Here is a 72,089-nt window from a genome sequence, read left to right on the forward strand (position 1 = left end):
GAGATAATTTACTTTTTGTATCTATTTAATCCTTGCAATTAAATACTATTTATCATCTAATATATTTCTCAAAACATTAAATTTAATGAAGTCAAAGAATAAGATTACCCTTATCATTTATTGTTTCTTAAAGATCGTGTCAAGTCAATAGTGCACAACTATTATTAGAAGGAAAAGGAGTAAAGAAGAAGTAAGAAATTAAAGTGTGAAAGAATTTAGTAAGAAGAGAAAAGAAGAATAACCTTGGAGAAGATGAAACAAGGATGAGCCTTTTAAAGAGTGTTGGTCTTTTGATAGAAGCAATGCAACCAATGATGCCAGACATGGAATGACCAACAAATATAAAAGATTCCAACTTCATTTCATCAACAAGAGCTATCAAGTCATCAGCAAAAGGTTCATAGGAAGAGTATTTTTCAGCATCAAAATGATGTTTTAATAGATTAGCACCAGAAAAACACCAGTCAAACAAAACAATCTTGTAAGACTCACATAATTTGGGCAATATTTTATCCCAAATTGATTGATCTCCTCCATATCCATGTGCTAGAATTATTGTTTCTTTTCCTGACCCTATTATTCTTCCATTCATATTTCTTAATAAATCCAATATCACCATTTTCTACTTATTGCTATTATAGCTACTTACTATATATTTTTATATATAGCAAAGGAAGAGGTTTATTGGCCGGCCAACACCATATGATGCAGCATATTGATTAGTGGGTGCGGCCGGCTCTTCGATATAGACACCATTCATTATATTATGGGAAAAAGGAAAAATTTTAATGTGGTTGAGGTCCAACCAACAATAGTTGTGTGAAGCTCCATTTAATTTTTGACACTTGGATTTGTGGGCCTCATTTTAACACCACACACTCTCTCACCTTCATTTTTTCAAATTCCTCCCTTTTCTTCATAATAAGTATTTACTTCTTTTTTTTAATAATCTTAAATTTTTATTTTTCAAAAGTCAAATAGAAATATGTAAATTAATATCAATTCAAGTTTTAGCCTTTTTTCCCCGTGATTGCTAATATGATTAAAAAATTGAACTTCATTATAATTATAGTCTTCTTTTCTTGATTTATATATTTTTTTGGTTTTTTTTTTTAGACTCTTAACTTAAATTTCAATAATAAGTGCAACACCAAGTACAAAATATTTCTAAAAAAATTTGAAGAACGAGTGATTTTAGAATACTTATAGGTATGCTCTCACTTACTCATTGGTGAACTTTTTTTGGGTATAATTTTTTTTAAATTTTTAGTTTTGATTGATGACAGTTGAATTAACTAATAATGAATAATTAAAGGACTAAAAACAAGTGATTTTGAACATAAAATCAATTTTTAAAATCATCATAATAAAATTACAAATCAAACTAGAAAGTGAAAAAATAGAATTAAATTTATAAAAAGTAACTAGATTACAAATAAAAAAAGTAAACATTTAATTTTACACAAAATACACACACAATATATATATATATATTCAATTTGACTAAATTTTTATTTAGTTCGATTTTTGATATTCAGTGAATACTTCTTAATACAAATATAAAGTGTGTGTGAATTTATCATTCAAAATTTATCTTTTAAAGGTATCTTAGGAATTTGATTCAATTTTTTGAGATGTAAAATAAAAAATTTAAAAGATTGTTTTTTCTAAGGCTACGAGGAATAATTATATTTTAGTTGAATTGGTTGAGAGGTGGCAATTTTTTAAATTGATTTAGTTGAGGGACAGAAATGATTAATGGGAAAGAAAGAGCTAATCAAGTTACTAATTAATAAAGAGCACAAAGAATTAAAAAAAAACTGTGAAAAAGAGAGGAATATTGAACAAGGAGCTAAAATATTTTGGAGGGAAAAGGGGGAATTTGGGGAAAAAATAAGGTGAGAGAGTGTGTGGTGTTAAAATGAGGCCCACAAATCCAAGTGTCAAAAATTGAATGGAGCCTCACACAACTATTGTTGGTTGGGCCCAGGGGCGGCTCAACGTAATTGGGGGCCTAAAGCGAAATTTCAATTCGAGGCCTAAAATATAAACAAACTCCGTATATGTAAATATTTAATTTTTATTTTTATTACACTATTTAGAAGAAAATTATTACTCCCTCCATCCCTTTTTAGTTGTCCACTTTAGAAATGGCACACAGATTAAGGCAACAATGATTAGCACAGTGAAGTTACAATTTTACCCTTATGACAACTTGTCACTTCAAAATTACAACCACTTCTTTGAATTCAAGTGAAATAAATTGGAGGGAAACAACATACACTTTTACAATTTTCAAGAAGTGTAAATAAGGGTATAATAGGAAAAAATTTGTTGTCCTTTCTTGATTTGTCAAAATGGACAACTAAATAGGGACAACCAAAAAAGGAAATATGGACAAGTAAATAGGGACGGAGGGAGTAGTATTTACTATTGTTTTTTCAGTTATTAGTTTTAGGTAAAATTTTATTAGCTCAACATTGAAAAACATCCTTTCAGTGAGGCAATTATTATATAAATTGTTAACATAATTCTATAAGTAATAAGTTAACAAATATTAAATAAAGATAAGAGTAGAATCATAGAATCTCAAGAGTTGATGACTTGATATACCCCATTTTAATATGCTATGTTGTAATGCTTGAAACTAAAATTTAAAAACAAATAAAAATAATTTATAATTCACTTTGTTCAACACTTTTCACTATTAATTCTTATTTTTAATAAAGTACACAAAAGATGTTAAAGTGGGTGAAATAATTTTATTTTTTTAAAATATTATACTTTTTATCATAAATAATCAAATTTTTTTATAAAAATTTAACACATAATTTATTCTTGATAAAAATTTGGGGGCCTAAGGTGTCACGCCCCGAGCTGCCCACAAGACGCGGACACGGGACCTAGGACCACAAGTGATCCTAAGCTAACCCTGCTGGCATGATCATGAGCATACTAAAGATAATAAACTGATGCGGAAGCTAATTCATAAATAAATCTGAAAAGATGGGGAATACCCATATACTATAACTGAATATATCAAATTTGAGAGTTTAATACAAAAGAAATATCAAATTCAAAACACTAAGCTGAATCTAACTATGTCTGAAATAAGCCTCTAAACTGACTAGAAATGTTGGGACATGCCCCAACTAGATCTAGCAAAACTGAAACTAAAGACTAAAAGCGATAAAGATAAACATGTCACCAGTCCTCGAAGAATGAGGACTCACCACTGGTGCTGTTGAACTAAAGACTGGGAACCAATCTAAGCGTGATCTGGATACTAAGAACCTGAACCTACATCACGAGAAGATGTAGCGCACGTATGCGTCAGTACTTGAAAGGTACTGAGCATGCAGGATAGAGTAAAACTGAAATAACATATAACTGAACAAAGCAATAAAGCAATGAAATAATCTGAACATGATATAGATACTGAATATTGAGCTAATTGAATGCAATGACCAATTTATAACATGCTGACTGAATACTGACTGTACTGAAATATGGTCAATGCAAAAGCGTATAACTGAACTGTGGGAGCTATTAATAACCGACATAAAACCTCATGAGCTAAATGTGGAGTCCGATGTATACGCCCTATCGAGAGGACCCAATATACCCTGCTAGAAGTATTGAGGCATGCTGGCGTGATCACTAAACTGATGTTGCCCACAGAGGGGACTTACACCTACGTGGCTCGTAGTTCTGGGACTATATGGGTACGCTGAAACCCTAGTCCAACTCGGTATTATGCTACTCCCAATGAATTAAGTGGTTAACTGGTTATGACTGAATTTATGTAAATACTGGATAGCTCGAAACTGAATATGCAAACTGAGAATGCAATAATTAATCTGATAATGATGCATTCATAAACTGAGGCATGTAAAACTGAATACTGAAATATCTGACCTAGCATGTGTAATTCAAGAACTAAAGAAATACATAGCTAGGGTTCTGAAATTCATGCGATAAACTGAGCAATAACATGATAATTTGATTTGGAACATCTAAATAACTAATTCATGATGATCTGTTGAAATTCTAGAAACCCTAGGTCTCATGATAAGGGAATCAAGAAACTGACTGAATTCTAGGGACCCAATGGGTGAAAGGAACCCACTAGTGAAATCCCACATACCTGGTGACGAATTCCACGGAGAAATCTTTCGATTTCAGGGCAGGAACTGAAGAAACCTCGCTGCGTTCTTGAACTAGGGTTCTTGACCTTTTTCTCCTTCTTGATTCTAATTTTCTAAGTTTTGACTAAGGTAAGTTCTAATTATGTTTCTAGGTTTAAACTGATTAAAACCTCATGATTTAGGGTCTAAACGACGTATCTTAAGGGTTAAACGAAATAGGAAAAGACCAAAAGACCCCTGAATTAACTGCGGTCGGAGTGATCGACGGAATGGACTGACGGTCCGTCGATTGGGTCCGTAGGTCGAGTCTGTCCGACAGGGCTTCACTAAAATGGTCATAACTTTTTACTCAGAGGTCTGAATTTAGCAAACATGGTGGCGTTGGAAAGATAATTCAATTATCTATCTAACCATAGGTGATGGGACACATAATTCATTTTGTGCTAAAAGTTATGACCATCTGAAGTTGACCCATCAGAATTTTCATCTAACTGGCTGCTAACCTTCGATCTACGGTCAGACCTACGGACCGTGGATCGAATGAAGGTCCGTGCTGGTCGACCGTAGTTTGTGTCAGAGGCTGGTAAAGGAAGTCTTGATCCACGGACATAGACCACGGACCGTGGGTCTGTCCGTAAGTCGAGACTTAGCCAATTTTCTGAGCTGGTTTGGGGAGGGGTTGCAGTGGTGAACCACAGACCACCAGCACGGGCTGTGGTCTGACCTACGATCTGTGGATGGTGACCGTAAGTTGCACCTGCAACTTTTCAAAATCTGCATTCTTGTCTGTTTCGAATACGGGGTGTTACATAAGGCATAAGCCTTCTTTTACAAAGCATAGAGCCGCCCCTGGTTGGGCCTCAACCATATTAAAAATTTTCAGGAAAAAGGATAAATATACCTTCAAACTATCGTAAATGATATGCAGATATCCTTCATCATATTTTGGGACATTGGTGCCCCTACCGTCAAAAAGCTAGAGCATATATACCAGTTAGAGTGAAGGGTATATATGCTCTAGTTTTTGGACGGCATGAGCATCAATGTCCCAAAAGTATGACGGAGGGTAACTGCACACCATTTACGTCAGTTCAGGGGTATATTTGTCCTTTTACTCCCGTGAGTCCTAGAGACGAAGTCAAGATTAAGAGTTTGTGGATTCTAAATTTTCTTTTAAGAAAAAGAGAGTGGTTTATAATTCTAGCATGAAAGGCATTTCTAGGGTCTCTTCCTTACCACTGAACCGTCAAATAATTTTGTTAGGGGTTCACAAGTTAATATACATATATATTTATTTAATTTTTTAGTACAAATACATGGTCTACGAAAAAGCTACTGGGTTCGTCCGAACCCTCACCTAGCTCTGCCTCTGCTCTGTCCTAATTTATGTGGCATGTTTTGAATATTGAGATTCAAACAAGTCTATCTTTGATGATATTTTTTTATATATATTTTGGATTGTCAATTATTATGACTTATAGTAATTTTTACGTAGTTTACAAATATATAAATTTTATTTTTAAAAAATGAAGATTTATGCGCAAAGTTTTGGACAAACTTAAACTGTTTGACTCTAAAAAAAAGGAAAATGTCTCACATAAATTGGGAAAGAAAGAGTATTATATAAGTGAGTGGTAGGTAAATATGACAATATAGCTTATCTACTAAACGAATTTTTCTCTATATATTTATATTACTATATTATCATAAATGGTTGCTTTCGTTATAAATACTAAAAGAGGACCATTTTAATTTCTACCTTTATGTCGAAACAAACGCAAGTGCCACCTTCATATCATCTCATTCATTTACTTAATTAAGACATCATCTTTGATCTTTACTAACAAACAATATCATATACACCAAAATTTAAAATGTAAAATCTAAAATCAAGTGGAAAATATCATGTTGACCGGGTATAAATCAACAACCTTTGTCTATCTTGTCTCAACTATAGTCTATACCTAACCTTATGGCAACTGGTGTTATCCTTCATCAAAAATTTACTCTATCTATATGTATAATCTGAAAAATCAGAATATATACATGTACACACAGGGGCTGATCTAAGGGTATGGGTGAGGATGCCGATTTCGGAAAAATCTTTGTATATATATGTATATATGTATCAGAAAATAATATATATTAACTTTGCCACCCACTAAACAAGGTGATGAATGGTTCAAATGGTGAAAGGTCTAATATGCCATACATGCAATGCGAGTTCGAATCTCGATGCTAGCATTATTTTTTTGTGCGGCAGTGAAGCTTTTTTTTTTTTTTCTTCTTTGTCTCTTTTTTATTAATGTGTGAAGGGCTTTAATTTTTTTTTCTTCCATTCATTCTTATTTATTTACTATACTTTATTAATTCAAATTGACTCCTTTTCACCTTAGTTAATTCTTAATTTTTTTTAACTTTCACTAATTATTGATAAATAGTATCAAGAATGTATTTAAATTGTAGTTTTTAAAAAATATAAGTTTTAAAAATGATGAATATTATTACTAGAGTTCTTTCAATTTAAAGATTCTTTCGATCTTCACCGACATTCTTGCTAAGTAAGATGACTAGGTTGAAACTACAATTTTATTCTCTCTACTATATAGCTGCAACAACACATAAAGTCAATGGAATATGAATATATTTAGTTAACACTATAAGATGGTTTATACAAACTAAAATGTTAATGTGAAAAAAATTCTTTTTTCCTCAAAGTCTAAGTGAACAAGGCCTTTAATTCCTAAAAAAAAATTTGAATTGTTTAGTTATCTCTAATCACAGAATATCTAAAAGAAAATATTACTAACATGCATGTTTGATCGATTTGTTTATAAAAATTGAAAAGGATAATAACCCGAATTGTAACATAAAATTAAAACAATCGACCCGTTTATCTAACTTGAACGATGTGACACCGAGGACCTCCAAATCCTAGATCCGCCTCTGTGTACACATATTATCAAATGACACCACTTTGTAGAAAGTGCTTCATGGTTAGCTAATTAAGGGGTCATTTGATAGTGTGTATTAGCAAAAATAGTTCATGTATTATGTATGATATTATTTAGTACTATGTTTGATAGGAATTTTGAATCTATGTATAACTAATACATGTATTTAGTTATACACCCAACATGATATTACAGAGTGTTATAACTAATACCTTTCATTTTGTGGTATTAGTAATACATACTATTTAATACCATGAGATTAATATATGTAAGGATAAAATTACCCTTCAAAATCATTTAATCATTTTGTTTATTTTCTTGATTTATGTTTTTATTTATACTTGTAAATTTATTTAAATAAATTAGGTGATGAACTTTATTATTTAGACAGAGTTGTTTGTTGCTAAATAAATCAAATACAAATCAATACCATATTTGAAATGTGAGTTGTTAAACATTTTCTAATTGAAAAGGCAAATACATCACCACATGACGTTTGTGATATTAATTGAATGTATTATTTGTTGAACAATCTATAATATTGCATACATATTAAAATATGACTTACAAATTTTATTGTGTAAAGGTAGATGGTTATTCGATTTTACTATTATTTATCGTCTTTTCAATTTTAAAAGTAGATGATCTATCTTTTTTAAATTAAAAATTGATGTTATGTGAGTGATCAATTACTAATAACAATTATTTAACCTCAAAAATTCATGTGAAAAAATAGCAAACATGGAGACAAAAATGTTCTTCTTCTAGCTAGTTATTAGAAGGCCACAAAAAGAAAATCATCTCGAGATTATTTATCTTGGCCAAATTACATAAAATAGAAAACCCCATAATAATTCAAGGATATAAATAAACAATCTTTGTCTATCTTGTCTCAACTATAGTCTATAGGGATCATGTGAAAGCTTTCGATATATACCTAACCTCATGACAAGTGGTGCTATCCTTCTTAAAAAACTACTCTATCTATATATATTAAATATTTTGGATACCATTGCTTACTGAAATAAAATATGATAGGAAGGTGTGAGAATATGTGATCGGCTTTTTCTCATTTACCAACGAAATTAAAAGAAGTTGGAGTTTAATTATCTTCTCCTTTTTCAAGTCAAATTGTATTTAGATTAATAATTTTTCAGGGCAATTTAATATTAAAGTGATCAAAATTTTGACTATGTCTCGCATTTGAGTTTCAATTTCCATAATTAGAAACGGAAGTCTCCAATAAACACCACTACGAGCAGATTCAATTGAGAAGAAACATATTTCAACTAATAATTTTTTTTAATATTAAATCACATGAAAAAATAAATCAAAAAAATCTCTCAAATTAAAAGATTTTGAATAATGCTAAACTCAATTACCAAAAAAGTTCATGATAATATTTTTAGTGTATCTCATAATAATAATAATACGAAGGAGTGACTTGATTTTTGTGCATGGGATTTGTTAGTTTTATGAAAAAATCAAATAAAACAGTGAAAATTGTTAATTTTTAAATATTTGAAGCATTTTTTTCTGCTAAGAATGATATTTTAAGAATGTAACCTAAGATTAGAGTATAGTTTAAGGATAATTTTGGCCTAAAACTCTATTGTGTTAATACATAATCTAATTGCTCAAAAGACCAACTCCCTTCTAAATTTGAAAATAAATTAACATAATATTTTTCCTATTACCCCTAATTATGAAAAAAATTATTAATCACGCATGTGGGTTGGTAAATAATAGTTAGGGCCTTAATAATAAAATAAAAAAAGAGAAAAAAAATTAGTGTCAAATTAATACTATTTAGTGGAAAAAAATAAAAAATATGACTTTCATTTTAGTATCAAACTTAGTTATCAAAAGAAAAAAACTCATAAAATTAATGTAGGGGCAGTGTGGGATAGAGTCTTTACGGGTTTGCTCGGTAATCACCCTGTTTTGCATTGTTTGTCATCGCTACACAATACACATATTGAATTACTATATTGAAATTAAACTTTTCAATATGATGATTTATGTTAATACGACATTTGTTTTGGTATTTAGTGTGCAATTTTAAAAGTTTGGTTTTATATTTTTATAAATATTTATAACACTATATATTTAATTAAAACTTACAAATATTTATAAAGTAAAATAATAAAATAGTTCTAATATACTAAATCAAATCTCATTTAATATCATCTTGGAAATTGCTGCAGTATTTGTTTAATAAAAACTTAATCTTGGGTATTTCCTTTTTACTATCTTCGTATTTCTGTTTTGTTTTTTCCTTTTTGTTTTTGTTGGTAAGAGTTTTGTACATTTTAATTATTACCTATTAGATTATGTTAACTTTATGGTAAATACTTGTCTTGATTGAATGCCTTTCGCATGATAAATAATTAACAAAGAGAACTGATTTTGTTTTTCTTGAATATTTTGTATGTGTAAGGTTTGTCAGTATATTATAATTTATATTTTTTTTAACAAAAATCACTATTTTCTACTATATATTAATTATGGTTATCGAATTAGTATAACACACTTTACTAAATCAAATTTAAAAATAATGAATTATACTAAATTAATTTGGAATGATCATAATGTGACATATAGTAGAATAACGATGTAAAATTTATTTCTCAATTTGCGAAATGCTCATCTCATGGAACCTAAATCCCCCATAATTATTTAAAAATTGAAATTATCAAATCGATTTTTTTAATATGATAACGTACCTTACCATGAACCCCTATATATAGTCAAGTAGCACTTTATTTTGTTGTTTAATATTAGTATATATTTCCTCGTGCGACTTTACATGGCAATTGTTATGTTATTCTAAATAGAACTTTTTTTGGTAATTGAATATTATTTTTAATTAATTTTATTGTTTTTATTTTACTTTTAGTAACGCGAGAATATGAATATATAATTTATGTATCTTACTTTTTTTAAGTCTATTTTATAAAGAAATTTCTTTTTAAAAATGACAACTTTTTAATTTTAATACTAACATGTCATGTTAAGATTTAGTGCAGTATACATATTTATTATTTTAGAGAATAAAACTTTAATATTTTTAACCTTTTGAAATTCCTTTTGAGATAAAATTAAAAAAAAAAAATAGTTATCTCTCCATCCAACAATAATTGCCCAATATAGTATTTTAGAATGTCCAACAATATTTGTTAACTTTATGAAATCAATGTATAATTTTAAATTTAGTTCCTAATTGACCCTTATCATTAATTATAGATATTTCTCTATTACATTTTTACAAAATGTTGTATTTATTATATTACTCCTTCTAGCCAGCAATGATTGTCCACTATTGACTTGACAGACCTCTCAAGGAACAATAAATAATAGGGGTAATATTACTATATTATCCTTTAACTTTATTAAATTTAATATTTTGAAAAATGTGTTATATGATAAATAATATTTAATAGCAAGAGTAAAATAGAAACAAAAGATAAATTATCTCTTGATTTTCTAAATTTGACTAATAGTGTTTGATAACTATTTTTAATATAGGATACAACTATTGTTGAACGGGAAAGTAAAAGTGATATATTAAAATTATTATTTTATTTATAATTTCTTAAAAAGTCTACAAAATTAATAGTAGACAAATATTGTCCGATCGAGGGAGTAATAAATGAAAGGGATATGTGGTTGGGATTAAATGGAAGAGAAGTAAGCTTTGACATGACTACTATTAGATGTAAGATTGGAAGATGGGATTTTATTATGAGGCAGTTGTCATAATTTATTGCCCTTTTTAGTTTCTGTTGAAAATTTGCAGGACTAGTAAATTTTTTTGAGCCTGCGCCGGTCCCAATACGTTATTATAGACGTGTTCTATTTTAGTTGGAACTCTATTAAATATATTTTATTTTAGTTAGAGATTATTCTAATTCTAAACTCTATTTTATGTCTATATAAAATGTATAATATTTCCTTAAATAGATATCTCGAATATTTTATAAATTCATGAAATATTTATAAAGAGATAATTCAAATGATCTTACTTCGAGAAATATCCACTAACACCCTCAAATCATGGATAAATCTTATGATAGAAGAATCAAAGGGGAATAAAATTATACCCATATTATTTTATCAATAAATATTCTTGTTTCTTCATATTTTATTTATGATTAGTTTAGTTTTCATATATTTAAAATTTGTTGCAAACAATTACAAATATATATCTCCGTCTAAAAATATTTATCATATATTCATATTAATTATAATTATTTTCAAAGTTCAAGATAAATTTCGTTTTATTCTTAATAGTAATTGTTCTTTAAAATTGTAAAACTTTAATAGTGACACTCATAGAGTAAATATTCAATGAAAAAAGATATATTATTAGACATAGTTAAGGAAAAAATAATCAAGTATCCCCCTCCTCATTAAGAGGGTGTTTGGATTGGCTTAAAAGTTGGTCAAACTTACTGTTAAGTTAGTTTTTAACTTTGAAAGTGTTTGACAAATATAAAAAAAATAACTTAAAATAAGTTAAAAACCAAAAGTAGGGAAACCAAAAGCAGGTCTCCCCTACTTTTTATTTTTTGACTTAACATTTCAGTTTGACTTTTTATTTTTGACGTAAAAATTACTTTTTTTTAAGCTAATCCAAACGGGCCCTAACATTCACTCCAGAGAAATGCAAATGAAATACACAACTAGCATTTTGAGGTGGAAGGAGTAGTATTTCCGCCATTTCTTTTTATTAAGTTTTATATTTATTTGGCATTTAAAAAAATATTTATTAAGAGTTGATTTGATTAAATTATCCGGATTAATTAATTAAGAAAATAATAAATTTTGGGTTGAGATGAACAAGAGAGAATTTATTTATTTACTCTCTTATAAGGAGGAGTTTGTTGCCGAAGTACGGGTAGGCAGTAGGTCAACATGTTTGCTTTGACATCTAAAGACTTTCGTCATTTTTCTATGATATTTTCATTTTAATTTGCTTATCTTATTTTTTTAGTATTTTATATATTTTCCTTTTTATATCGAAAATAAGTAATTGAAAGTAGATAACCACATACGGCTTATCTCTCGCCTTATTCCTTGTGCGATTCAACTCCAAACTAATTGGGTTCTATATTTGACGACAACCGTTTTATACTTCTTAATGCAGATGTAAATTTGACCGTATCAAGTTCAGAATAAAAAAAATTCTAAAATGTCTTTTGAAACCAACTTTGATTAGTTGATGTATTAATGGATTAATTATAGAAATCTCACCTTTTAGTTTATTTATTACCATTATCCCCTATAAGTTTTACAAATCTCCAAAATCCCTCATTTTCACGCATTAGATTAGTGTATCTCGTGCATCAGATTAATGTATCATCGCATCAAATTAGTGTATCTCGCGCATCAGATTAGTGTATCATTTATAAAATGTACATCAGATTAGTGTATTATGTATAAAATGTAATGTATCTTACTTAACGATTAATGTATCTCGCGCATCAGATTAATGTATCAACGCTTATATTATTGTATCCGTTTGAGGAATTTTTGTAATTATAAACTTTTAAGGAATAGATTGTAATTTTGCCTTAAAAGTATGTGATTTCTGTAATTTGCTCATTATTAATATCAGGTTAACCTTCTAACCAACTTTGGAGCTAGATGATCTTTATCGACATAATATTTACCACAATAATATCAATTCTAAAGCCTTTCTAAACTAGGTTGCCCTTAATTAACCATTTGATTATCCCTTCAAAAGAGGATAATCTTTCTAAAGAAATCAAGTGGCTGATTTTGACTATCATTTTTTTATATGTATTATGGGACCACTTAAGAATTGGACCACAACGTGCCTTAATTTAATTCAAAAAGGCCCCTTCCGTACTTTATAGTTTAGATGTTACATCCTTGAATTTATATTAAGTGAATTTTTAAAATTTGTTATGAAGTTTAAAATAAGTGAATATTTGAAGTTTAAGAAAATTATTGAAATTTCTATTAATTTTTTTAATATAATTCTTAACTACTTTATCTCTCTTAAAAAATAGTAACAATTCACTTATTTGAGGGAGTGAATGATTTTTTTGCATTTCCAAATTTAATGCAAGAGAAGATGAATATGGTCAGATTTGTAAGGCCTAGTAAATAAATTTGTGCTATAGCTAATTCTTTAATTATTATTTTTATATTGAAAATAAAAGTCCAACTAAATGGTTAAATAATTTTATATTTTATTTTGGAGCTGTTATATTTATTCAATGAATGAAACAACCCAGACTATATTTAATAGCTGCTTGAAAAGTGCTTGTTTGGTTCCTTGTAGGGTTTTCTTTGACTATTCTAAAAGATAATAATGATCCAAGAAAGAAGAAGACACAAAAGCGTATTTTATTATATACTTCCTCCGTCCACTTTTATTTGACATATTACATTTTTCGAAAGTCAGCTTGACTAATTTTTAAAGTTAAATTAGATTACATTAATTTAATATTTTAAAAAAAAATATTCAAAAAATATATTATAAATTACTTTAACTAAAAAAAAAATCATGACAATTAAAAATGGACGAAGAAAATAACAACACGTTTGTGCCGCCCTCTAATAAATGGGAAAAGTTGGTTGTTGGATTTGTTTTGTGAATAGACAAATATAACAAGAAGACAAAAATGCCTTTTTTGCTGAGCAAATTAATACTCTACTTTTATCCCGAAGTCTCAACACACGGATCCACCATGTCCCTTTCTTATTTCACATTTCCCTTCTTTTAATCTGCTTCTCCATTTTTGTTTTGATTTATTTAGGAATAATGAGTAATTCTCTATTAGGATACAATAAAGTCTGAAACATATATGTAATTGATTATCTACTTTTAAAAATAATTTGTATTTATAGAATTATATAAGGAAACTTTTCACGAAGAATCACTCATTTCTTGAACTGATGCACCCTTTCGTTATTTCCTTTCTGAACTGACATAACATTTTATTTAATTAAAATTTAAATAAACAAATTGTTCAAAGTAAATCACGAAAAATAAAATATATATAAAGGTAAACTTCCTCAATTAAATAGACTTCTAGACCTTAATAACTTAAGGGTGGCCTTTCCTCACAGATGTGGAAACATCCAATTACATATTATAACTAGGAAAAATTACATAAGTGAAGATCTTTTATTTAATAATTACCACTTTTAAGTATACTTTTAATTTATTATCATTTTTGTCAACTTTTAGCAATACTGATTTAAAACAATTTTGTTCCTTTAAACTTAGCAAAAAGTATTGTCATTCGCAACTTTTAGCAATACTGTCATATTCAGCCAAATTGTTATATATGATTAAAATAATAATGTGGACATATATCGTAAATATTTTTTAAAAAGTGTACACGCAAGTGATTTTCCCTAATAACTATCCTAACAATCACAACTCATAGTGATTGCGTTTGTCCTTCACTAATAATATTGAAAAACTTACATAAATCTTGGTTTAGGAGTTAATTACTTAATTACTTAGATACATTTTAGTTTGCAATATTATGAATTTTATCAGATTTTGGTGTGTCTAAAAATGTCCAGGTACATATATCTTGGGATACATGAGATCAAAATTAGGTGTAATATGATCTAGATACACTGTATTTAAGTGGATTCACATGTATCTAAGATACACAACAAATGTAGCTCACCTCCCTCTCATCTCGCTTGTCACTCTCCTATTTATCTGATATCCTAGATACATGGAAATTACACCAGATACATACAAATACATGTATCTAGTGTATATCTAATGTGATTCACATGTATATGAGATACATAACAAATTTCGCTCCTCCATCTTTCTATTTTAATGTATCTGGTAGCATAATTACATGTATCTAGGTGTATCTTTCTCAATATATGGTAGAAAACTCTTAATTAATGATAAGTTACGTATATTTTAAATATATAAATATAATATTATATATGGTAATGAAGTATGTCTAATTAGGTAGTTTCTCCAGTTTTATTCTTAGATTTTTGGCCCAAACAATTGGTTTCTATTTTTATTCATGGTATCATGTCACCTAAAATTTATAGTTATTATTTTCCGTTTTATTTCGTGCTCGCTGCCCTTTTTAAATAGGGGAAACTAAGCAAATACCCATAAAAGCAAAATAATTATAAACATATATCCCTTTACATTCATATCCCACTAAATAATTACACTATATACCCCCCCCCCCCCAACTAGTTTCGCCTAACTGATATTAAATCAGTATCATATACAATATTGGTATCATTAAAGCTGATAATTTTGCTTAAGTGATTCTAAATCCGTATATATATATATATATATATATATATCACATTAGTCAATACTATACGAGTATATACTTATAATATCACATTAGCGATTCAAAAATTACTCATTAGTCAATGATACTATAAGAGTATATACCACATACTCCTTCTCTCTCCTCAATATTATATTATATTTCTATTTCATAATATAAATTCATTCTTTCTTTTTTTCAAATAATCACTTTTATATAATTTTCATGTGATATAAAAAAAATTGAATTTTTTTAATATAAAATTATATTTTATTCTAAATAACATAAATTGGAAGCAAATATTATCTAATATACAAATTAATGGACAATTCAAATAAAAGTGAAATCATTAATGAAATATAATTACATAAACATTACAGAAATACTCAGCTTTCAAGACTATTACGTTGCTCCCATAAATGCTCTACTAACACATTATGGAGTTCAAAATGAGCATTTTTGTCATTAATTTTTTTATGTCTCGCTAAAAATTGTTCAAATAGAAGATTTTCATCTACCACCATTTTTGTTGTTGCAGTTGGAGCCTCTACGACATCTTGAATTGGTGCATTAAGATCACGTTCATCCTCGATTATCATGTTGTGCAATATAATATATGTAGTCATTATATCATGCAGCACTTCCTTTCTCCAAAAACGTGATTGTCCTACAATAATTACAAAACGTGATTGCAAACCTCCGAATGCACGTTCAACATCTTTTCGACACGGTTCTTGTTTCATCGTCAAATATTTATTCTTTTGAGAACATGTATTACGAATAGTTTGAACAATTATAGATCATTTAAAATTGTGCATTCTTTATAGTGAAAATTAATAATAAAATCAAATTATATTAAATTAACAAAAAAAATTAAAAAATTGAAATATTATTAATTTGGAATGAAAGTAGTATATATTAAATAATATATATTTTAAAAATATTATATTACACTTAAAAATAATTACGAATATTAGAGATTTAAATCTAGCCTTATATGAAACATAATATGTTAATTACTTAATAATAAAAATAATAATAAAATAATGAAAAAGGTGAAATAGAGAGTGTGAATAGTAGTTCTCCAAATTTGGAGAACTACTATTCAACTCTCTATATATGGCTCCAATAAAGAGTGAAATGGAGGATGGTTGGAGAACCCATTCTCTATTTTACTCTCCAAATATAGAGAATGGAGAGTAAAATAGAGTGGGGTTGGAGATGATCTTATAGTATCATTGACTAATGAGTAATTTCTGAACAAGTATATATATATATATATATATATATAGAGAGAGAGAGAGAGAGAGAGAGAGAGAGAGAGAGATTGATTTAATATTAGTTAAGTGAAATTATCAGCTTTAATGATATCAGTACAATATATGATACTGAGTATCAGTTAAGCGAAAATTATCAGCCATAATGAATGGGGTGGTATGAGATGTAATTATTTATGAAAGAATGAGTATTTCAGGAATAACTTTAGGTTTGGGTATGAACTTGTTTGTAATTATTTTGAATTTTATGGCCCATTTATGTTGTTTTTCCTTTTAAATATTATTTCACATTTATTTTTTTTTAAAAAAATAGTTAGTACAGCAGTCATAAAGATTATATAATTGAATTAATCTTTTATATCTCATAAAATTGAATAAGAATGGTTGAGGGACCTTGTAGGAAATTACTTATATAATTATTTTTTGAAATGATATAATTTATTAAAACAACGACAAATTTGAAAAAAAAAATATTTATTACTTCTAGATCTCTAAAGACGCACCTCTTTTTAAATTAAATTTGTTTGGTTAAAATGAAATTTTAAATGGATCTGAAGTAGTACTAGTATGTGTTTTAATGAGATTGATAGCTTCAATAAAATTAATGATATTAGCTCAATTCATTTTGATTTGTTTGATTCAGATTTACAAATGAAAAAATCACCCTACATCTATTAAAGGGTTACTGTTACAACCTTTATATCTATTTTTTTTTAATTACTACTTATAAAGTTTTAATTACAAGAATTAACATATCAATTTTAATTTTTTTATTAATTAAGTACATTTTATTAAGTAATTATATAATGTTATTATAATTAATAGGTGAGAGAAATAACATTAATGGGAGAGAATCAATTGATAATTATCAATTACACCTTTCAAGGGATTTGTCACCCTCCATCCCTACTCCCACATACCCACGTTTCCCTTTCTCCCCACGGTCATCACTCTTTCTCTTTCAACTTCTTCATTGTTCTTCTTGTCCATTCAAATGAAAGCCTCCACAAATCTTGTACACATTGTGAACAATCAAAAAGTTCGGTTACAAACAAACATGCTGAAGAATAAAAAAGTTCACCATACACCTACAAAGAGTATGAGATTTGTAGAGGATGTATCTAATTTTGAAATAGAGCCTCCAAGTTTTAATATTTTAACTCAAACTCCACCGCCCAAGACGAATGCAACTCCGACGTAGAAAAGTGTCACCCTTCTGAAGAAAAAACAAAACCCAACGAAAGAGAAGAAACGAGATCAAACGATATTCTAGCCAAAGATGTGCGACAATTGCGTTTGAGAGTCATTCCTATCGTGAAGATCTATTGGACGAATAGTCTAGTTGAGCAAGCTACCTGAAAGATCGAGCATGTGATGTGAGAGTAGTTTCCTGGCTTGTTTGAGCCTTCAGGTACTTCTTGACTCTTACTTTCGCGAATGAAAGTCCTTTTAGTAGTGGATGTTGTAATGACCCTCTAGTTTATTTATGTGTTAATGCCTTTTGTTCATCGTTAGAGACTTCCTATAGCGATCCCAAGTCTTTTATGACTTGCTGGGATTGACAGTTTGGTCACTTGGTCGTTCCTTTGGGTTTTATGCGAATTTATGTGTTTTGGAGCTTTTAAACCTTGAACGATCATTTTTGGTCAAAATTTTGGGAAAATGACCTCAAAATCCAATTCTAACGATTCCATCATCTCCGAAAGGGTTATTTTAGGCAAGTAAAATGGTCAGCATGACTCCCAAGGCTTTTGTGCGACTTTGTGCGATTAGGTGTTTTTACTTTCAAGTTATGGCCTAAGTTTGACCTTGGTCAACATTGAATATCTTTTCAAGGCTAAAAGTGCTATAAAGGAAAGTAGGTAGAAAAAGAAGACGAGAACTATCTTGCTATACCTGGATCAGCTTGACTCAATGTTTGCACTTGGATCTTTCTCTCTAGATTTTTGGTAAACATTCTTGGATAAGAATTTCACTAGCGCAGTTAGCTCCGAAATGTTGAGTTTCGTCAAGAACGACCCTCCGTGCGGATCTCGAGGCTCCCAGGCTAATTCTGAGCCCCTTTGTGGATTTTGGCTTAAACTGGAGTTTGGGTGTGGGACCCATTTTTTGTCAAGACAACCTTGTATAGAAGTTTTGACTACTCATTTGAGTCTGAAAATGTCGAATTTGATTGGGTTGTATATCTCTTTTGTGTGCACGGGGTTCCGAACAAAACTAAGCTGATTTTTGTTGGTACCTAATGTTGGTATTGCTCGCTTTTACGACCTTGGGCTCGTTTAAGTGACCTTCGCTTTAGCAAGCTAGGCCAACTAAGTGGAAGCCGCTTTAGTAGCTCTATCATCGTTTAAGCGGACATCGTTTTACGTCCAAGGGATCGCTTAAGAGAGCTTAGCAGTCCAGGCCATGCTTCTTTCGTGACCCTAGTGCTGCTTTAGCTAGCCTCGCTTTAGTGACCATTGCCTCGTGGAAGCAAAGCACGCCTCTTGCAGGCCAGTCACTTAAGCGACATAAGTGGTCGCTTGAGTTTTAGTGATTCATCCCTCTTTAGAGCTTCGATTGCAGCAATTTGAAGTCCGGTGTATTTGTGGAGCTTGGGTCTATGCAGTGGTATGATCAAAAAGTGTTGAGCGTCCCTCATTTGAGGTAAATTCGTGCAATTGTAGGGTACCTTAGCTTAGTTGTTGTCTTTAATGGTGAAATTGTCACATGTTGTTTGTTCTTGTTGTTTCGAGGCCCGAATTGTGTTCCATTTTGGAACACAAGTTTGGGGGTACTATTTAAGGCCTTTTGACTGAGTCGATCCAGAAGTTCTGGCATGGGTCCCATGATTTCCGTTTGATTCCAAAATTGGTCCGTCTTTGTTTTATGTGGTTTTGGTGTCTAAACAGTCGTATTAACATTGTGATCCTATTTTTAATAGTGGGGCTGCATTATGAGGTTGTTCGTAAAGGAAAAGCTCCGGACATGTGATTTGGAGCACGTGCGGTCATCCTTAAGGTAGGCTACGACTTTTCGTCTCCTAGATTGAGCTTGAATGTGTGAACATATGTTGATTAGAGTCAGTTTGGGCGGGTACCTAGCTGTTCTTATTTCATTTCATAGAAACCATGTTTTAGGCTTGATTGACATTATTTCGGGATTAGAACCATGCTAGCTGGGGTTATGTGTTTATCCTTATCTTGTGTTTTGACTTGTATGTTGTTGTGATTGTATAATTGAGCATCTTTGGCCTTAGTATAGGCTTAGACTAGTTCTTTCCATAGACTCGCGACATTTATAGCGTCTAGGCCTTGTTTCTTCTCCAGCATCGATTTGGATGACTTAGTTCCTTGTATGTTGGTGTAGCAGACTTAACTCTAATAAAATGAGCCTTATTTTAGGCGGTGTCCCTACTTTTGCGACCTTTTACCCTCTGTCTCTTTCTACGTCCCCGTTACGATATTTGAGGCTTGGCGTTTCACTGGACAACTTGGGATTGGAGTTGGTTCGAGCTTAGAGCGTTGTTGCGGTTTGCTTGCTAGTAGACGTCGTTCAATGGTGCTTTTGTTGTTGGTGTTGATGAGATCCTCTTTTGGAGTCGACACCTCCCCCCCCCTCCCCCGGGTTTACCCTGCTAGCTAGGCGGTTGACGCCCTGAGATTTTACTCGTTGGCTGGGTGGCCTTGATTGTTTACTTAGGGTAAAAAGTTTGGTATCATTGACTCCCCTGGGTTAACTCTTGCTAGCTGGGTAGCTGAAGTCTGTAGGAGTTTACTAGCTGGCTAGGCGGCCCTTTTCATTGGGTACTTGTGGTTAGAGGCAAGTTTTCACTTATTAGACATGGATTCACCATGCTTCAGTCTTTATTAGCTAGCTATTCTGTGTACATGTTGGTCGTATGGAGGTCCGTTCAGGTTTTACTTAAACTTGTGCACGAGTGTACCTTCTGGGCTTATGGGGGTCCAGTTAGGTTTAGCTTAGTTGTACTAAATTTTTATTTCTGGTATGCTCGTGTGCTTTTCCTTAAATTTTGCTTTGACCTCTGTTTGTGTTTAGATACCATATTGTCTTTACCTTTCTTTCTCAGTCAACCTATGATGCCTACTAAGTACCTTTGTTTTGGTACTCATGCTACATTGTGCATCTGTTTCGTGATGCAGGTCCTAATACCAATTACCAGTGATGATTGTTCGTGCCTGCAACAACTTTTGTGGATCGAAGGCGAGGGTGAGCACTCGATGTTCTGGACTAGCATGTCTCCTTTTGTATACTGTATATCTAGGTTTTTGTATTTTGAGACAAGCTTGTTATTGAACTACTTTTGGGACTTGTATTCTTTTGTTAGAACAACTCTGTACTCGTGACTGTCATATTTTGGGAGGGATGTTTTATATATATAGTTTTTGCTTGCTTCCGCTTTTACCTTGCTTTGTTGTTTAAATTCTGGTTCCGCGATTGTTCTATCCTTTTATCCATTGCTTGTAGTTCTGAGTTACGGGCTGGCTTACCTACTGGTGGAGTATAGTAGGTGTTATCATGACTCGAGGAATTGAGTAGTGACAATATAGGCCAAGGCTGACCAAACGTTCGTTAGTCATGCTCATCTTTTTGCATAACAGCCTAATTATTACTACCTGCTTCCTAGACTCACAAGTTATAGTTCTGTCAAGGATGGATACAGAATGAAGTTTGGATGTGGCTTGAGGGATTTCCATACTCAGCATCCAAATTTATACTTTCAAAATATAGTATAGATATTTATTTATTTATTTATTGCTTAAAAATATTAGTATAGATATGGATATGTTACAGACATTGTCGACCTCTAACACTTGAGTCTTCAAAAGAAAAAAGAAATTGAGTCAAAGAAGTTCTACTCCCATGACAAGATTGAAGATGTAAGCAAGTCCTATCATTTAACTAGTTTTAATCATTCACTAAATAGCTCTTTATAGTCCTATCATATAACTAGTTTTAATTCATAAATTCAAGGGAAAAGGGACGGATTTACCCCCGAACTTTAATAAATGGTATGTCTATGCCCTCTGTTATACTTTCCGTCCACATAAGCCCCTGCCGTCCAATTATAGGTACACACATACCCCTCTCACTAAAGGCCCCCTCATTTTTTACACGTGTCTTAAATCTAATCAACTACCCGTTTGACCTTTCTTTTTAACCCATAAACCAACTACCCGCCCCATAAACCCAATACCCACCCAATTTCCTCTAAGATATATCCTATTCTTCTTCTCTACACAAAACCCCTTTATTACCCAAATGAACCAAATCATAATTTCTCCATTGACAACACTAATTATTCCCTCGACCCATTTTGGGATAATTACTCTGTTTCTGCTAATGAAAATGAAAATGAAAAATCCCATGTTCTTGAAGGAATTGTTGTTGTTGTTGGAGAACATGTTCTTTTCGATTACAATAACAATGAAAACAAGAATGATGATACCAGTTAACTTTCTCAAAAAAAAAAAACAAGAATGATGATCCAAATTCAGCAGTTTCAATTCTGAAACGCACGTATCCTGCAGAAAAGAGGAATAATAATAATAATGTTCCATCAGTGGAGAAGAGTTACAGAGGAGTGAGAAAGAGGCCATGGGGGAGATGGTCAGCGGAGATTCGCGATCGTATAGGGCGGTGTAGACACTGGCTGGGTACATTCGACACGCCGGAGGAGGCGGCGCGTGCGTACGACGCGGCGGCGAGGTGGTTGAGAGGTTCAAAAGCTCGAACAAATTTCCAAATTCCTCCGATTGTTCCTCTGCCTACTTCACCAACATCGACGTCATCATCTTCAAATTCGTCTCGTGAAATGAAAATGAAAATGAAAAAGAAAAATGGTGGCGCTGTTGCTAATAATCAAAGAAAATGCTCAGTGGTAACTTCAACTGCGCATTTATTTAGCTCTAATGAATTTAACAAAAAAGTTAGTGTTACTGTGGAGCTTGATCTCAAGCTCGAATTCGGGAGGAAGTTGGGTGGGTATTGGGTTTATGGGGCGGATAGTTGGTTTATGGGTTAAAAAGAAAGGTCAAACGGGTAGTTGATTAGATTTAAGACAAGTGTAAAAAATGAGGGGGCCGTTAGTGAGAGGGGTATGTGTGTACCTATAATTGGACGGCAAGGGCTTATGTGGACGGAAAGTATAACGGAGGGCATAGACGTACCATTTATTAAAGTTCGGGGGTAAATCCGTCCCTTCTCCCTAAATTCAAAAGAAGATACAAAAGGAAAGGGGAGAAATGGTTTTAAAAAATTTCTTAAAAAGCCGTGATACCTAAGACAATACCTATTAGCCACTCATCTCTTTTTACTATCAATACATCTGCAACAAGAATAAGTACAAAAAGTCGTTAATTGAATTTCTCATGCAATGAAGGCTGAGAAATGAGAGACCAATTGTTTCCTACAAATGTGAATTTCCTTCAATCTAATTCTCTCCCCCATGGAGAAGTCAACAACTGCCTACATGAATAACAACCCAAATCTTGTAGTTGGACAGGCTTGTCCACGAATGAATCATTCACTACAGATTATGGAGAAAAAATTGAGTGTAAAGACAGCAAGCAAAATGGTCTGCAAGACTACTGTCGTCTGGGTAGAAGTTTATGACACTTGATAAGTTAATGCCAAAGCTTGCAACAAAAACCATTCCGTGGCCTCTTGCTGGATACTATTTCTGAAAAGGTATCAACCAATTGACCAGCCAAGCTACTTGGATCATCAATTAGCGTTTGAATGAAGGTATTTACCACCCTACGTTCTTGCTCCGTTGATCGCAAGCTAAACCAAGTAAGCAACTTTAACCTGAATTCCTTCTCAATCAGACCCTGACATTCCAGCCAGCGGATGATCTTGACACAATATTCAAAGTTCTCATCCAAGCCTCCTGTACGAATTCGGATAGGTGAACCATTGATTAGGGTGCTGTCAGAGTCATGTGTCTCACCATTATTGCTAGCTCCTCTCTTCCGACAACCTTCCATCTGAGAATCACCAGCTGACACATCTCCATTCTTCCCCTGGTTCCAGTTTTGGGAATCTCCACTACCATGTGATCTGGCAAGACCGTTTCTCTCATTGTCATGAGAGGTGGCATCATCATCTGCTTCAACAGTCAGCTCTAAAGTGCAGCAGTTATCTTCATCTCTGGACGAAGGGGTTAACTCTTCATTTAAATCGGGTACTGAAGCAACATTTAAGTCAAGCTGGCGTGAAGTAGATGGTTTCCTCTCTTCCTGAACAGGTTCAGGCTTAACAGTACAAGACTCGCAGCATTTTGTAGATGCAGGTCCAGTGAATCCCTCTAAACAGCCTTGCTGTTGAGCCCATGCAAGTCTTAGAATTTTGCCAAGGTCCCGGACCTTGAAGCCAGAATCGAATTCAATGTCTTTTCCAGTGTAGTAGCCTTCCTTGGAGCCAGAGCTTCCTCCAGTATCCTGATTGACCTGAATTTTGTGTCCTGCTACTAGATTAGACTTCCTATGAATTATCTCAACACTCTTTGTGAAACACTTTGCCTCAGAGTGTCCCACATCACTGGCCTCTGTATAAGAAACTATCCGAAAAGAATACTCTGTGCAAGGCTGCAAATTCGAAATCAAAATCCTTCTCTGAGTTCTTGGAAAGACACAGACAGGTTCTTTTGTGTAAGTGTCTTCTCTGGCCATGCAGTACCAGAGCTTGTAGCCCTTGACATCTTCAGAGGATGCAGCAGATACTTCTATCAATACAATCACAACAGAAGATGAAGTCACCTCCTCGAAAAGGAATTTGCACGCCGCAGGAAGTGAACCCTCTGGCAAGAAGTGGCACCAGGAAAGTATTACAAATAAATTACTCTAGCTTCAATTTGCCGCAAGATAATACCACCTTGAAGAGTTAATAAGAAATGGTACCTGAGGAATTAGTAAGTTTGCTAGTCTTTGTTGCCAGCCATTCATCACCCTTCTCAATGGCAATCGAGCACAATGACTGAACATCGCTGGCAATAGAAAGTCTGCTAACAATTCCTCGAGCCATCTTTGATGATACTCCATTCACTGGGCCAACTTCCATCTCCAATTTTGCCTTGGCTTCTTTAATAATTTCATGAAGTTCTTTAAATCTGGATGTCCCATCCAGGAGCCTGTAACTCAGGTATATTCTGTAGCAGAGGACATCAACACGGCGAGCATCCTTAGCTACACAAAGCTGTTTCTTCCAAAACCTACCAAGATCAACAGGTGAAGAGAAAAAACATTCAACTTGCAACAAGTCTACTAGTGGATTACAAAAAAAAAAAAGAACCAATTTATGCAATTCTGGGAGTTAGGACCATTACTGATACAATAACGGAGCAATATTTATCAAAATGAAACACAACATGACTAACAAGCATTACTCACAAGAAGATAACTAATGCTTCCGTTCATGCAGGAGGGCTAAAATGGATGGGTAGAGTTGCAGAATCATTACAATGAAGAGGATTTATGATGTCTAGCTTTTTTGAAAGGACAGCTTACCGCTCTAAAATTCACTCACAATGTCTTAAGAGTTACATGTTAATACTTAAGAATGGAAAAGGGCCAAAAATGCCCCTGAACTATAGGAAAAGGTCTAAAATACCTTTCATCCATCTTTTGGTCTAAAAATATCCTTCTACTCATCTTTTTGGTCTAGAAATACCCTTATATTCACCTTTTTGGCTCACTCATACCTTGAAACTAACAACCCTCTCTTTATTTATTTATATTTAAAAAATATTTATTATGTGTCATTCTCTTATTGAATGAAATAAGAACTCCATCTCAACTATATTTTTCCCCATAATTTACCCAAGTCAAGACAATATACGTCTTCAAGACCCAAATTTATTTTTATTTTTTTAAAATCTAGTAGTTTTTTGTGTTTGTTGTAGCTTTTTATTTTTTTTAATCCGGCTCCTCTCCATTTTTTTTTCTCTATTTTCCTCAAGCTCTTATTTGGATTGAAGACGCACATCATAAAGAAAAATAAATGGCTAAGATTTAAATAATTAAATCAAGACTCTTAACATAATATAAATAATTAATATTTCATAAACAAATTAATAATGTCATAATCATAATCATATTATCTTATCCATAACATATTATAAATTTCTCTTCTTTTCTACTTTTCTTATCCCTACAGGCTACGAGCATGTATCTTCTTTTTTGTTCTAAATTGAGTTAATCTTTAGTTATAGTCTTTTATGGAACTTTCTCTTTGAAATTAGTTATCAAAAAGATCATTAGTAAAAGAATTAAGTTGTCATTTATTTTATTCTTTTAATTAAAGGAGGACAAACAAGCTTAAGATTTATGAATAATTAAAAAAAAAGGAAAAAAAAAGAACAAAAAGGATTTATGAATAATATGATATCTCTATAATTGTGAAATTATTAATATTTTTATAATATGTTAATTATCTAAAACAAACTTTTAAAAAAATAAGTTACAGCAAATACAAATATTAAGATTTTCTTTAAAATATTTTTTGGGGTATGGAAGAGGTATTGAATTAATTATGATTTTTTTTTAGTAAAGGTGGGGTTTTTATTTAATCCAATAAAAAAATGAATCATAATTAATATTTAAAAAAAATAAAAAAATAAAGAGAGGGTTGTTAGTTTCAAGGGTTAAGTGAGCCAAAAAGCTGAATGGAAGGGTATTTTTAGACCAAAAAGATGAGTAGAAGGGTACTTTTTAGACCAAAAGATGGATGGAGGGTATTTTTAGACCTTTTCCTATAGTTCAAGGGTATTTTTGGCCCTTTTCCACTTAAGAAATAGCTATTGATTATTCTGATCAACCAGAAGAAATCAGTAACAGAACTTAAAAAACTAATCAAGATTGAACAGAGAATAAACAATTAACGTCTTCACCACTGCAAAGTGACACTTGTAAGCAGGAAGCTAATAAAAGAATTCAGAGGAAGATGGCTTCAAGACTTCTCCCTCTGCACAGACTTGTGTCAAGGGAATAAGTCCTCTTTCAACCTTCCTTTTGTAGGTTGACAGCATTCAGAGTAGATTCCTGAGTCACACATTTTTACCCTCAACACACATACACACATAAATCTCCAGTGAAAATACAACTGCTGGCAGCTCCAAATCATGCGTAGGGTAGTTCTTTTCATGGTTCTTAAGCTTCCTAGAGGCGCATCAGAAGAGGTTGGGAAAGACTTGGTGAGGCAAGTCAAGGACAGGATAGGTCAAGAGATTTCAGACAGAAGTCCAATCCAAAGAAGGATGTTCCAGGAAAGAAGGAAACAAGGATATACTCACCCTTTCACCTTGGTATAGTTTTAGTTTGGCTTAATACTGAATGAACATATCAGCATTGAAAAGTGAGAACTGTTATACTTATCTAAAGGAAACTTACCCAAGAATTCCAGAAACTTTACCACAAGAAGCACAACAATAGCTCCCATCTAGCTGCATCAGTTGTCCTAGATCAACAACTCCTACCTTCCCACGTTGGAGTGCACACTCAACGTGACAAGTCAGGCCACATGAGTCCCCCTGACCAGATTCAGATGTGCACTCCAACCAAAGACTAGGATCCTTGTTGTCATCAAATAAGTGACAAATGCAACAAGAGCACCTCTTGCAAAAAGTGTCATCTATAGAAATAGTTGCCCTGCATGCAGAATTTTTGCAAATCCATGAATTCGAACATTTCGCATCAGCATACTGCTCTGTAGCTGATAGAATTCGGAGAGGGTTTTCCCCTTTCCTGAGCTGCTTTCTAGAAGAATGATCCTTGGGACTTGAAGATACTCTTTTTTGTTCTTGAGTCTTCAATTGCTTTTTACTCAACTTTGGGAGTTGCTCAGACATTTTGCACTAGGATAAAATCAATAGCTTCTTTTCCTTGTCCTGGTAAAACTCCAAAATATCTTTCCTTTGGACCAGATTTCAAGAATTTCTGGAGTGCCTTTGAACTTCTTGAATTTCTCTGTAATGCTTTTCACACTGGACGAAACACTAAGAACACCAAAAACTGGATATAAAGAACACACGAGTTAGCATACAAAGAATCTACAGTTGGTGCACAATGAAAAAACTGAGTGGATCTCATCAAAAGAAATGAAACAAGGATTTGTATCCACTAACGAAAATCTGATTTGACCTGTCTTTTGAGGAAGAAAGTTCATATATAATTGCTTGCAGACTGTCAAATACTCAATACAGAAAAAGGAGAGATACAGGACGATTTTCCATTATTGCATTTAAAGTTCTCAGAAACTTAAGTCCATTCCTGCCCATGGCACCATATATATATGAGCTTCCATATGAGAGGGTCCACTGTAGATGCCTTAGGAAAAAATATGTTGAGAAAATAAAATTTCAGTGGGTTTTGAGTGCCAATAACTGACATTTCATCCTTTTTTCAAGGTGAAGTCAGAAATTATGACATTTGAAATAGGCAAACTTAAAAGGGAGTTGAAGTTTATTCTATCATTTATTTAATGATACCAAAAATGATAATCCTGCATAAATTTTTCAGAGTGAACTTAAAGAAATATGAAGAGTTAAAATCAGAATCCATTTAAAGATGACAGAAGTTATTATAAATGTCACAAGAAAAGAGTACAACCGAGAAGATCTATAGAAAGTTCTAAAATACTATTATTACTCGATATGACTGAAAGGCATTATCGTTTCTATCAAATGGAAATCTATGAACTTCTGTGAATAACAATTTCTGTCATCAAACTGTAATGTCTATAGAATAATTATATTAAGGTACAAAATGGACATTGGAGAAACAATCTTATAGCACTCGGGGATTGTTTGGTAGTTGGTTAGAGTATATCGGGTATTAGTAATGCGGGAATTAGTTATGAGAGAATCTGTGTATTATTCTATATATACCTTATGCAGGGTTTAGTTATTCAATTATTATTATTCCACCTTCTATCCTTCATATAATAATACATAGATTCCCTTAGTATTAGTTATGCAGGTTTAATTGCAAACCAAATAGCCTATTAGTTTTATACATGAATAATTTACTTCTAAATAACAACCAAACATGGTATTACTTATGCACGATTTGATACTTGCTTAACTCACCTTCAAACCAGCTACCAAATGACCCCTCACATCCTTGGTCATATAATTTTTTAGCCACTTCCCCATTGTGAACACCCACACCCCAAAAAAGAAATGAAGTGAAATAATAGTTCTAACATGTTGATTATCGTTCACAAAGTGACGGTGTTCATTGTGCATTAGCATTTCAATGTTCATTTGATTCTTAAATAGAGACACATAAACCATCTTCCTCTTGAAGTTACCAAAAGCTACAGAGTTAGCATCAGCCAACAAGAAGAATGCTCTAATTTTTTTAAAACGGGTAACTTTGTATTCCTCAACAGTAAGAGATATGTTGATAGCAAACTCCAAAAAGTGAGCTACAGAGTGATATTAATTAGAAAACTCCTATGAAATTCACTATCTGTATTTCATCATCTGTACTACTCCCTCTGTCCCAATTTATATTACTAACTTTCTATTTTAGTCAGTCTCAAAAAGAATTAAACATTTCTTTATTTGGCAAGTATTTAATAACACCATCAACATTTTCCCATATCGGGTCCCACTTATTTGGCAAGAAGTCTACAAAGGTGTACTCTTTTAAGGGTAATTTAGGAACATTGCAAAGTCTTCCCATATTTCTTTGACTCAGTGTCCAGTCAAACTGCATCACATAAATTGGGACGGAAGAAGTAAGTTTTTTACCCTAGAAACATGAACTAATACAATTCCATTTGATACTCCTGCCAATTCATATATTCCCCTTGAGTAAGCCTGCTCAATGTAAATACTCCATCACTTTGATGCTTCCATCTGATTGTATCAGCTTCAATATTTGTGCCCAAGTTCACCTAACTCGGTAGTTCAGCCACACTATCACTTCCCATTCACTTAGCAACCTTCTGAATGTTTGGTCCCAACTTTGAGGTGCAAGATTCTTCAACTGTGCAGTCAGGTTTGCTACTAATAGAGAACAACATAGGAAAAAGTTCTTGTGGCATTCCATTTCCAGTCCAATTGCCTTTCCAGAATAAAATCTTGTTGTCATTTTCTATCAGGTAACAGGTACTCCTCTTGAAATCAGGCCATAGATATCTAGTAGATCTCCACAGCCCTACACCATATGTCTATGACCTGTTTTATACACCAGTGTCCTTCTTGGCCAAATTTTTGTTGGACTACTTCCTTCCAGAGAGCTTGATGCTCCACATTGTATCTCCATAACAATATCATAAGTAGGCTATTATTTTGCAGCTTCAAATTCTTAATCCCCATACTCCTTGAGCTCTGTTCTGCTGCCACTTTACCAAGTGAAAACTCTTGCCCTCCTTATTGCCATTCCAGAAGCAATTCCTCCTCAATTATCTAGGATGTCAATTCCCTTGCTTGGCATAGGAACTAGACATTACATATATTGGTAGAGCATTCAACACTGAGTTTATCAAAATGAGTCCCTCCCAGAGAAAGATACCGAGACTTCCATAGAGCTAATGTTTTTTTTTAAAATGGTAAAGTGACTTCCACAGAGCTAACTTTTTTTCGACAAAAACTTCCATAGAGCTAACTTCCTCTCTGCTTTTTCAATGATTCCATCCCATACCTCCAAAGCTTTGTGTTTTGACCCCAATGGCATACCAAGATAAATAGTAGATGCTTTCTCCAATGAACAACCCAAAATGTTTGCCAGAACCTATATGCAATACTTCCTTAACTAGAAAGATATTGCTTCTTCTCTGGTTTACCTTCAAACCTGTGTTGGCTTCAAATATTTGCTATTATCATTCTAAGGTAACTAATTTTTTCTAGTGTAACATCACAGAAAATATTGTGCCATCTACATATAAAAGATGACAAATATCCAGCACCTCACCTGTTGTATTCCGTACTCTGAATCCCTTCAGCAATCTGTTGTGATTAGCAATCCTCATCATGCTATTGAGACCTTCCATAACTGTGATAAAAAGGAGAAGGGGCACAGGATCACACTGTCTAAGTCCCCTTTCTGCTGAAAAAAAAAACAACTGGTTTTGCTTTGACAAGTATAGAGAACCTAGTAGTGTTATACAGAATTTAATCCATTTCACCCATCTATTGCCAAAGGCCATCTCTGTCTAAGCACACTGATAAGGAAGTTCCAATTGAGATTATCATAGCTTTCTTGATGCGTAATTTGCACGACCCCTGGATCTTTCCCTCTCATCCTATTATCAATACACTCACTGGTTATCAATGCAACATCCATAACTTGTCACCCCTCAATGAATGCCATTTGATGTTTGTTAACCAGATTGTCCACCACTTTTTTTAGCCTTTCAGCCAACACTTTTGAGATGATCTTATACACACCAGATTAATGGGTCTAAATTCCCTAAGTTCAATAGCATCTACTTTCTAGAAATCAAAGCCATAAAAGTAACATTGAAGCTTTTCTCAAAAAATTGTTGAGCCTGGAAATTTTGTTGGGTGAGAATTATGTCCTACTTAAGCATGTGAAACCTTGATAAAAAGCCATTTGTAAAACCGTCATGGCTAGGTTATTTATTGGCAGCACATAGCTTGATTCCTTCAAAAAAAATCTTCCTCCTCAAACTAGGAGAAGTCTATTCAATTCTCTTTGATGGAAATCTGGCCACATTAAAGTCTCCACAAAACGTCCAAGGACCTCACATACCCCCTAAAGCTGCCAATTCCACCATAAGTCCTTTCTCTCCGTTCACTCACAATCAGCATATACAGTAGTGAAATACCAATATAAATCCTGATTGCTCCCAAAGAATTTACAGGTAAGTGTTTGATTCCCAACTATCCACATATTCCTCTTTTCGGGCTCTTTTATCCCACAATACAATAATCCCCCACTGTTTCCTTTTTTTTATAAGAATAATCCCCCACTGTTTCCTATAGAATCCACTCACAATTACATAATATGCACTCCCCACTGATGTACTAATGATCCTACCAGGTTCCTTTTGTTCTCCCTGTTCAGCTCCCACATTCCAGGATAACATTTTTACTTTCATTATGTACCAACTTTTGTGTTTCTCTCCCTGTTTCTTCATTCTTTGTGGCTCTCCATTCAAAATTTCATGTCAAATTCCAGATTTTTGAACTCTTTTGAGAGCAATTGCTTTTTAATATGTGCCATTGCCACTAAAGTTATCTACTTTTCCACCCCCTTGTTTGATCCACTTCCATAAACAAGGCAAAAGCTTCTTTTTCACCGCCTTTGAATGCAACCTCAAACTCTTGGCTCATCTTGATTATATTATTTTTTTGAAATTAAACTCTTGCCTCATCTTGATTATATGATTATGCACCAAAAGAGTTTTTTTGATTTGCTATGCACCAAAAGAGTTGCAGCGTCTTCAATTACTTGATCGCTTACTAGCATAGACTCCTCACATGTTAGCAAGACATATGGTAGGGGAATTAGGTCACCATATATCGCCATTTGATCCTTTTGTTTGACCCTCAGTTTCTTTGCTTCCTTTCTCCTCTATCGGAAGTTAATAAGTTGACTCTTGTGTCTCTGTCTCATTATCTGAATTTTGATCAGGTCCTCCCAATTGTGCCTTGTTCATATAGACTTTGTTGTTCTCACTTCTCGCTGACCAAACAATTTTCGACTTCTTCCTTCGCTGAATAAACCACCATTCAGGGATTAAAAACCACGATCGAGTTTATTTTTGTGACAAAGGGTTTAGCTATTAATGTTTTGATGGGCTTTAATTTGTTCCTTGCATAAAAAGCCCACCTTCCATCCTTCTTAATGGCCTAACTTACTATTTTCATTTACTATAGCGGGTCCATCATCTAATAGGGCCATCTCATTTAAAAGAGTACCCTCAATCACGTGTCTTTCATCTACACCCTTAGCACCAATATAGGTATTTTTGTCGACCTGCATATTTTACATGCCTTGTCCCTGTCCTCCCATTTTTGTAGGCGTAGACATAGCTCCGACACCTCAAAACTCCACCATCTCTTTGGAACCTCTTTCTCAACATCACAAGCATGAATTGGACAATGCCAGAACATACATCAGATTTGTTGAGCTGCTGGATTAGGAGGGGAGGCAGTAAGAGTCAAAAGAGATGGTGGAAGCTAATACCATCATGTGTATGGTGGTCTGTCTGGAAAGAAAGAAATGGAAGATGTTTTGAAGACGGTTCCAATTCCATCCACAAAGTTAAATGGAATTGTATAGTATCTCTACTTTTTTGGTATAAACAACTTTGTATAGATGATATAGATCAGATTATAGATTTGTTAGAAAATCTGTAGTTATCCCTCTTTGGAGGTTGCCCGCATACCCTTAATGCTGAAGAACTCAACCTTATCAGTTTCAAAAAACAAAACAAAAAAAACCCCACCACGTTCTCTCTCCAATTGTATTGCACTCACCTTCTCTATTTTCTGATACCTTATTGGAGCTTCAAGCCATATGGGTAGCGAGAAAATGAGATTCCTATTGGCAATGTCAACCGTAGCCGGAATTTTTTTCAGTGGGCCTTTAACTCAAACATGAGCCCATCTCAAATGATTTTTCAATTCAGTCTCTTCCTCAATTACAAACTAGCCATTGCATCTTTCACTGACCTTTTTTAAAGGCATTTGACCAGAGATAAAGTGTAAGACCTACTATTTGAATCCAGAACCAGTCAAACATGGTACAATTTGAAAAGGCCTCTGTTGGTGTCCACCATTCCAATTATAGTTGCCTTCCTTGCCTCCACCAATCTCCCATCACTACATGTTTTGCAGCAACCCTAGATTCGAATTCAAACAAGAATTGAAATCTATTCATATTATATATGAGTACCCCCTCCCTGTTTGGCATTCCAAGATTGTTGAGCCCATCGTCTTACATCATTTCTAGACGGAATCGTCCTCGCTTGAATTTTCAACTAAACACTTGCCCAAGATATCCTTGTCATTGAATTGCGAAGAAATTTTTAGAGATACCCCATCATCCCCTATTGATAGCTTCATCTATGTCCATTTGTTTTCGTGTAATGCTTCTTTATTGCTCCCCCTCCCCTATGAGGTGATGTTTGTATTCCCTGAGCTTTAGTAGCTCTTTGTACGAGGTCACTATTAACAAAGCCTTCTATTTTTGTCACCAATTGTATCCATCTCTCATTAAATGTCTTTTCAGGTAGAATAATTACTATTGTCTTGGCTCTTGATAGACATAATAGAAACAAAATCTCCAATATTGATAAAATTTCTGAGACAAAACAAGGCTTGTTGAGAAATCCCTACGTCGCCAAGACTTGAAAGTCTTTCCTCTATTTTCAAAGACCTCCTTGAGCCTCTTGCAAATCTATAGTAGCGCTTCTTTGCTTATAACAACCTTCTTATATGATACGTTGCACCTTCTGGGTCGAGCTCGTCGCACCAGGCTTGTCTAGTGCGAGTTACCTCTCCTATGTGGTTTGCGAGCTATTGCATAGGAGCGGGGGATTTATCCTATGCGCACCCAAAGGGTAGCGGCTGCGGGTTTCCCTTGTTATCAAAAAAAAAAATGATGTGTTGCGCATTCCATTTAATCATACCAAGTCCCCACTTTAGATGTAAAGATAATAATATCATATGATACTCCCCCTAGAAGAAAGTAGATCTTGTTATCTGTGAAAGCAAAAGGGATATGGTTAAAGAGAATGATTTGAGAGTAAGTCCACCAGAGATAGGGTTACTAAGGTTGAGAGGGGACCTTAGTTAGAGACATAGGGAAATGTGCCTAAGAGTATTATGAACATTTTTCATAAGAGATAGGATTACCAAGGCCTGTGAGGGGACCTTAATCTTGATTGCAATCTTAAATGTATTTCTTAAAATTTTTAACTATGATGATGAGGTGCTCTTTACCATTTGTGGGATAGTCTAGTTAAAACTTTTTCACTTGAGATCATAAAGAGGAAGAGCCAAGAAGAATTCTCTTTCTGTAGCAACAACATAATATGTCATCTTTTTCCTTCTTAATAAGAATCTTTTCAAAATGAAGGCATAAATCTCTGCTTTGGTTATTCAAATAGATCTCATACCATTGGCAATTTCCTAAACTATCTTATTCTCAAAGCTCAAACCACATAAAAAGTGGTTGTCTTTCTCTTCTTTCTTCATTTCTAGGTTCTAGATAACCACGGCACACATATTTGTGCCTATAACAATAGCAAAAGCCTATAAAGTGTCTAAGCCATAGTTTCATGCTTCCTTACTCTATGATAAAGAAATGAATCTTGGACTTAGCTCAATTCAAAATCTAGACCATGAGTTGAGGATTGCCCAAAACCTTATAAAGCGACAAAGGTCATCCCACAACCAATGTGGGACAAATTAACACACTTCTCCCCCCTTGTCGCACACCCAAACCTATCAACCGGAGAGTGGACAACATATTATGGGGGACCAACATTAGGTAAACCAAGAATTGGGATGAGTCTGACTTTGATACCAAGATAAGAAATGGATCTTGAGCGCAACTCAAACCCAAAAACTAGTTAACAAAGTGAAGATTACTTAAACTATATAAATAGGCTAATTCCACATCTCACAACCAATGTAGGATAACTTAACACACTTGATATAATTTTATCAATATTATAATCTGTGCAGGACCTGATTTCACATTCATGTTAGATCTAATATGTCCCCTATAGCATTTTTGAAATATAGTTGTTAATTAAAATTAATAATAACAAGTTGATGGAAAATTGAAGGAAATTGACTTCTTGAAATTAAGCATTGGATTTATGATGGCATCACACATCATATGTGTTTTAGACAAAAAAAAAACAAGTGCATACTTTGACATAAGTGGGATTACAATGTTCCATTAAGATATTGATGTGAATCCAAAAAAAAACTAAATTATATTCCCTACGTGTTTCTCATGACGGAAACCTAGTTTTCGATTTGTTAGAGCATATAAAGATAAGTATAGTTAATTGAAATTGACTTTCCTACTTATGTTTTTGTTTTTTTTGAAGTACATTTCGTAGATGATATCAAGAATACGCATAAATCAATTTTTGGGCTTTTGTCGCTCCCTAGTTCTGGTCTAATCTCTTTTGTATTAAGCTGACTTAATATTTCCTTCGTTAACTCTTTTTGTAATTTCTGGATATTCTTCATGCCATCTACAAAATGTACTTCATAAAAAACAAAAACATAAGTAGGAAAGTCAGTTTCAATTAACTATACTAATCTTTGTATACTGTAACAAATCCCTTAATTTATTGAGCATCATTTCTTAATGTTATGCACCATGGTTCACTTTTTTATGAAGGACCGTAACCTCAGTTATCAGAGAAAACAAATACTATAACGTACATGGATTTTACGAGCTTCATCCTCAATTTAGTCTTATAGAGCTTCTTTTTTTTGACAAAGGTAACAAATTTGTATATAAACCTTCAGCACTAATGCTGGGATCCCAAAAATTTACATCATAGAGCTACATACAACTGAGTAGGCTCAGTAACCCAAAAAGAAAAGAAAACCTATCTCTAGGTCCTATCTCATCTTACAAGGATCCTAAGATGTCTACAATTGCTACAGGATCATTTATATATTCCGAACTACACCAATAGCAAAAAGTTTAATCATATTGAAAACCATAAGACTAAAAAATTCACACTGAAACCTATAGAGTTAACCACCGTGAAATGTGTGGGGGAAAAAATCACAATAGGAAGTTAAATTGGATGAAGGCCAGAAGACCTAGTTTCCCATCTTCCCATGGCTAAGATTGCGAGCCTAGGGCCAAGAATTGGTATATATACATATCCTGCCACAAAAAAAGGGAACCAAGAATTGAAGAGTAAATACAAGAATCATTATGACTATTCTATTATACTCAAATACCATGGAGGTCTGGAAAGGATTTAAACAAGCAATCTACCGATCCCAAAACAAAATACAACTTTATGCTAATGCAATTTCTCATGCTTAGGTGGTAAGATATAATTCCCAGGCCATGAGATTAAGTGGAGATTCTCACCTTTATAAATCCATCAATAATAGCCAAATAAGGATGTAGCAGCAACCCCTCCCTATGACAATAAGATGTTAAGTTTCATAAGTGATACATCTCTGCAGTTTAGGTCTCTAAAATGAGAGAAACAGTTTCTTAAAGTATTGATTATCCTTGTGTCCAGCATCTTAGGAACAGGCAATTCAAATTCCACAATAAAAATTTTGACAAAACATTTAAGTTAACCAAAATTTCAACAGAAACACAAACACACGTGACACTACATAGTCATTTACATACAACCATACCAAACACAAAACATTACTCCCTCCGTTTGTGCCTTACTTTTGTTTGAAGTCTCCTACTTAGTTTGTTTAAAAAAGAATGGCACATTTCTATGTTTAGTGAGCTTTTAATTTCAATATTCCTACTTCACCCTTAATGACACTCCCTTATGGAAATGACATGACATATTTAAGACCACAAAATTCAAAGGATATTTTAAAAATGTTATATGCATCCTAGTTTAAAACCACAAAATTGACAAATTACATTATTAAACTCTGTGCCTACTCCTAGTCAAACTAAGACACATAAATTAAAATAGAGGAAATATTAAATCACATTAAAAAGAATTGTAAGATTCTCATAGATATGATAGAATATGATCTTGTAAATATAGTATAGCTTGATTTACTCCTGTAATTATGTATTTTGATTCTCTTTCCTTTCTTAGAGTATGTATACTTACCTATTTAAACCCCAATGTCCCAAACCACAAAGATTTCCCCTGCTACCCTTTTGGATTCAAGATTGGTCCACCCTACCTATTTGTTACTCCACACTCTTCGAACTTTTGCATCTGTTACTTGGTCCTTTATTATCTTTTAGAAAGCACAGGAGAAAAATCATCCTTTCACGACCTCCCTTAATCACCATCCTTTTGTCAAGTTCTTTACCTCTCACATCTAATGATATTATTCTAGTCATGGTAAAACTAACTGCACTTTCTCTTACCTCAATTTGCTCCCTCCTGCCTCTTTTATTAATAAAAAAGAACAAATAAGAAAATTAAAGCTACACTAACCACCGAAAGAGACCTTTCTCTCAATAACAACAAATGTGTCTGAGACTTTTACTAAATCATCACATGCATCAGTGGTGAAACTAGAACCTGCAACACTAACATGGTGCTAATGGAAAAATCAGCTATCCCAACAAGAAATACTAAAATCATTCACACAGGCAATGAGCATTTGGAAATTATTAGTGTCCTAGTTCTTCACATTGCCCATATTCAGCAAGGAAACAAACCAAAGATAACCAGCAACCAACTCGTAACAGTCAAAACACCTCATCACTAACAAGAATATATTAATACCCAAAATAGATATACTACCCAGCAAAGAGAAACAAAATTTCACAAAAATAATCAACAAACACGAACTTGAGTAACAGATCTGGAAGCAAACACATTCAGCAAACAACAAATAAGAAAACAAATATATTTAAAAAAAAACATGAGAAAATCTGAAGAAAGTACCTGCTGTGAGTAAGAAAAAAGGAGAGAAAAATTTAGGGTTATCGAAGAAGAGAGAGAGAGAGGGGGGTTGAAGGGTTTGTTTGGAGAGAGTAATGAAAAATCCTCTCTCTGTGTTAAAGGAAACTTGGGTCCTGTTAATGTTAGTTGGTGTTGTACCAAATTTCTGTACGAGTATTTGTTAGAGATGACCCTCACGCGTAATTTAGGAGCGTGGTACTTCATAAAGCACATGCTCCAGTTGCCTGTTTTGCAATTTGCTCGTCTATCTCACGCTTTTTATTCTATCGTGAAGATAAGGTTCTATCATATTTTCTGTTTCACTTTTATCACCTCCACATGCATGCGCTTTTCATACCTAAATAAATTGATTTCGGAATTCTACATTTATACACCTTGGAAAGTTGAATTACCTTCTTATATTAATTGGAAAGGCTTAAATTGTACTCTCCTAAATTGTTTAAATATATAACTTGTTATATTTTCATTTCAACTATATATATTTTTGTATTATGTAATGATATTTATGTGATTATTTTCAATCAAATATTTTGCATTACTTGTTATGAATAAGATCTAATATAGTTACATTTGAGTCACTCGTTCGACTCGGTTTCAGCTTTGAATTTGAGTTCGATTTTGGCTTTGAAAAATGATCCATCAAAAGATTATTTTTGAGTAAAAAAAATTGGCCCTATATCTTTTCTCACATGCGAGACACATTTTTTTGCATCGGTGAAACACTGGTTGAATATATGTATCTCTTCAACACATTAGTTTGTACCGATTTTTTAAGTGTGTTGTACAATTATACATCGATGTTTCACCGATCCAACGCTGGTTGAAACGACACATCTCTTCAGTGCACCGGTTTGAAACGGTGTTTGAAGGGCGATATACAATTTTACATCAATGGTGGCCAATGCAACACCGATACAAATTGGTATTGCATTTTTTGAACCATTGCATCTTTTTTTAAGTAGTTTTTGATAGCTATAAATATCTAATATTTCATCAGATATTAACATGCTAGTTAGTTCACATCAAGTATTACATTTTTTAAGTTAAAAATCCTCCTTTTTGTAAAAATTCATGTGTGATTTACTCCTATTGAGTGAGTTCGAGATTCATCAAATTTTAAGGTGCCACTATTTGGCTGAAGTGAATCATTGAATATGTTACAAACAGTAAAGTGTGTCGATTTTTGGTTCATAAGTTCGAACATTCAGATATTCATGACAATACGGTAATTGAATCAAATAACATTGATTCTTTGAATACATCTATGTTGGAAATAATAATTTAAAGTTGGAGTAGGAATCCTAAGTTGATTAGGATTTGTTATTTATGTTTAATTAGGATTATTTTCAATACACAAAACATACACAGAAACATATAGAATTTTTGAGTTTATAAATAAAATATTTTCCTTCAAATTGGTATCAGAGCTTTTACGATCCTCATAGAAGATCAAAGAGTTTTCGTTGCCGGCGGGCGGCTATGACCCATATATGATGCCCGTCTGGCCAATGATCTGTCACGACCCGAGCCTACACCCTGGACATGGCCGGCACTCGAGAACTATTGTTGGTCCTTACGCGAACCTTCATCATTGCTGACTACAAGTGGAAGACTAACTTGAGCATATATAAGCATCAAATTGAAAGAACTATTTAAAAACAGCTTATTGAATCTCAAAACTTTATTGAATATACTTAGTATGAAACATAAGTTTTAAATAAAATATCGGAAACTAAAAGACTCTCTAAAAGTGTATATCTATGAAGCCTCTACTATTAAGGAATGATGTCGGGACAAGACCCACGACACCTCAAAACTACTAACTGGAAAGTAAATGTGAAGACCTCTGGAATACAAGGAGGCTCACCAAAGCTAACTGGAGTGTAGAGTAATCTCAACGAAGCGCCTATTGATAATCATGACCACCTATATCTGCATCAAGGATGCAGGTCAAATGACATCAGTACATGAAATGTACGAGTATGTAATATGGCTGATTAAACAAATAACTGAATTGAATGACCGAAGGCAACTCAACTGAATCAATACATAAACATGAAGTGAAAATCATTTAAGCTTTACAATAAAATATACAATGAAAGCAACATGAAAATAATTTACTTTACTTGTGGGGAGTTTCTCTAACCGACAACCATTACTATGAGTCTAGCAATGATACAACTTCCCGCCACACATTGCAAGGGCTCATCATATACCTTGTCGGGGGTATAGGATTATATCGTGACTATGGATTCAACTATATGCCTTCTTAAAGGCGGTGAGGAGTCACATGAAGAATCAATGCTATCTTATCCTACTCTGGCTACATAGTTTATTGGGACTTTTGAGTTATAAAAGACTCTAACCAAACCCGGTGCTCGATACTACTCCCAAAATAATTAATATAACTTTGTGTTCAATTCACCCATTACAAAGAATGGACTTCTTACATTACTTGAAATGTTTTTCAAAACATGAGACGTGTTTACCTTCTTGAAAACATGCACTTATGAACTTATCTTTCAAGTCTAATAATTAACACACACACACATATATATGTATGTATGTATATGTATGAATAAAATAGCATTAGAAACTCTTAAGTCTTAATGAAATAGAACCTTTTAACTTTTTCTCAAAACTAGTTTGAAACACAATGATTGGCTTTCAAAGACTCTCAAGACTAATAACTAAATTTGCAGGGTTCATGCGGAATTATGGACATGAACAACTCACCTCAGGGAAACTCATGAATACAACTCTATCTCAATGCTCATCTTTACTTCCTCAAAAAAACTCCGTTTAAAACTCAAGTGTTGGCTTTGAAAAACTTTTCAAGATTTATAACTCAAAATAGGGTTCATGCTGAATTATAGACTTGAACAAATCAACTGAAGAATCATAATACATAACATATAGCAATTCAATAATTAGGAATAGAATATCAAAAAAGGATCAGGAACTCAAGAACTCAAAATCAACTTATCTCAAGAATACTCAAATCTAGGGATAGAATTCTAGATTATTCTTTTACTGATTTGAAAGTAGATGTAGGGCGTGCGGACGAACTAGTCCAACACTATGATAGCCTTAAATACCTGGAAGAACAAGGTTCTTGAAGAATCTTGAAAAAGAATTTGATTAGAAGCCTTGAAACCCTAGCTTGAAGGTAAACGATCAAGAATACCTTTCTTGAGATTCTTGAATTAGTTTCTTGAAATCTCTATGACCAAGAATTATGATTTTCATTAGTGATTCATAATTGTATGGAGGAATTTGAGTTGGAAAGAATGAAATTCTTGGAGAAGGACTTACATTGAAGAAGAATCTTGAATGAAGTCTTCTACTTTGATTTTTCCTTAGGGTTTTGTTTTAGGGTTTGAGAGAGAAGAGAATGATGAATTAAAAGATAAAGATCTGATTGTTTTGGGTCTTTAATTAGTCAAGAAATTTGTTTATGATTTTCTTAGAGGTAAAAAGACAAAAGCGACCCTTTTTAATGTTTTCTCGTTAGCTAATTCGTCACTGCACTGTATTCGGTTACTAAAATGGCCATAACTTCTTACTCAAAACTTGGATTGAAGCGAAACTGGTGGCGTTGGAAAGACGATTCAAATACCTTTAATTTAATAGGTTATGAGCCACATATCTCTTTATATTCTAAGAGATATGGTTATTTGAAGTTGACCCAAGTAAACTCTTACATCAAAACTTAATCGGTAAGGAAACTTTCAACTCAACTTTGTGCTAGGAGTTTTTAGTGACCTTAATTCATATCCAAATCATTCCCACACTAAAGAATTTACCTTTACACATATGGGTAATTTATGAATCACCCAATATGAACCAACAAGTAAATGAAGAATGGTTCGAGTCCTAACTTAAAAAATTTCGGGTTTTTACATGATCATGTTGACAAAAGCTGGATGAATAATATATACATGAAAAGAACATGCTAGTAGGAAAGACTTACAAAAATATTGCAGATTTAAAGAAGTGCAACCATGCACAAGAGGAAGAAACTCTACTAAATTAAAAGTTAGAGAAAGTAGAAAAACAAAAAGAAAAAGAGTTGATGGGAAGGGCATCAACGAAAGTGGAGAGAGAGTACTCCAACACCAAAAATAAAATTTAAAAAAATACAAAAAGAAAAAGAATTGATGGAAAGGGCATCAACGACAGTTGGAGATAGAGTGCTCCAACACCAAAAAGAAAAGGCATTGGTGGGAAGACCATCAACCTTGGAAGTTGGAGAGAAGTGCTCCAACACAACCAAGAGAAAAAATATCGGAAAAACCAAAAAGAAAAGGCATTGGTGAGAAGGACATCAATCTTGGAAGTTGGAGAGAAGTGCTCCAACACAACCAAGAGAAAAAAGGTCGTGAGTTGAAGAGAAAATGCTCCAACACTTGGTTGTGTTGGAAAGAAGGAAAAAATCCAAAAAGAAAAGGCATTGGTGGGAAGGGCATCAACCTTGGAAGCTGAAGAGAAGTTCTCCAACACAACCAAGACAAAAAATAAAAAATAAAAAAACAAAAAGAAAAGACGTTGGTGTGAAGGGCATCAACCTTGGAAGTTGGAGAGAAGCGCTCCAACACAACGAAGAGAAAAAATGTCGTGAATTGGAGAGAAAGTGCTCCAACACAACCAAGAAAAAAAATATCGTGAGTTGAGAGAAAGTGCTCCAACACAACCAAATTTTTTTTTTGAAGATTGAAGAGAAGTACCCCAACAATTGAAAGATTGAAGAGAAGTACTACAACAATTAAAATATTGAAGAGAAGTACTCCAATACAACAACAATAACAAGAAGAAAAGGCAATAGTATACAACTTTGAATTACAGGAGAATGTTGGAAATAATAATTCAAAGTTGGAGTAGGAATCCTAAGTTGATTAGGATTTGTTATTCATGGTATTTTCTTATTTATGTTTAATTAGGATTTGTTAGTTAGAGTGGTTCATAGTCCTAGTTTAATTTGGTTTTTTCACTTTTATAATAGGGATGTTACTGTTATTTTCAATACACAGAACATACACAGAAACATATATAACTATTGAGTTTATAAATAAAATATTTTCCTTCAATTTATCCGTAGAAAATTAGACTTGAGTTGTTTAGTAAAGGGTTTCAACGACCTCGAGAAGAACCAAAGGTGAATGGACTTAATAAAGAGATTTCAAGACATAGTAAACGTCAAAGAACATCTACTTCCTTCACATATGATTTTGTAATAGTTCTTCTTGAAAATGAGCCTCAAACATTCAAAGAAGTTTTGTTTTTGTAGACTCATTCTTTTGGAAATAGACTGTCAATAATGAGATTTATTCAATCTTGAGCAATACATGGGAGTTGGTTGATCTTCTTCTAGGAAACAAACTTTTGGGTTCAAAATGGATAACAAAAGGTGTTCATTTTGGTCCTTTACCCTAAAACTAATAGATTTATTAAAATAATATTAAATTTAACTATGGACCCCACACGGCTTACAAAATTCACCATTCTTATATTTTTTTGTTTGCTTCAAAGAAAAAACTCCATGAAATCTAACATAATCTTTTTCTACTTTCTCTAACGAAATTGATTATTTTCTCTAACAAAACCTAACATTATTATTTTCTCTTTCCATGAGATCTTTCTTTGTAGCTAAGAAAGAAGACAATAATGGTTGATAAATCTGTTAGATTTAGAGTAAATGATCAAAATGAGCACCTTTAGTTATACATTAAGGACCATTTCAATTAAGAGAAATATATTATGGACCAAAAAAGCATCAAGCATACAAATTACCTAGGATTACATATTGATAGATATAGTTAGTACTTACTCATAAAATAGAAGATTCATTGTTCTTAATTTTTATAGGGTTTACTTAAAGTTTTAATAGATTATTGTACGAGCATGATTCTCTTGAAAGAGCTACATTAATCAATTGTTTTGTTTACTTTCTCTTATATTCTTGTTCTATAGTAGTTTTAATTATTATAGTTATTGTTTACCGCTAGTTATGAGTAGCTAAACACATAACTTGGATTATGGACCTTAGAGTAGGAATGAAGATAATAAATTATTTTAAAATAAATATCTTCTAATGGAGGTGTGATCATTGTGTACTAAATTTCTTTCATAGAGATCGCCTTTTTTTAGTTGCAAACATTAAGAGCTAGCTCATATTCCAATGGGAAAAGGGTCAAAAATACCCCTCAACTTTGTTTTATTGGTTGACTATACCCTTACCGTTAAAATGAAGTTATTCTTACCCCTGCCGTTACTAATTTCATTACTTGTACCCCTCAATTGGATGGAAAGCCCCAAATTGACCAAAATGATCCAATTTCAATTGAAAATTACCCAATTCATCTTTTTGACCCAAATTCGAATCCAACCCAAACAAAACTCATGACAAATTAAATCCCAAAATCAATTTCTTCTTCATCTTCTTCCTCCCTGAATAAAAATAATTATGGAGCTTAGAGTAGGAATGAAGATAATAAATTATTTTAAAATAAATATCGTCTAATGGAGGTGTGATCATTGTGTACTAAATTTCTTTCATAGAGATTGCCTTTTTTTAGTTTCAAACATTAAGAACTAGCTCATATTCCAATGGGAAAAGGGTCAAAAATACCCCTCAACTTTGTTTTATTGGTTGACTATGCCCTTACCGTTAAAATGAAGTTATTCTTACCCCTGCCGTTACTAATTTCATTATTTGTAACCCTCAATTGGATGGAAAGCCCTAAATTGACCAAAATTATCCAATTTCAATTGAAATTACCCAATTTCATCTTTTTGACCCAAATTCGAATCCAACCCAAACAAAACACATGACAAATTAAATCCCAAAATCAATTTCTTCTTCATCTTCTTCCTCCCTGAATAAAAAAATAATTTCATCTCTTTGCTCCATAAAAACTTCATACATTTGCAACATCATATATTCTCGTGGATTCATTAGCTTGTCGATTCAATTTTCTTACTTTAACATAATTTTCTTACTTTAACAGAATGAGAGATGAAGAAGATACACCCAATAGTAATCAAATATGCCTAGAGGAAATTTCACTCTCCCAACACGACACATATCATAAATAAACCCACGCCTCATAATTACGCCTGCAAAAAACGCAAGTTAAATTGGACTCTTGAACTGTGGAAATAGACAAATTACAACTCCCAATGTTAAGTCGTCATAAGTCTTTGCAATTACATACACATACATACTTCCAAGGGGATCACCATAACCCCGACTGATCATATACCCTCACATTGAAAATTCTAAATTGCTAGCTAACATAAATATATAACTCTAGAGGAAAGAGCACAACTTGTCTACAATCCATTGAGTTCTTGCCATTTGGGTTCTCATAGGAGATGAGTTTTGGGAGAAGATAATGGGTGCTTTGAGATGGAGGTGAAATAGGTTTGGGTTAAGTTAGTTGGGTCGGGTTTGGGTTAAAATAGATAATTGGGCAATTTCAATTGAAAACGGGTTAATTTGGGTCGATTTAGGGATTTTCGTCAATTGAGGGGTACAAATGATGAAATTAGTAACAATAGGGGTAAGAATAACTTTGTTTTAATGGTAAGGATATAGTCAACCAATAAAACAAAGTTGAGGGGTATTTTTGATCCATTCCCCTATTCCAATTCACTTGACAAAATAAATCAAGACTTGGAAAAAATCATTAACAAAGATTTGGTGCTACCATTCACTGTCTAATAATTTGAGCTCGAGAGAGGATAGTTAACCTAAGACTTTTGATGAATGAACAAATTAATTAAACACCTCAAGTACCGACAAAGACTTAGGGTGATATTCTCTTAATTGTTCTAGGAGGCTTTAATAGACTTATAGATTCGTCAGATTTGCGTAGTGAAGACACCTGAGTGAGTTCATAGTAAAGTATTTCTTTGAGTTCAGCTCGAGAACCGTAAGCCTAGTTTGTCTTTATTTTTGATAATAATCCAAGTAGTTAAAGTAGTTATAACTAATTTGAATTTTAATAAAAAATTATAGAGAACTCTAGTATGATCTTTATGGGATTCAACCTCAATCTAGTTGGGTTACTGTATTTTGAAATTGACCGCTTTATTACCCTAAAAATTATGTAGTTTGGAAGACATCAGACTACAACATCAGAAGCCTCAGATGTCTCTTTGTGAGTCAAACTATAGAGTGGAGCTTCATCCTATTATTAGTATTAGTAGCATTATTACCACCATTAGTGTTACGAGAATTTTGTGTGGGATTGGCATTACTAGAAGGTTGATTAATCATTTCTCTGACTATAAAGGCAAGCCAACTCTTTCTACCATTTGTTTTTGTTTTAATTAATGTGCCCCTTTATCCCACAATGATTTCAACTCGAGTCTAGAAGTTATTGGATTTATAAAGCCTTTGATTGCATTTTGATAAGGCGTAGTCTGATTGTTATGATTCTTACCTAGCCTAACTAATAAAATGATTAGTGTGATAAGTGTGTACAATATGAACATCATCACATTGTCTAAGAAATCTATACTAAAATCAGAAACTATACAACTGTTATATGGTTGGGACAGGCCCCCCACATTCATATTGATTTTTACTTAATATATTTAGAAATACTCTACTTTAAAAATCTATATTACTTTTAATGTGATTATTTATTGCCACATAATGTCAAATACTTGCTTAAAAAATAAGTTTTAAAAAACATTCTTTTTCAAAATATAATGCCCACTTAAATAACGTTACTAAATAGAGAGGGTATTTAATTTCATTCAATCGAGGAAAAGTAATTTAGTTAGTAGCTGGAGCTCAATTGATCATAAAATAGCGTCTAAGCACAAAATTATCACCTAGAATTAGTTGAATAAATTAAATAATGATATAAATGAATATCAAACAAAAGCACTTGATTCACACATAAGTTGTCTTTTAATGTATCTAGAAAGTAAATTCAAAGAAACATAAATGTAAATACGCCATGCATTTTGAAGAAGAACATATTAATTATAATTCAAAATACGAGTTCTACTTCAAAATTGATACATATTAATAGCGTTTATTGTTTTAGAGAAGAACCACCACCTCCTTCAAATCCTCCGCCTATGCCTTGTCCACCAATTCCAGATCCTCCACCACCACCACCACCAGCGTTGCCTCCTGGCAATCCGTTTATTCCATTTCCAACACCACCTCCAATACCTCCTCCTATTCCTCCCCCACTTCCTCCTCCTAGTCCTCCTACTATTCCTCCTCCCACTTCTCCACCTCCTCCTATAGGTATTATTCCAGGAACAATTCCAGGTACACCTCCTATCAAAGGTATACCTGGAATATTGCCAGGTCCTCCTAAGAAAGGTATTCCTGGAAGACCACCATATCCAAGTCCAGGTATCCCAGTTAAAGGTATATAAGGAATACCACCATATGCAGGTCCAGTGTCTCCACCTACCGAAGGTCCAATGGGGACATCACCCCGTCCTTGACCTGGTACTCCTCCTATTGAAGGTACACCCGGAATGCTTCCAGGTACTCCTCCTATTGAAGGTATGCCCGGAATGCTGCCAGGTAATCCTCTTATTGAAGGTATGCCCGGAATGGTGCTAGGTAATCCTCCTATTGAAGGTATGCCCGGAATGGTGCCAGGTACTCCTCCTGTTGAAGGTGTGCTCGGAATGCTACCAAGTACTCCTCCTATTGAAGGTATGCCCGGAATGCTGCCAGGTACTCCTCCTATTGAAGGTATCCCAAGAATGTTGTCAGGTACTCCTCCTATTGAAGGTATACCTGGAATGTTGCCAGGTACTCCTTCGAGTAAAGGTATACCAGGAAGACCACCATATCCTAGTCCAGGTCCTCTAATTAATGGTACATCACCATTCTTTTGACTAGACAGTGTTTTCACTCCATTTGTTAGTGCATCACTCTCTGCCAATTGCCTACCTAATATGCGCCCAACTAAAAATATGGTTAAAACCAATATCAAAATGCCTTTCTCCCTCATTTTATTCTCTAAAATTAACCTCAACCATTTCAAATTGTTGCTGAACCTCATGCCATTTTATAGGTGGTAGAACATGAAATTATATAATTAATAACATCATATCTACTCCTAAGCTAATTCTAACTTTTAATTTCTTTTATTTATTGTGGAAAAGAGAAAAGCACATCGGTTAACACCTTAAATTATTAAGCAATGAACTCTTTAATTCAAACCCTATTTAGTCAATTTTGTAGAACATGAATTAAATTATCTAATTAATAAGGGCATATCTACTACTAATAAACTAATTCTACCTTTTATATATTTTTAAATGTTTGGAACTTATAGAAGAAATTGAAAGTAGGACAACATCAAATTAATAAATTTGAGTCAAATCAAGAAAATAAATCAAACTAAATTAGAAATAAGGTCAACATTTTTTTATGGGGGGAAGAGATGCAATTTTCTAATGTATTTAGGTAGGATTAATGTGTTAGATAATGAAGAACAATTCATAAAAAAAGAATGGAAGTCAAATGATGAGTGATTACAGGACGTTACAAAAGTAACTGAAGATTAGAAAACATTACAAAAGTGGTTCAAGATTATTTATTATAAAATAATATTGGCACTGATATTTTTGTATTATTAGAGATGACAAGTGTAGAGTTAATCTATGGTTCAAAATGTTTTTCAATTTCTTTGGTTGGCTTAAATGTTTGGAAATATTTTCCAAATCAACTCATTTTCCTCAAATTTAAGGAAAATGGCTTCTCTTCCAATTTTTTTTTTTAAAAATATGTATTTCCTCAAAAAAAAAAAAATTCCTCAAGTTTTTCTTTTTAAAAAGATATATTTTCCTCAATTTTTTTAAAAAGATATATTTCCTCAAAAAATATGATTTTTTTAAAAAATTTTGTTATTTTTTCAATTTCAAATATATTTTTATCCCTACCCGGCTACCCCCAATCCATCCCCCCGCCTCAAACAAAAAAATAAAAAAATTTAAAATTATTTTTGAAAAATGTTTCGATTTTTTTTTTACCTCACCCAACCCCTACCACCCCTATCCTCTACCCCTACCCCACCCCAAAAAAATGTTTTTGAAAAATATTTCAAAATTAATTTTTTAATAAATTTTTTACGCCACTCCCCCCGCCACCCCCACCACCCCCAATAAGGTCATCCTCCTCCCCCACCACCCTCGTCAATTTTTTTAAACAATTATTTTTGGAAAATATATCAAATTATTTAAAAAATCATTTTTTACGCCACCCTCACCCCTACCCTCCACCCATGCCATCCCCGTCAATTTTTTTTTTTAAAATTATTTTTGAAAAATATTTCAAATTAAAATTTTTTTCATTTTTATGCCACACCCTACCCCTACCCCCCTACCAACCACCCAATTTTTTTTAAGGAAAAAATATTTTTGGGAGATATTTCAAATTTAAAAGATTTTCATTTGTTACACCACCCCTACCCTCCCTCCACCTAGTCCATCCGTGTCAATTTTTTTTTATAAAAATGTTTTTGGAAATTTTTTCAATTTTTTTTTCATTTGTCTCATTGGAATTGCACAAACATATCGTTCAATCAAGAGCACTATTCAAGTCATCGGTATTGATCACAACCAATACTCAAATATGCCAAAGAACAACCACATTCACAAACACAAAAATAAAGGCGAATTTTAATTCTGATAAAAAACCAACATTCACATTAAAACCAAAAAACAACAGTGACAAACATAAACATCCAAAACAAGATAGATACAACCCAAGGGGATAGGTATGAACCTCACCCTGCAAAACAAAACCTAGCATTGTCCTCAATACAAAATAAAACAACTGTCTCAAAAGTAAAACAAAAAGAGAGTCAAGATCCCCCTGTCATGCTAAGCTTGAGGTGAACGCTGCACATCTGGGGTTCTCTCAATCTGGGCATCAGTGCCCGACTCATCACCAACAATAACCTCTACTCCACTGGAGCTAATTATTGAGGTGTCCCGAAGAGAAGCCTCTATGGTCGTTTGCACCATCGCACCCTCTAGATCCACAAGATCATCATACATAGCCGCATCACGGGTCCCATGCTCTTCCTCATCAGTATCAGGAGAGTCCGACTCACATCATAATCGGCTATAGCAGCATCTCCGATCGTAGTAGCCGGAGGGATTTCAGAAATAATTGGCATCTATGTACTTAGAACTTCGAGAAGATCCACAGTGCCGAACAACATAGATAGATATGTGGATTTGAGCTCATCCACGTCACCCCTCAATCCAGCAACATCAGCTCTCAAAGCCGTAACATCAACGGACTGGTGACCTCCCTGCTCACATGCCTCAACTCGCACCGTGAGGGCGTCCAAGGCTAGGTCATGTGCGGTGATCAACTCCTAGTTCTCTCGCAACTCAGCTCGGATAGGGGCTAGGGCAATAACAATGGCCCGCTTAATCAGTCCGGGGACAGCTGCCTCAACCCAAAAAGCATATACATCAGTAGATTGGGCTAGATAGCCTATCTTGTACAGCATTGCCTGTGTCAACAGGGGGTGGGAGGTGGCAACAACAGCTGTAGTGGTAGTAGCAAACGAAGAGGGAGCAATAGTAGTAATACTAGGGGTACCTGAAGGCTCATCGGCCTGAGTGGGAAGATATGTATCTGCCTCTAGCATATCTACATCGACAGCCGGGGATGTGCCCACTGGCACTGTTCTCTTCCGCTCAGACTCGTCCCTGGTGTACTTGGCCTCAATCCTCCAGATATCAGTAGAGGAAGTGAGAGTCACTTCCACATCCGGCTTTGCCATAAAGGGCACTCGAGCACGCCGACACAACTCTATGAACAACATCGAGAAAGGGAGCGATGTCTGGCTTTGCTTGGCCCTCAATTCCATCTCCAGCTCAATGATCAGCTCGAGATTCAGTCTATCCTGGTCAATAATAGAACCCCGCAAAGCTGCCTTCAAATGCCGGAGTATGGACTCATTCTGGAAAGGCATTAATGTGCTGCTAAATGAATTTGAACCAATACCACGCAGCCACATTCAAGTCCTTCTTCTCAATATAGACCCCTGACTCGATCCACTGCAGTGTAATGTCGGAAATCAAAGGGGCCAGCCACCCCTTAAGGTCTTCTAGGGTCTTCTTCTGAATTTTATCCACCAAGAAGTGTTTTATATTGACGGTGCACCCCAATACCTCATTAATGTACGAATTGCTGCACTTCACCCTCTTTCCACGGACTACCACATAGTTAACAAGTGTAACCGAGTTGGCTTTCTTATTGCCCTTTGGGACCTGCTTCCATACTCAATGTAGAACTCCCCAACCCAAGAAGGTATGTATGAGCCTCGGGGATGTGCGAATCACTCGAATTTGTGGAACCTAATGGTGTCCCACACATCTGGATATCTGCCCACTACCCCATCAGTGGACAACCTCTTCTCTTTTAAAATGGTGCGCAACCTGGTAGCTTCCAATCTATTCATCGAACGAGGTGGAGGTGCCTATACCGGGGGCACTGGTTGTGCTTGCTCAGTAGTCTGTGCTGGAGGTGGAGGAGGTGTCAGAGTGATCGAAAGTCTGGCTGGATCATGTAGAGTTTTGGAGCGCAACTCAACTCGTCTCTGCTGAATAGTTTGGTCATCCTCTGGCTCTGATGTAAAAGTTGGCGATCTAGGCCCCGAATTGTCCTTACGATCCGATTCTTAAGTGGTGAGGTGGGTGTCGTTGATTCCCATGCCGTCAGAGCTGGAATTAGCTGGACTCGAATTCGTAGGACCTTCCCTTTATTTGTGTCCTTCCCCCAGTTAGAGCAAGTCTAGGTCATGTTGATCGTGGATGGGCAGCCTTCTCAGAAATAACCACTCATCGTTCTCTCTTTCGGGGTGGTTGGTTCCTCCTGGGGACTTTAGGTCTGGCCATATCTGCAAAACACCACATATCGAACAAATTTATTAGAAATAGGTCAGCGAACTATCATTTTTTAAAACTTTACGGAAAAATTCACCGACCATCTCGGTGAGTCATCGAGCTCATTCGAAAGTTACAAAACCAAAATGAACTAAAATCAACACTAGTCGGCGAGGTCCAGGGTCAATCGACGAGTCACCGAACTCGATCGACAAAATAAAGGGTAGCTCGTCGAATCTAACAAAATGAATTTCAATAAAATTGGGTTGACAATGGGTGATTAAAAAGGGCATTCGGTGAGCACATGCATATCGCCGAATGTTACATAGGCTAAAAGCTAAAATATCAGGGCGAGATAGCGATTTGACTAAGCTCGCCAAACATCCTCTTGTGCCTGATTTCTTCCCCGACTTCCAATTTTCAATACGCAACCTACGAGAACAAAATTAAAGAACAAAATTAAAGCCCTATTCTATGCAATTAACACCTAGCCCATATCACTACCAACCCCGGGGTACTCAGACTTTCCCCATTTTATCAAAAATTGACCAATCAACGTCTTTTGCCCTTAAGAATAACGTCACCTGCTCTATCATTGGGCAAATTCAGTTGATTGATACAATTCGGGTTACTCAGAATTCACCCACACTAGACCCAACATACTACAACCACACACACATAATTTTAAGCACTTTAAACACGGAATTCAAAATATAGGGGTTAAACACAAAATTTAACATGATAATACAGTAGTCCACAATTCAAAATCGACCAAATTCACAAGATCATGTAATAGATCTAACAATAATACGATCATGCATAGCAAATGTCTAGAAATTTAATCAAGTTCGGGACACCAACCTCAAAATAGACAGACACAAAAATTCAAGCGAGCAAATACGAGGGCAAAAGCAAATTTCCACCAAGCAATGATACCCACACGAAAATATCAAGTAAAATACAATCTAAATTGTAAATGTAAGAGTGCAAGAGTCGAAAAAGGAAAAATAAAAGGGAATTTTGAATTTAAAACAGTTAGAATCCTTTTGACCCTTCAGTTCACTCCCCAGTCGGTGGTATCCACTTATGTCGCCGACCCATTCAGTGATTCACCGAATGGTACTTTTGACCACCGAAGTTACCAGAACTCCAACCCTTTGGTTGGTCAAAAAGGCGATCTATATCGGGCTCGCCGACCCTTTCGACGATTTGCCGAATGGTACATGAGTTTGCCCATTTGCCCCTTTTTCCCAAATTTTAAATTTTCAACCTGCAGATCTAACAACCGTTATTCAAACAAGAAATATAAAAACTAAAACTTGGGTTGCCTCCCAAGAAGCTCCTTATTTAACGTCATGGCACGACGAAGACACGTTTTCAAGCTTCATTCTTTGGGTCAACCATGGTATCACTCGGTAAACCTCCTTTTGGTCTTGGATTTAAATTAGTTGAGATTTGACCCATTTGTGTTTCCTGCTTAATAGATATAAAATGTGAAGTAACTGTTTGGTTATGAGAAAGGACATCATCTTTCATTTCCTTTAGCACATTGTCTCATCTTTCCACTTTGTTGAGAATGTGAGCAAACATATCTTCGGTGTAGAAATTTTTAGGGTCAGCCCTTGTCTCTTTTGGCTTTTGACGCTCAAGGGGAGGTACATATCTTTCTTTATCGCCATCTCGCTCTCTTTAATTCGTACCACGGTCACGCCATTCCCTATCTCGGTATCTCCAACCGTCATCGCGATCCATGTTCCAACCTTGATTTTTTCCCGGCCTTGGATAGTTCGGACGAGAACCACTTGCCTGGTTTGCCAAGAAATGTACTTTTTCATTGTACATGACCTCAAAGTGTGCTTCATCAAGATTCACTCCACTAACTCCAACTGCATTCACAACCTTGGAACCACTTCCCATGACATGTTTTGTCAGTAGGTCCATTTGGGTCATCATCTTGGCTATGTTTTCATCTCGCTCTTAGTTCTTTTCTAATTGTTCATTTTCCATCCCGAAGTTCAAAGGAGACACCTGATCTTCCCTAGTATACCAAGCTTGATTAATTCCTCATCTCATCAAGAAGGGTAGATGATACGTCAAATGGTTTTTTCATGATTCCTCCTCAAATAAGCTGGTCTGCTACACCATTGTTGACTGAGTCGAGGTTGTGGTAGAAGTATTGTACCAACACATTGTTCGGTAGTCCGTGAGTTGGACATTGGAGCAGCAACTTCTGAAACCTCAACCATGTCTTATGAATAGGTTCACCATGCACTCGCTTAAAGTTCTGAATATTATCCCTCAACTTCACCATCTTCAAGGGAGGAAAAAACCTTACATAAAACACATCAGTGAGCTCCTCCCAAAAAGTAATTGATTATCTTGGTAAATCGGCCAACCACTTCGTTGCCTCCCCCATTAAAGAGAAGGGAAACAAACGAAGTCGGACCGACTCATGAGTGATGTTCTTGAAATAAAATGGCCCACACACATCCACAAAGTTTCGTATGTGGTCATGAGGGTCTTCATGAGCAAAACCTCCAAAGAGTTCCTTCATTTACAACAGCTGCAACATAGTGCTGGTCACTTGAAATACCACATTGCCCATAGTCGGAGGCAATCGAATAACACCCGCACTTCCTAGTTGACATCGTGCGAATTACCAATATCGTCATTGTTCCTAAGTTGGCTAGCATTGCTCCCGTTTACACTCATCTCTTCACCTGTTTTAGAGCAGCCAACAAAGAACACAAATAAGTTGATTCAACTACAACAAAATCACTTCACAACTAAACTTCAATAAAAAGAATTCTAAACACCACTTTCCGGTAGCGGTGCCATTTTTGATAACGCTCAATGGTACGCTCAAATTACACCTTCCTAAAGAAGTATAAGCGATCGTTATCAAGTAAAGAACCCAACTTGTAGGTTGGGGTTGACACCACAAGGAATATGGTTCAGACTTAAACTTAACTAACAATTATATCCGTTTAGTCAAATTATTTCCAAGGAAAGTAAACAGGGGGGATTTTGTAAGTAAGTAACAGATTTGAACGCTTAAGTAACAAGTAAACAAAATTCAAACTTTGAGTTATCAATATGAGAAAGAAACTAGGGTATATGTGTTCTCCACAAGCTTTTAACGTAGTAATCCTTATAATAGTAATCCTTTCCTAGTGTTTAATATGCAAAGTTGGTAAGTTAGGTATCCCTAAGTGATTAGTCCTCCAAATAGGGAATTTCACCACGCAACTTGGTCAGTCTACGGGTGTGTGCTTTACTAACCCTTATTTTTACCCCAGATTAGTCGTCATATCAATGTAGTTTAGTTTTCACCCTCACTCAAATTGACATCAAACTATTAGATAGCATCCACTAAATCTTTGTTGTTTAATCATTTTCTCATTCACTACCTCCTTGGTCCGGCAAGTAGGAACGAGGCGAGTTCCTACGTTTGCAACCATTAAAAACACTTCTAAGCGAAAGGATTAACAATACATGCATAAACACTATTCAAGAATTACTTAATTATTATTCATACTTTGTTAATTGCTCATGGTTCCCACAACCCTAGTTTTGAATTTAGCTACTCATGCTTGAGAGTTCACAATTCATAATTAAGTTGAAAGAATTCATGAACTTACCGTTAGAATAGATGAACCCCGAAATCTTGAATTGAATTTCAAAGTGAAAAATTGTATAAAACGAAATTCGGAAATTTAATTGCTAAGAGTTTCCCAATTAATTCCCAAAGAACAAAAACTAGAAGTTTACAATAATGTCTAACCCCCAAAACGAGGATTACAATTCCTATTTATAGAAATAAATCCTAACTTAAACAGGAAACAAAATAAGGAAATAAACTGCTCAGACACGGTTTCAATTGATGCCTTGACCTACAGACCGTGGGTTGACCTACGGTCTATCGGTCCCCTTCCGTGGTTCAACACTTGGAAAAAATAATCAGGTACTGGAACTTTCAAATCCCAGATCCTCACGACGATGTGCAGGATGACCCGTGGGTCTACTTACAGTTCGCCGCTGCCTTCGTGGTTCCAGCCTTGGTCAGACTTCCGTGATCTTCCACCTATGCTTGCCCACCTATGGTCAATGATTTGCTCCGTCGATGGCCACTTCTGCAATTTTCAGCTCGGATCTTCATCAACTGCATCCAAGCCTATTTCCTGCAAGAATTACACACAAAACATTATTTCTAATAACCAACTATCCCAATACACACATAAACTTTAAGTGAAATGCATCAAAAATATCGTAAACTCACGGTATATCAACACCCTCAACTTGAACTTGTTTTTTGTCCTCAAGAGACACACTAAAACTCTAAACGACACTTATGTAGAAGAAAACATACAAACTTAAGCAATCACATGGCTTTCTCAATCAATTCCCTCACATTAGTGCAAATCTTTTCATCTAGACTCAACAAGCTAACTCATGCGGATCAAACCATGACATAGATCAACCAATAGACACCACAACATACACTTTTCACAATCACCAAGGTACCAACTCTCCAACAATGTAACTAGTGCCCTCACTTCAAAAGAAATCATTTTTTCACACAATAGATATGAATTTCAAATTTTAGGATTCATTCAACACTCATACTCAGAAGTGACTTCAAGTACAGTTAGTTCTCAATACCATAGGCTTGCCCTTATTTTCGCTGCATAATTTCTCCAAACTAGCATTAGGATCACTATAGGACTTTCTTAGCTTGTAACGTAGGCTCAGGGTCAGGTAGTGTACATTTGGGTGCTTTTTAGTGACTTTTCTGCCCTCCTTGACATTACATTGGCTTTTTACCTCTTTTCTCAACCAATTCTTGACATCTTTTTATTTTCTGCTCCTTCCCTCGACTCTCTTCAACACCGATGTGACTTTTGACTTTATCGCTCTTATTTTTCACTTTCTTCTCTTTCTTTTACTTCATCTTTCTTTGTTTCTCTCAACACTTCTGTCATTCATCGTTTTGTTTCTTTTGACTTTAGTCACATCTTTTTTTTCTTTCTTCTACACAAAAATCTTTTCATACCCTTTTTATTTCGATTTGTTTTTTCATAGCCACCCTCAACTTATGTATTTTGCATGAGTTGAAGTGCACAATATCCGATGTCGGACCAGGGCCAAGATTAAGGTAACTTTTGAATTAACCACCGTCAACTTAGGCTTTTGGCCTAAGTTAAGGTGCACATGTCCAAGGAGGGACCGGGGCCAAAACAATATTTTAGGGAAGGTGAATTCGGTGTATTGAAAGAAGTGGTCTACATTAGGCTCAAACATTTGGATCAAAATGAGCATTTACTTCATTTGGTTGAATCATTTTAGGCTTGAGTGGACTTATTTGAACAAGGGCCTATGATCATCTCCCAACTTCTAACCTAGATTATCTTAGCAGGACCAACGGGGCAAGTTCTAGATTGGCACAAACTGTATGAACATTCAAAATATTCGCACACACACTTGGCACATTGTTTCATTATCAGATTATTGAATTACCCCGTTCAAGTTTTAGCTTAAGTCATGCTATCATACCGGTTCCTTATCATATCATATGAAAATCCAACACATTCAACTCATTCAGCCTGTAGATCTAGCACATTTCAATTTTTTTGGACATGAATCAATTTAATGCTCTTTATGCCTTCATGCTTTCATTCTTCTACTTACTTCTACACTTACAATCCTAAACATGCCGGTTCAACATAAAATTAGAATAGTCCCTTCGGGGAAAAGATTTGTAACACCCCGACCTTTCAAGATGTCTAAATTAACTCGTATCTTCGTATAAGGACATATAGGGTGAGTAATAAATTAAAAATAATGTGGTATGTCATATTTTAAGTGTTCAAGGGTTGTATCTCAAGTTTTGAAGTTAAGTAAGTGGCAAAATAAAAGTTGGCGAATGTTATCGTAAGTTCCTTTTTAAAGATTTCTCTAAAATTTGGGTCAAATGTGTTGGATGTTTTCTCCCAACATATAAAGAGTTAGAAGTCCTATCACCCATTAAATCAAAGGCCTACGAGTCTAGTTTGCAACGCATAAAACCCCGTATCAAACCGACATCAGAGTAAAAAGTTATGAGGGTTTTACTAGGGACTGCCGGGGCAGAATCCGGGTCGGTAAAAAATATGGTATGTCGGCTTATATAACGTTTTAAGCCATGGAAACATTTCATTTTAGTTCCAAACCAGAGATAAAGCTTAAGAGAAGGCTCCTATGGAGTTCTAGCATGATGAAGGTTAGTTTTGACGATTTCTACCATTAAATATTGCCCCCGTGCCTAGAAACGTAATCCCTACACAGCGCAATCATTTTTCCCTTCTATTAGCTGTGTTTGGAGCTGGTTTTTGAAGATATAAATTTGTAGTTTTTGTTTTTCTTCAAGGTTTACACTTGGTTAACTAAGGTAATCGTCTCGGGACCCTTTTATGGTTGTTTTTATGAATTTTTTCGGACGTTTTGACAAGTTGGGGCAATATGGAAAATCTGCTGATTTAAGATTAATTATGAACTGTTTAGAGGTGCGTACCAACTGTGTATATATAGTGTTTACGAAGCTTAGGACATAAGGAACAATTTTTGTGAAGGAACTACGGTCTTTCGAACGTTCATTGGAAAGGTATGTTAAGGCTATTGCATACTTATGACATGTTTTCATTAAAGCTTAGGAGCAATGTAATTGGGTTGTTATCCTTGTTACACTTGTAGACATTATTTTTGATTGTTGGCTTCTTGAGTTGATATAATCTACCCTTGTCGGGATTCTTATTCAGTTAGTAGCGTCCCTATGTTGGACATGACTTAGAGGCTATTTGTATAGGTTGTTTATAACTAAATTGCTTGCTTTTAGCGACTAGATTGTTATTGTTTCCCTTGGGGCTATTGTGGTTAGCTGCAGGAATGTGATTTATGCCTAGAAGGGCTATATTCTGCCTACAGGGCTATATGAATGCCTAAAAGGGCTATGAGTTGCCTACAGGGCAATATTGACGCCTAAGAAGGCTATGTGCTTCCTACAGGGCCATGTTGTTGCCTAAAAGGGCTATGAGTTGTCTATAAGCTATGTTGATGCCTAAGAGAGCTATGTGCTGCCTACGGGGATATATTAATACCTAAGAGGGCTATGTAATTGCCTACGGGGTTAGGGGACTACTGATAGGGGTATATAGGCTGATTGGCACCTTTCGGGCTTATGGGGGCCTGAGTAGGTGGTCTGTCTGCTGTTTGTACCTGTCGAGCTTATAGGGGCTTGGTTAGGTTGTTGTTTTATTATTTTTGATAAGTTTATATTTAAGAGCAGGTCAGTACAGTTATTTTATCCTTGATTTATTTATCAGATTATTCTAGTATATCAGATATCTCCTCTTAGTCTATTGCCGTTCATACTTTGTACATTATTTTGTACTGATGCCCCATTGCCTTGGGGGTGCTGTATTCATGCATGCAGGTCCTGACAGATGACCGAGTAGACCTCCTCAGCAGCAGGATTGAATTTTATCCGGTTGGCTAGCCCCTTTCCTCCGGAGCTGCCAGAGTTGGGAGGTTTGTTACCTTTTGTTGTATATATCTTTATGGGTAGGCTGGGGCCCTGTCCCGCTAATCTTTACTCCTTTAGAGGCTTGCAGACTAGTGTGTGGGGTGTATAGCTACGTTATGGCCATACAGGTCGTCTGCAAGCCATGTCTAGTAGAGTTTTGTTTATAAATGTGTTGTGCATCACAATCGATAAGTAAGAAGCTACCGGGTATGTTAGAATGACTATCCTTCTTTTGCTCACCTCGTGCTTTAGAGCGGTGTCTTAAGGGTTGAGGTTTCTGGCTTATAATTAATACTTGTATGCAGATAGAGATGACGGACAATAGACAGACCACAACTAGCCAGGGGCTAGATACAACTGCAATCGAGGGTACCGACAAGGTACCACAGGTGGAGGTAGCCCATTGTGAGACCCAGCGGGAGACATCTTCTCAGCCCCCTATAGCTTCTCCACCGCTTCAGGAGCCTCCGAGGGCTACAAGATTTTCGGCTCCACCAGCAGTACCACCTCTAGTTCCTCCTATTCCATCTGATCAGGATTTCAAGAGTGCAGTATGTATGTTAGCACAGTTAGTAGCTGCACAGTGCCAACTAGTTGCGCGAGATGTTGTCGGACCTTCTGAAGGGCTCAGAAGTTTGAGAGTTCGTGAATTTCTTGCCTTGAATCCTCCACATTTTACAGGGACATATCACAAAGAAGACCCTCATCACTTTATTGATCAGTTTCATAGGATCTTTAGAGTCATGCATGCCTCAGCGACTGAGTCAGTTGAGTTAGCAGTATTTCGAATGCGCGATATTATAGTATTGTGGTATGAGAGTTGGGAGAGATCTATGGGAAAAGATACATCCCAACCCACTTGTGATAGCTTTACAGAAGCTTTCATGGATCACTATTTGCCTCGAGAGATTAGGGATGGCCAGGTCAGTTTCTGAACCTCCGACAGGGCAGTATAAGTGTCCGAGAGTATGGGCAGAGATTTGATTCATTGGCTAGATATGCACCAGCTTTTGTTGATACGATGCATGATAGGGTGTGTAGATTTGTGGGAGGGCACAACTCATACTATATTGATGCTTGTTCTACCGCTGCACTAAATGATAATATGGATATTTCGAGAATTCAGGCATTTGTACAAGGCATAAATGATCGCCGACATTTACAGTATATGAGTGAGAGGGTCGAGAGAGAGACAAAAGAGGGCTAGGCCCGCTGGTTTGCAAGGGGATTTTCAGGGTCCCGGACCCCGATATTCTATTAGGCCATTTAGACCTCCACCACAACAATTCCAGGGTAGTAGATTTGATCGTCAGGAACAGTCAGGCCCAGGTAAGGGTTCACGAGCATCAAGCTCGCAGCTGCAGAGGGGTTCAGGCCAGGCTAGGACAGCCTCGCCGCGTTTCGCTACTTGCGATAGGATGCATTTCGGGAGGTGCAGACATGGTTCCACAGGTTGTTATTCTTGTGGACAGAAGGGGCATAGGTGGAGAAACTGCCCTACCATAGGTCAGGGTGGTATAGGTCAGTCGACCAGGTCAGCAATAGGTTCCTCCTCATCATCACAATCTACAGGGCGTGGACCCTAGACTTCAGCACGTAGAGGTAGAGGCGGAGGCAGAGAGGGAACATCTAGTTCTGGTAGTGGATAGAACCGTACATATTCATTAACCGACCGACAGGACTCAGAGTCATCACTAGATATTGTGACAGGCACATTGATTGTTTGGTCCCATGGTGTTTATGCTTTGATAGATCCTGGATCTACTTTGTCTTATGTTACTCCATTTATTGCGGGGAAGTTATGTATAGTAGCAGAGTCATTAGATCGACCATTTATTGTATCTACACCAGTTGGTGAGTCTATTGTTGCCAAGAGAGTCTATCAAGGTTGCACGGTAGAAATTATCGACCCTCAGACCTCTATAGATCCCGTAGAGTTAGAGATGGTCGATTTTGACGTCATTATGGGTATGGACTGGTTAGCATCTTGTTATGCTAATGTTGAGTGCCGAACCAAGATTGTTATATTCCATTTTCCAGGAGAGGCAGTTCGGGAATGGAAAGGCGATACAGCAACACCGAAAGGTAGGTTTATTTCCTATCTTAAGGAGAGGAGGATGATTACCAAGGGTTATATTTATCATCTTGTTCATATTCATGATATAGATACAGAACCACTGACTCTTCAGTCTATTCCGGTAGTTAATGAGTTTCTTGATGTTTTTCGAGATGAGCTCCCTCGTAGCCCTCCAGAATGGGAAATTGATTTTGCCATCGATATGCTACTAAGTACACCACCCATATCTATCCCTCCTTATAGAATGACTCCTGTTGAGCTAAAGGAGTTGAAGGATCAGTTGAAAGACTTGCTGGATAAAGGCTTTATTAGGCTTAGTGCTTCACCATTGGGTGCACCAGTGTTGTTCATAAGGAAGAAAGATAGCTCACTAAGAATGTGTATCGATTACCGACAACTGAATAAGGGAACTATAAAGAATAAGTATCCCCTTCCGAGGATAGATGACTTCTTTGATTAGTTACAAGGTGCTAAGTGTTTCTCAAAGATTGATTTAAGATTAGGGTACCACCAGATACGAGTTCGGGAGAAAGACATTCCAAAGACAACTTTTAGAACTAGATATGGACACTTTGAGTTCTTGGTAATGTCTTTGGATTAACGAATGCCCTAGCAGTGTTCATGGACCTGATGAATAGTATATTCAGGCCGTATCTAGACTTGTTTGTGATTGTATATATTGATGATATTTTGGTGTATTCACGTTCAAAAGATGAGCATGCAAATCATCTGCGAGCAGTCCTTCAGGTTCTTTGAGACTGAGAACTTTATGCAAAGTTTTCTAAGTGTGAGTTCTGGTTGGACTCTGTAGCTTTCTTTGGCCATATTGTATCAGATGCAGGCATTGCGGTTGATACACAAAAGATTGAGGTCGTAAAGATTTGGCCCAGACCCATGACTCCGACTGAGGTTCGTAGTTTCTAAGAGTTAGCTGGGTACTACAGAAGGTTTGTAGAGAGGTTTTCTTCAATTTCAGCCCCATTAATGAAGCTTCCTCAAAAAGCAGCTAAGTTCCAGTGGACTGAGGCTTGCGAGAATAGTTTCCAAGAGCTGAAGGAGAGGTTGGCATCAACACCAATTCTTGCATTGCGAGACAGTTCAAAAGGCTATGCGGTGTATTGTGATGCTTCTAGTGTTGGGTTGGGATGTTTTCTAATGCAACATGGAAATGTTATCGCATATACTTCAAGGCAGTTGAGAAAGAATGAGAAGAACTATCCGACCCACGATTTAGAGTTGGCTGCAGTTGTGCATGCGCTAATGATCTGGTGACATTATTTGTATGGCGTTCATGTTGACATATTCACAGATCATAAAAGCCTTCAATATATTTTTAGACAGAAGGAATTAAATCTGCAACAACGTCGATGGCTTGAGTTACTAAAAGACTACGACGTGAACATTTTATATCGTCTAGGAAAGGCGAGTGTGGTAGCTGATGCCCTCAGTCGAATATCTATGGGTAGTTTATCATATTTAGTTGTTGAGAAGCGTGAGCTAGCACGAGAGCTTCATCAATTAGCTAGCTTGAGAGTCAGATTGTTAGAGGTAGAAGATAGTGAGGTAACAATTCAGGACACAACCGTATCATTTCTAGTTGTAGAAGTAAGATCACGACAACAAGAGGATCCTAGCTTAGAGCAGCTTAGAGCCAAGACTCAGAATCAACAAACTTTAGCATTTGATATATTAGGAGATGGAGTACTCAGATAGAGTGGTCGATTGTGTGTTTCGAATGTTGCAGGGCTTCCGCATTGGATTATGGAAGAGGCTCATCATTCTCGTTATTCTATTCACCCTGGTTCGACGAAGATGTACCATGATATTAAGGAGATCTATTGGTGGCACGGGATGAAGAAGGACGTTGCTGAGTTTGTGGCACAATGTTCTAACTACCAATAGGTGAAAATTGAGCACCAAAAGCCCGCAGGGCTAGTTCAGGAGATAGCCATTCCTTTGTGGCAGTGGGAAGCAATTTATATGGATTTTCTTACAGGGTTACCTCGATCGCATCTCAAGTTTGACTCTATTTGGGTAATTGTTGATAGACTAACAAAATCATCCAACTTCTTACCAGTCAGGGCTACTTTTACAGCCGAAGATTATGCATGGCTTTATATTAGGGAGATTGTTAGGCTACACGGTGTCCTAGTATCTATTATCTTTGATAGAGGAGCATAATTCACCTCCAACTTCTGGAAGTTCTTCCAGAAAGGACTGGGGACACATATTAATCTTAGTACAACCTTTCACCCTCAAACAGATGGCCAGGCTGAGTGCACAATTTTGACACTCGAGGATATGCTACGGGCGTGTGTGCTAGACTTCAATGGGAGTTGGGATGACCACTTACCTCTTATAGAGTTCGCATAAAATAGTAGTTATCATTCCAGCATTGGGATGACACCTTATGAGGCTTTGTATTGGCGAAAATGTAGATCCCCCATTGGATGGTTTGAGGTAGGTGAGTCAGGGTTGATTGGACCCTATTTAGTACAATAGACAGTGGAGCAGGTCAAACTCATACATAAGAGGTTGCTAACAGCTCAAAGCCGACAGAAGTCATACTCAGATGTGCGACGAAGGGACTTAGAGTTTTGTGTCGATGACTGGGTATTCTTAAAAGTCTCGCCTATGAAGGGGGTTATGAGATTTGGCAAAAAAGGCAAGCTTAGTCCAAGATTCATTGGGCCATACCAGATCTTTCGGAGGGTAGGACGAGTGGCTTATGAGTTAGAATTGCCTTCGAGGTTAGAATCTGTTCATCTAGTTTTCCATGTATCTATGCTATGGAAGTGCATAGGAGACCCTTCTCAGGTTGTCCTAGTTGAGGATGTTCAGATCACAGAAGAGTTGTCCTATGAGAAAATTCCAGTTGCCAGATTAGATCGGCAGGTCCATAAATTGAGGACCAAAGAGGTGGCTTCGATTAAAGTATTGTGGAGAAATAAGAATAGAGAAGAGGTGACCTGGGAAGCTGAGGATGACATGAGGTCCAAATATCCTCACTTGTTTCATATCCCAGGGTAATGGCATATCAGTTTATATTGGTGCAGTGAGGTAAAATACCTATCTGATTTTTTTATATTGTTGCTTATTATTATTGTTGTTGTCGTTGGATATTTGCCCGCATTGTTATTGCAGAGCTATAGTGCTTAGCAATTTATGTCATCATGTGAGATGCCTAGGTTAGACTTTTTGCATTTTAGGTTCCTAGATAGTGACAAACTTAATCGCGTGACTCAGATTATTTTTGTTATTCATTCGAGGACGAATGTTTCTAAGGGGGGAAGAATGTAACACCCCGACCTTTCAAAACGTCTAAATTAACTCGTATCTTCGTGGAAAGACAAAGAGGGTGAGTAATAAATTAAAAATGATGTGGTATGTCATATTTTAAGTGTTCAAGGGTTGTATCTCAAGTTTTGAAGTTAGTCTATTGCTTTTCATACTTTGTACATTATTTTGTACTGACGCCCCATTGCCTTGGGGGTGCTGCATTCATGCATGCAGGTCCTGGCAGACGACCGAGTAGACCTTCCGAATAGCAGGATGGACTTTTATCCGGTTGGCTAGCTCCTTTCTTCCAGAGCTGCCAGAGTTGGGAGGTTTGTTACATTTTGTAGTATATATCTTTATGGGTAGGCTAGGACCCTGTCCCGCTAATCTTTACTCCTTTTAGAGGCTTGCAGACTAGTGTGTGGGGTGTATAGCTACGTTATGGCCATACTGGACTATGTTGTTGGTTTGCTGAAGCTTGTGAGTTGTTTGATATATTGTATTGATATATACCTGCTTTTAGTTTTGGTATAGATATCATGGTGGCCTCGACGGCCCAATCATGACTTCTGTGCTAGTTGGCTTTTATTTATATGATCTCCTGGGAGTAGTTGTTTCTTTAATAGATCAGTTGATATGGGCCTTGCCAGCCGAGGGCTTAGTTTATAGCCGAGATATACTTGTTTGTTTTCTTGATTGCGTGTGACTGCCATGCACTAGTAGCAAATGGTTCAGTAGGGTCGGCTCGGGCCTGAGTTTTGGCATTAGGAGCCAGTTGCGCCCCTCGAGTTTGGGGCGTGACAAAAACATAGGCAAGAAAACCCCATGGGAGGATTTTGAGTTGGGTTACTCAGAGCGAAATTCATTTTACTGGTAGATGATAAATTCATGATATACTAAGATATTTCTGGTAGTGTGGTAGGTGAGACATATTTGGTAGGTGTACCATTTGTGGTAGGTGAGGAATCCATTTTAAAGATTTTATTATAATATTCTTTTGCTAAGTGTTTTAATCTTGATATCTCTTTAATATTATTTATGGTATATTCTAGATATAACATATCTTGCGTTCTTAGGTACATATATAAATTATTTTCCATTAATTGTTCTAATAGTTTTATATTTTTCATTAATTATTCTAATAGTTTTATATTTTTCATAGCTTCGATCCATTATTGTAAATATTCGTAGTTCATTTTAATCTGAATTTATTTCTAAATTATACCATTCTATTCTTTCGAGGTCTAAATCACGTAGGTCTATTTCATATCATTATTGGTTTAATATATTTTCTGATTCGTTATCATTAAATATTTTTTCCCATATGATTCTTCTTAATTCAATTATCTCTATACCTTTAAGTATATTTAGGATTAAAGTTTCATAGTTTTTTATTATTTCATCATGCTTGTATGTAGTCATATTCTTTATCATGCAGGTTTTTTATTTCCAATTATTCCTTCCTATCATATTCATAATTGATTAAATTCATATTAGATCATTATGAACTAGATTATTTGTTTATCATGCTCTCCTGTCACTACTAGCATAGTACTTTAGCGGATACTTTCTTCTTATCAGCACCTCAACTTTGTTTACTCCCCTAAACAACTTTCCTTGCCTACCGGTTTCAACATTAGGATGACATAGTATAGAAGTTTTCTCCCTGTTTTCAGTGTGCTAATAAACTAGAAATCATGATTCAAATAGTTCTAATACATAATGCCTAACATAAATTTATTCAATCATATATATGATATTAAGGAATATATGAAATTAGTTCTGCATATTTTTTTAACAATATACCTTTGCCTCTTGCTTATCCATGATATCTGAAGTTTGTTTCATTATCTATTAAGTGTTTAAATATTTGAGAGAGTTTTTTTTATATGAAAGTGCTTCGTTTATTCAAGTCTGTCCTTTATGTTACATGTTCCTTCCTTTATATAGAAAGGAAATCCTATTGCACTTACAAATTCTAATAATGCACCTATAATGCACAATAATGCACTACCATGACTTTCTTACATAGTACTATTTACTTTATGACTTTTTTACATTGCCCACTTTACACTTGTCCCTTTAGTAATGCACACTACCTCTCCACTTTACACTTGTCATCATTATTATTGCACACCATACCTACTGCTTTTAATATGCACATGCATACTACCCTACTTGTTGACTAATTTACACTACACTTTCTAATAATATTTACATGGTACTTTTTTATATTATTTGCTTTTGGCCATATGTATTCTCTGCCTTATCTCTTTACGACTTTCTTTACACATGTGTCTTTTTATTTTTGTCTTCTTCTTCTTTTCTTCTTCTTCTTATCTTCTTTCGTCTCTATCTCATTTGATCATTTCAGCTGGACATCGGAAATCACATTATCTTCTCCATTACATTTTGAACATATATGGTCAGGATATTTATGTCCAATTAGCTTACAATATCTGGTTAATAATTATGACAAAATAAATCCTGTTTTGAGTGCTCTTGTCGTATGTCTTTCTTCTGGTTTTAATAATGATAAAATCCATCGCTAGACTTCGTCCATATCTGCTTTCCTTAGTTCTCTTGACTTAGAATATATCATTAACTGGTCTCTAGAGTAGTAACTCCATATAGCATTTCCATTTAAATAATTATTTGCTAACTCTTGTATAATAGTTGATATACCAATTATTCTTTATTGACATAAAAACTTGTTATCTCTATTTTTCGTATTTCTTCCTGTTGTCCAATATCTTCAGGTATAATCATATCTTTGGTTAGTCCTATTTTAATAACTTGAATTGGGGGTTTTATCTCTTCATATAATATCTCGCTGGTGCTGTATAAAACATTACATAAAATAAATTTCCCTTGGTAACTCTTTTATATGTAATGAATGCCTTGTGTAGTTCTGGTATTCCACTTATTTCTTCTCCGTCGTATGTGTATACGGTATTTAATAGTCCATAATTGTAACATGTCCTTACTAAATTGGCGTTAGTTTTTGGCTGTGCGATTAGCTTGCTATAACCTTGTAATTTTTGGGTTAGGTAGTCTTGACTTGGTTGTTTGGTTGTAGTGGATCTAGGATTACGGTTTAAATAGGTTTGGATTTTGTATATATTTTCAATATTTGTTCTCATGACACGGTTATATAGTTTTTTCTCATTTTGTAGGCTATCTGCATAGGTAGAGGTTTGTGGTTCCATAGTCAATGTGTTTTTTGGCATTTTTGGAGTAATTGGTTTTTCAAATAGCTGGTTTAAGTTTGTATTCTTATGCTGTTTTTCACTAACTTGTTTACTTGTACCTGCAGTTGTATTTAAACAAATATTATGGGTTTTAAGGTGTTTCCCAACGTCACCTTTTAGCTCCGCATTTTTACAGTCATGCTGCTGACCTGTATTAGCTTTAGACTTCGGATTATCTTCATTAGTCTTTAGCTTTTGTATCTCATTGTCCATATTGTCCACTTTTATACAAAGTGTAGTAATGGCTTTGAGTATATCTTCAATTGTATTTTCTTTCTCAGTCTGAGTAGCTTTGTCTTGATAAGTAATCTGCAATAACATTCTTGTTAGTTTTTATTACTTCAATAGTAAATGTAAAATTTAATATATTTAATACCAAACTTCTTATTTCTTTTGTAGTTACCGAATCTTGTATTTTTCTTGTTAGCCACCATTTTACTTGTGTGTTATCCGTTCTTATAATAAATTTGTTATATACAATATATGGTTCAAATGATAATAAACATTTATATACTGAATATAATTCTTTCCTATTTATTTCCCATTTTATCTCCGTATTAGTAAATGTTCCTGAATAATATCTGCAATGATGTTCTATTTTTTCTTCATCATACCTGTATTTTAAGACTCCTCCATAACTTTTTTCACTGGCGTCTGATTCTACTATATAAGTAAATTTTTTGTTTTCATCCGAAAAATATAGTTTTGGTAGGTTCATACATAATGATTTTATTTTTTGTATTTGTGTTTGGTCTTTTTTATCAAATTGATATTCTACATCTTTCTTTAACTTTTGTTGTAATAGTTTTAAATTCCCTGCTAATTTTGGTTGTATTCTCTTACTTGATTTACTAGTCCTAGAAATGATTGTAATTTCTTTTTTTGTATCTAATTGTTCATTTGAGTTAATTATTTTTTGTACTATATGTGTTTGCATTTTTATTTCATTTTTATCTATTTGTATTCCTAAAAATTCTATTTGCTTTTTCATTATGTCTGCTTTCTTTTTGGTTAGACTTATGCTTGAATATTCTATAATATGTATGAATTTTTTTAATAATCTTATGTGTTCATCTTGGGTTTTAGAATATAGTAATATATCATCAATATATATACTACACAGTTTTCTAGTTGTTTAAAGTAGTTATCCATAAAGTGTTGATATCTACCTGAAACATTTTTATATCCAAATGGTAATACATTCCATTCATATCCTTGTGGTACTGTAAATGCTGTAAGTTTTTTAGATTCTTCTTCTAACTTTAAGTGGTAAAATTCTGATTTGCAGTCAAATTTACTAAAGTAATTATATCCTTGTATTTGTCTTATCTTTAATATTTTATTAGGTATTGGGTAATTATATGTTTTAGTTTTTGCATTTAAATTTCTATAATCAATAACCATTCTACTTTTTCATCTTTTTTGTTCACTATGTTTATTTACTATAAATGATGGGCATGTGTGCTTGCTATTGCTTTCTTGTATATACCATTTTTCTAGTAATTCGCTTATATGTATCTTAAATTCTGTTAAATCATTAAAATTATATTTTAATGGTTTTTGGGTTATTATGCTATTATTATTATCAATTAACTCAATTTTTACTTTTGTTTTATGTTTTTTCCATCTTTGTAAATGATCTTCACTATATAACAATTCTAACTTATCTTGGATTATTTTTACTTTATCTATAGAGAATATAATTAATTCTATTTTAGGGTCTTCTTCTTTTATATTTTCTAATTTTTGTGTAATTTTTTCACTTCCTTTTATCCATTCTGTTGTTTTTCGTTTTTTGTTATTTACTCTTTTTGCTCTTATTTTTTGTTTACATGGTGTTGTGAACCACCAGTGTGTTTTTGTTATTATATGTGGGTATAATTTTTCTAAAAATGGCATTCCTAATAGCATATCTTTTGTGGTCAATTCAAAGTTATATATTTCTTCTATAGTTAATATCTTATCCATATTTGTATTTTTATATTTTTTGCCTTATATGTAATCATGCTTCTTCATTATTAAATCCTGTTACTACTATCGGTGTTTTTAATTTTTCCCATTTATCTTCTAGTAAGCAATTGTATTTATATATATTAGCTTCTGCTCTTGTGTCTATCATTGGTGTATAATATCTGTTGTAATATCCTTCTATTATTATCTTTGCAAGTATATATATTTTCATGTTTTTATCATAAGAAAATTCTTTTTATTATTATCTTCTTCTTATTATTATTATTATTTATTGTTAACTGTTTGTCTTCTAAATTATATGGTTTTACTTGTTTTAACAATTTTATTCTTAAAATGATATTTTTATCTCCTTGATATACTTTAAATTTTATTATTATTGGTACTCCTCCAATGATTATTTCCTTTTCCGTAGTTTCTTCGGTATATATCAATGTCTTTGGTAGTTCAAGGCAAGATTGTTCAGTAGTAATTATTTCATCTTCTGTTACTAGTTCTCTTGTAATATAGTTTTCTTCTTGTCCTGTATTTATTAATATTAGATATTTTCGTTGTTCCATTACTCCCGTTATGTAGTAATGATATGGTTCTATTTCTTCTTCTATTGATTTTTGTGGAGTTTTATCTATTCTTTTTGAGGTACTCATTTTTGATGATATTTGGGATATTTCATAGTTTATTCTTTTTGATGTACTTAGTCTTTCTTTTACTATTTATAAATCTTCTTCTATATCAATCTCATTATAAATATAATCATTATTATCAATGACTGTAACTATCCTTTCAAAGGGATCTTCTATTTTTATTTTATTTATTTTATTTTTTGCTGTTATTTTATGTTTTGTTGTTAAAACATATAAGTTTTTACATCTAGCTGCAAATATTTTACTTCCTGGGGCTAGTTCTATCCCTGACATTCTCCAATATAATACTAGTGATTTATCTATGTTTCTGTCATTTATTGCTACTGAGTAGTTAGCACTTATTATAAATTTAAATTTTTGGTATATGAGGTTACCTTTTACTGCACTTATTATAATTTTTTCTATGAGTTGTATAATTCTATCATCCGCTAAGTATATTTCTATGGGTGTATCTATTCCTTCTCTAAAACATGCTTTTATTAATATTTCTGTTCCTCCTAAATGTACATATTTAATTGAATTTTTAGCCTTAATAACTTGTATTTCTTTATTTATTATTCGTTTGTTTATTATTGGTATTTTAGCATTTCCTTTGGTGTATTTGCAATCTATGATATGTTCTCTTTGACTTACTACATAATATTTTTCTTTTTGTCGTTTAAACTAGTTTCTTATTGTTGGTATTTCGAATATTTTTTCTATGCTTAGGTCCAATTCTTTTCCTTTTATTTGTTCAAATATATTATTATCAAATATTATTTTTTGTTTTGCCGATTCTTCATCTTGATATTTTTCTTTAGTTATTACCTGTATATCTGTTTCAGTCATTTATATAGTGTTCATTATCTGATTCTATTACTAAATTATTTTCCATTTCGTCTGTTTCACTTTCTGATAATTCATATATGTTATCTTCACTTTCTAATTCATAATCTACGTATTCTATTTGTGTATATTTTTCATTGTCTATTATTATTTCTGATATTTGTTTTTTCTTTGGATTTTTAGGTAATTTACAATCTCTAGCTATATGTCCTAATTTTCCACAATTATAACAAGTACATTCCGTTAGTTTTCTTTTTGGTCTATATGGTCTTTTGGTTTTGCAGTTTTTACATAGTACCTTCTTCTTGGTTTTTTATATTT

General features: G+C 34.4%; 4 protein-coding genes across 4 annotated transcripts in view; 1 reads left to right on the forward strand and 3 right to left on the reverse strand.

Moving 5' to 3' along the window:
* Nucleotides 1–652, reverse strand: part of LOC125868560 (strigolactone esterase D14) — a 1,890-nt gene extending 1,238 nt beyond the window's left edge. The window contains exon 1 of the mRNA XM_049549194.1: nucleotides 243–652. Coding sequence (XP_049405151.1) covers nucleotides 243–619 — 377 coding nt within the window. The 5' untranslated portion in view covers nucleotides 620–652. The remainder of the gene's footprint in view (nucleotides 1–242) is intronic.
* An 18,028-nt stretch (nucleotides 653–18,680) lies between these two features.
* On the forward strand, nucleotides 18,681–22,710 carry LOC125868670 (uncharacterized). Its single transcript, XM_049549268.1, is given in 7 exon segments — nucleotides 18,681–18,778; nucleotides 19,251–19,331; nucleotides 20,069–20,225; nucleotides 20,367–20,426; nucleotides 20,828–20,932; nucleotides 21,902–22,126; nucleotides 22,129–22,710. Coding segments are annotated over 7 exon segments (1,308 nt in total).
* A 315-nt stretch (nucleotides 22,711–23,025) lies between these two features.
* LOC125868543 (VIN3-like protein 1) lies at nucleotides 23,026–38,374 on the reverse strand. The gene is made up of 5 exons (XM_049549169.1): nucleotides 38,256–38,374; nucleotides 36,740–36,791; nucleotides 27,074–27,694; nucleotides 24,587–24,897; nucleotides 23,026–24,486 (listed from the first exon to the last, which is right to left on the reverse strand). The coding sequence occupies exons 3-5, from the start codon at nucleotides 27,529–27,531 to the stop codon at nucleotides 23,312–23,314; spliced, it is 1,944 nt and encodes a 647-aa protein (XP_049405126.1). The 5' UTR covers nucleotides 27,532–27,694; nucleotides 36,740–36,791; nucleotides 38,256–38,374; the 3' UTR covers nucleotides 23,026–23,311.
* An 8,949-nt stretch (nucleotides 38,375–47,323) lies between these two features.
* On the reverse strand, nucleotides 47,324–48,268 carry LOC125868672 (uncharacterized). Its single transcript, XM_049549269.1, has one exon. The coding sequence runs from the start codon at nucleotides 48,266–48,268 to the stop codon at nucleotides 47,324–47,326; it is 945 nt and encodes a 314-aa protein (XP_049405226.1).
* Between the last annotated feature and the right edge of the window lie 23,821 nt (nucleotides 48,269–72,089).

This window comes from Solanum stenotomum, chromosome 6, assembly GCF_019186545.1.
Source record: "Solanum stenotomum isolate F172 chromosome 6, ASM1918654v1, whole genome shotgun sequence".
In the NCBI taxonomy this organism is placed as follows: Eukaryota; Viridiplantae; Streptophyta; class Magnoliopsida; order Solanales; family Solanaceae; genus Solanum; species Solanum stenotomum.

Excerpts from the sequence above, each read along its gene's own strand:
- LOC125868543 (XM_049549169.1), bottom strand. The coding sequence starts at position 27,531 with ATGTCTGAGCAACTCCCAAAGTTGAGTAAAAAGCAATTGAAGACTCAA. Across the intron at positions 24,898-27,073 it reads AAAGTTTCTGGAATTCTTGG|GTTTTGGAAGAAACAGCTTT; the intron begins GTAAGTTTCCTT and ends TGATCTTGGTAG. Across the intron at positions 24,487-24,586 it reads CAAACTTACTAATTCCTCAG|AGGGTTCACTTCCTGCGGCG; the intron begins GTACCATTTCTT and ends ACTTCTTGCCAG.
- LOC125868672 (XM_049549269.1), bottom strand. The coding sequence starts at position 48,268 with ATGAGGGAGAAAGGCATTTTGATATTGGTTTTAACCATATTTTTAGTT.